The 72,089-nt window shown below is 39.9% G+C and overlaps 2 protein-coding genes and 1 long non-coding RNA gene across 4 annotated transcripts; 1 reads left to right on the top strand and 2 right to left on the bottom strand.

Annotated features, from left to right (window-relative positions):
* Nucleotides 1-1,158: 1,158 nt before the first annotated feature.
* On the bottom strand, nt 1,159-2,825 carry LOC143413970 (uncharacterized). The gene is made up of 2 exons (XR_013094539.1): nt 2,439-2,825; nt 1,159-2,349 (listed from the first exon to the last, which is right to left on the bottom strand). It is a non-coding gene; the product is annotated as an uncharacterized LOC143413970 (long non-coding RNA).
* Nucleotides 2,826-23,090: 20,265 nt separating this feature from the next.
* On the top strand, nt 23,091-31,544 carry dlk1 (delta like non-canonical Notch ligand 1). Of its 2 annotated transcripts, none has more exons than XM_004540457.3 (7): nt 23,091-23,311; nt 23,443-23,460; nt 23,778-23,857; nt 24,069-24,132; nt 24,572-24,702; nt 25,490-25,631; nt 30,477-31,544. In XM_004540457.3, the coding sequence occupies exons 3-7, from the start codon at nt 23,806-23,808 to the stop codon at nt 31,261-31,263; spliced, it is 1,176 nt and encodes a 391-aa protein (XP_004540514.1). In that variant the 5' UTR covers nt 23,091-23,311; nt 23,443-23,460; nt 23,778-23,805; the 3' UTR covers nt 31,264-31,544. The 2 variants fall into 2 exon arrangements, with proteins under 2 accessions (XP_004540514.1, XP_004540513.1); XM_004540456.3 differs by having other exon boundaries at nt 23,092-23,311; nt 23,446-23,460.
* A 5,945-nt stretch (nt 31,545-37,489) lies between these two features.
* On the bottom strand, nt 37,490-38,871 carry dio3a (iodothyronine deiodinase 3a). Its single transcript, XM_012921768.3, has one exon. The coding sequence runs from the start codon at nt 38,810-38,812 to the stop codon at nt 38,027-38,029; it is 786 nt and encodes a 261-aa protein (XP_012777222.1). The 5' UTR covers nt 38,813-38,871; the 3' UTR covers nt 37,490-38,026.
* Between the last annotated feature and the right edge of the window lie 33,218 nt (nt 38,872-72,089).

The raw sequence follows: 72,089 nt of genomic DNA on the forward strand, positions 1-72,089 counted from the left end.
TTCGTCGCCGTCCTCTACAGTTGCATAGGCAGAATCAAGATGTTCAAGGTAAGTTTTGGGGTTTGCTTTTGGACCAAAAGCTTTCACCAGGTCCGCTGCAGGGGGTGAAAGACTTTCAACAATCTTTCGCACAACTTGAGTTTCGGTGAGCGAAGGATCAGTCAAGCAAAACTCTACGCTGCTGCGCCAAGTGTCATAGTCAGTTTCGAAAGGAGGATGTGGAACTCTCCCTGAAAAAGGTTTCAGTCTGTATTGCGAGTTTGGTGGGGGAATGACTTCACTGCTTTTAACAATGTGCTCTACAATAACCCGCTGCACTTCAGGTGTGCTTAAAAGGTTGGTGGGAATCTGAGGGGTTTGTTTCTCAGCCTCTGCCGGTGGGTGAGTATTCAAGGCACTTACATGGTTGCTATTGGGTGTTAAAGGAGAAGAAGGTAGGGCCTCATCACTGTGGGGCACTGGCTCTTGTTCAGTGGAAGGCTCAACTGTGTGGACATCCCCTCCCAATGACTCCCCAATTTTAGCTAGTTCATCCATCAAAAGGTCTTTAAACGATCGGTTGCTTCGTGCTGCCACATCTTTAAGCTGTGACAGGTAAGTTACAGTAGCTGATGCGCTGGTTTCAATGCTATACGCACTGGCTAGGTCTCGAACGTGATAGACAACTTCAGGTTTCACAGTGCAAGGTCTGTCATAAGGCAAATATCTTTTCTCTAGTTCTTTAGCAGTAGCCTCATGTTGAAATTCCACAATAATCTGACCACCAGTTGGTAGCTTAATCTGCCTACTGACAGGACCGAAAGCTTCTAAGAACTCAATTATTTCTTTATCAATGTCTGTGTTAGTTAAACCACTGACCAAGACAGCATTTTGAACTTTAACATTCTCTGTTTTCACAACTTCCATGGTTAGGACACGTAAAAGTACCAGTAGAAAAAAATACAAGTCACTGTGAAGCTCCAGGCACTCTTAATCGTTTTATTAAATTTTGGGTGGACTAACAACTCTGCAAACCCTCCTGGCTGGCTCGCCACTTTCTGTAGCCAAGTACAGGATAGGGTAGGGGAAATTAAAGTAAGATGGAGAGAATGGGCCAATAGCTAGATTCGCAGGAGGGATAAAGGGAGTTGCGTGGAGAAGAATGACTGGAGCCACAGGTAAAGTTGCTATGAATTGTATTAAACTATTTAGCAACAATTTAACAGCATTTTATGAACAGGAATGAAAACATAAAATAAAATACAGTGACAGCAATAATAATAACAGTCAGAATCCTATCTGAGCTCAGATATGTCAGTCTTGCCGGCTTAATAGTCAGTGTTCAGTCAAGTCAAATCCAACAGGTCAAAAGTTTGTGATTGGTGCGATTTCGTCCTACCGCACTGTTGCAATTGTTCGTGAGAGAAGAGCAACCTGCCCTTCTGGGCCAACTCAGAATGGCTGTGGTTCGGTTCGGTTCAAAGGGAAAGGCTCGCCATCTTCCTCGTCAGGAAGAGATCCAGGTCTCACGATCCCATAAAAAAACCTAGCCTGTAAACAACAGGACTATTACTAATTCAGTTCACACTCTAATGATATACATGGCCATATGTAAATAATGTAAGTGCTATAACAAAACAAGCACAAAACATTAATTCTAATTTCTAACTATAGTCTATACAGTGCATCTTAATCATGAATGCAATCTTTAAATCACAATCAGCTTATTCTATCGTCAAGGTGCACATTTCTATCAGAAATCAGAAATAAACCATAAACTATGGTAGATTATTTTTTTACAGTATTGCCCTTTAACTGAATTACAGGAGCATTGCTTTACACTGCATAGCAATGAAGCAATATATTATTTACACTCAATGTACAGAATAAAATTACCAAAAGAATATACAAAAACCCACAGGCTGTAGTTTTACAGTATGTGGTAACGTATCAGCACAGTAAGAATACACACGGACATCTATCCAGTGCCGCTCGAGCATCAACTGTAACAAAATAAAATAGATTCATGACCTTTAAGATCAACATTAACTTATTCCATCATCTAATTTTAGTGCATTTAATATTCAACAAGTAATACTAGAACATCATCAGCACACAAGCTGAGTGCTCAAAATGGCTGAACTCAGTGAGAAACCCCGTGTGTTCTCCCACAGTGAAAACGTGGTCAGCTACAGCTATGAGCATTAGGCTAGTTAGCTTTTCAATTAGCCTGATTCGCCCAGTCCCAGTTTAACTCACCAGCACACTTCTAATGTTCAACTCTCAGAGAGGATCTTGTTCAACTCTCAGAGAGGATCTTGTTCAACTCTCAGAGAGGATCTTGTCCACTTCATCCGCTCCCGCGCAGATCTACAACATTGAAATCGGGCCATTATATTCCCTGTTAACTTCTTGTTAGCTTTTTAGCTTCAAGGTTAGCTTAACAGCTTCTGACTCACCGCGATGGTTTCAAGGTCCGAAATGTTCACAATAAATCAGGTCCGTTTCTCCAAGGTCCATGCAGATCTCCGGTATGGATATTTGCTCAATTTATCAAGTTAATAGTTATTTTCCAGCGAAAAGCTTGGCGGTGAAAATCAGTGATGGTCTCGTGCACCTCCGTCTCTCTCTGTGTCTGAGCACGTGACCGTACAGAGCAGGGGAAGGCGGGGCTTGTTCCTTCCTAACCAGTAGGGGTGTTAAATATACTCTTTGGGTTTTATTCTTATATTTATAGTATTTATCTTTTATTATTGATTTATTTTTGATCAACTCAGTGATTAACAGAGTAATGATAAATCCCAATTAACAATAACATGTTGTAGTGCATTACTGAGTCGTGTAAACTCACTGGGTTACACTTTCTTGCTGTTATATTACAGGGCATGTGCAGGGCTAGATGTGCCAGATAAATACAAGCACCATAGCCCTGACACAGCTCATGGCAGTTGGGTTAACCACCTGCAGATTCTCCCCTGCATTTGATATTAACAGAAACACAGAGAACAGACTTAATGTACTGGAGTGGAGTGTTTCTTGGTCAAAGACTAGTTTGTGGAACCAGGAATTAACTGCATTTGAAGGCCTTTCCCTTAACTTTGATAAAATGGAGAACGCTAACCTTTGTTTGAAAAGGTACTAAGACCCCCTCCATCACACAAACTGAGGCGTTAAAGAGTAAAGAAAGGAAGAACATTTGTAAGGCCCCTTTTACAGGTAGGAAATCCTGCACAGAGAGGCAGGAGGTGGGAGCCATTTGCCAATAGCCACAGAAACTGGTAACAATGATGTACCTCAAAGAAGACAGGTTGAATAGCAGCAGCCATTCTGCTACAACAACAAAAAGGCTGTCACCTTAGTGGACAGGTGGCAAAATGTCAAGTGTACAGTGACCAAGAAGTTTTCTACCAATTTTTCTCCCATCCCTTTGTAGAAATATCTGCTATAATCTAAGATCGCCTTTAATAATGGAGTGGTGTGTTAAGCACAGCCTTTATAAGTATGCAACCCTCCCTTCTGCATGGATAAAGCTAAGCTGCTTCACTAAAGCTTGAACTCTTTGGAGAAGAGCTGTCATGAGCTATCTTATAGCCATATTCTAGATCAAAGCACTGAAATGGGAGGAACATCAGTGAAGATTGAAGACATATATTTCTCCGCACTCCCTGTGGATTACAGTTCGCATGAGGTGCTACAGCTGCAAAGCAATCACATCTTCTCAGTGACAATCACACAAAATAAAACACCAGCAGTGAGGTGCTGCATGTGGAAATAATTGGAAGCTGTGTTTCAGCTGCAGCAGGTTTCCTCAGGGAGTAGGAATCTTTGGAAGGAGTCATTCCAGAGAACCCTTTTTATCTCCTGCAACGTACCTGTTTTTGCGGATGGGGGGTAGTTCAAAAAAGGGGAAGGAATTGGGAAGGTAGTGGGAAATTTTTGTGGTTGGATCGGTACTCACAGCATTCCTGTCAGGTCATCTTAGGATGAGATGATTCTCCACTATATTATTTGTTCTGTCTTTCTATTTCATCATGTCTGCAAACCTGGACCAATTCAGAAAGCGAGCAAAGAAGAGAGCGAGAGAAGAAAGTCAGTAAGACAAGTAGTTTTTTGCTACTTGAAAGCTAAAAGCTTTTTTTTGTGACTGTTTTTCCAAAGATACAACATTGCAGAAAGCTAATGCATTGTTGGATCTTCTGTGAACAGCACAGAATTGCATCCTTCATCTCAGAAGAAAGATGTAGTCAGTTGATCGTGCTGTGTAAGGACGGCCCTGGCTTTCCCCAGGTTAGTGGACTAATTTGTCTCATCTTCACAGGTCTTTACAGAGGAAATGCAGACACACAGTGGATGGAGGGAAGCTTTATGTTCCTTGAGGTAAGCTCTCGGGACTAAGAGTTCTGGAAATGCAGCTTTAGCAAAAGTTACCTATGAATACATTTAGACTGTGACTGTAGATATTTGCAACGCATTGCTTTCAGGAGTGCTTTCAAGTCCTTGAATAAGGTATCTAAGAGAGGTATTCACTGATGGCAAAATAAGTAATTTTAACAATTTCTAGACTTTCCAGGGCAAGTTAACACTCAGAACTAAATCGCATGTGTCTGCTCTAACAAATCACTCTTTTTTTGGATGATCAAAGACTGGGTATGAGATGATTCACGAGGCTTCTACTTACAGAGATGTGATTTTATAAAACTTTAGCAAATTTCAAAAACATTAAATCCATGTAAATTAATTGTATGCTTTGTGGTCAAATATTATTATTATTATTATTTTTTTTTTGGTATTTTCAGGTATTTCATTTTTTTTTTTTTTATTGGGATCAGTTTTGGGGTCATTACTCCAAAGAAGTAATGTATTACATATATTACATAGGACACTTAAGAGTAATGCAGTACAGTACTTAATTACAGTTTCTCTGTACAATGACCTAAAATGCATTGTCTGATAATTACCATTTAACATTACAAACCTATTGGCTGCAGTCCCACACACCAACACAAATCCCTATCCTAATGAGAACACATATATACGCTTTCTATTAGTATTTAAGTACAAAAACAGCTGACAACACAAAGCAAAGGTGAAAACTGGCACAAAGACACTTCAAAGCAACCACCACAGTGACTCTACTTTAGAGACCTTAACAAGTAGAAACCAGGGGTGCAACCTGACTGCTCATCAGTTTGTTGCCTGTTAACGTTCAGGGTCTGGCTGCTGAGCTGGGGTCAGCATTCACTCAGCTTTAACATCACTCTGTGTTGTTGGCTAGCTCGTCCAGCCTGATTACTCCCAGCTGTGCTCTCCTTCTGTGTCTCATTCCCTCGTTATCCCTCAGTATATTTAAGCCCTGTGTTTCTCTTTGTCAGTGTTATAGTCTCCCTCATATCGGTGTGGGGCGCCATGTGGTTTCACATATGATTTATTTGCAGTTTTCCCAGTTTAGTTTTGTTCTTTGTTTCCTTTCCAAGCCTGCAATAAAGCAGTGTTTTGAGTTCACTTTTGTCTCGGTGAGTTTTGCGTTTGGGTCCTTCTCTTGCCTGCACACAGCCGAAACATGACACCATCCCTACTTCTGCTTTATTGCTTCTTCCAGTACTTTCCACACAATCACCAGTTTATTGTGCAAACACAGAGGCTTTTAGGGGATGGAGTAAATGAAGCAAGGACATACAGAATGGCGTTTTTGCCCTGAGGAGATAGGGCTTGTTTGTAGGCAAGTTATAATGAGCAAATTCTTTCATGAACAAGAAAACTTCACTTCCTTTGTCATCACACTGGACAGATGTATAACTGCTTAGTAAACATTTTGTAGGTTAACCTCCAAGAATATTTATGATTTCACTAATCTATGATTGGATTTTGACTGTTACTATTTAGTTAGAAAGATATCACACAGCAATGTATATGTAAACCTAAGAGTTGTAATTTTGGTCCCTAAAGTTTTAACACCTTTTCCCTTTACACAGGCTTAATTATCTTTGGTTCTGTATACAGTTGTTGGGGTTGACAAGGAGTTCTTGGCACATAAAGATGGCTGTTTCTAAGCAACAGAATGAAACGGTTTAAACTTTACAGGGATTATAATTAGATACCCTGTCAATCAAACAGTCTTTTCAGTCTAGTCACAACACAACCAGTCAAGATGACAAAGAAAATGACATGCTCAGTGGAGATCATTATCATTTTCTACTTTGGCACTAAACTCTCCATCTTTCATCTCTGATTGTGATGCATAAAAAGACAATCACATCACATGTAGTATAGTATATAGTATAGTATATCAAAATTAATGAAATTATGAATGGGGAAAAAAAAACAAAAGAAAAAAAAAGTCAGATTTTGATCCACCATTCAAAACATCTGATTGGCAATGCCTTTATTTTTTAGCATGGTGGGATCCCAAACACACTGACATTGAACTAAACGTATACCTGGACAGAAAAACAGCAGAGAGCAGAATATAAGGCAGCCAACATCCAAAGAAGAGCTCTGAAATATACCTGGAAAACTGTTCCTGAAGACTGATTAAAGAAATTATAAGAAGAATAATTAAATATTGACTTTCAGTCTCATTAGAGCTGTACAAACTGTTGTTGCCTTATGTACTTTATTTCTATGTATATCCCATTTTTCTTGCAAAATATGAAGAAATTGAATAAAGACTTTTCCACAGTAGAATAAGATTGATTCAAGTCATCGGCCTTGGTTGCCTTGGTTGTCAAACTGTTTAGGTCATGCTATTTAGCAGCAGCACAAAATTACACAATGATTTGTTCTCAGATGTTTTTTTTTCTATCTATCAAAGCAGACTTCTCATTACTGGCAAATACATCTGGTCTCAAAGAATGCAACAACAACTTCACTAATGATTAAAAAACTTGTAAACCAGTTCAAGAAGAATCATTATAAATATAACCCCCCAACCTCTGAGTGGAAACATAACTAACACTAGTTAAAAATGTGCATTTTGTGGCCCTGAATGACTTTGCACATGAAAATCTTGAGAACTCCTGCTGTAAAGGATTAAGAAATGCTTTAAAATCAAGACGATCTATCACTGTTACAAGAGTTTTGTTCCCTTTAGTTGCAAACAAGGCAAACTGCAAACAACGTAATGTGCTTTTCATCCCACGTTTGATAAGATACAAATATATATATATATTAAAAAAATACGACAGTGTGTGTGTGAGTATCTTGCTTTATAATACCAGTACTGAGGAAACATTCAAAGGCCGCTCAGCGGGATGTACTGCCATAGATATGCACCGCTTGCTGTGAGGAAAACACGATTTCAGAGTAAAAAACAAAGATCAGCAAGCTCATTGTTCACCTGGTGCATATTTTTTTTCTTTTTGTGCATTTGTGTGAATCACAAATCCGCTCCTTCATTACCGATGAGACCGTGCTGGAGTGGCTGCTGTAATGATGAGAAAATGAAGAGAACATTTGGGTTTATAAAAGTGCCTTTTTTGCTTTCCAAAGTAAGACATTTGGAAAAGAGCGATTTTCATTGCAAGATCACTGCCGACATGAACATAAAACCTAGCTGAAGCAACTGCCAACATTATCAATCAATCAATCTTAGGTTTTTTTTGCCTGTAGAGCACAGAAGCCATGAAAACTGAAGTGGACACATGACATAATGGGCAACAAAAATATAGGAATTAACAACTGCAAAGTCTTTTGTTAAACACGATGATATAAAGTGTGATTAGTGAGACATGTAGGTGTCCCAAAGAAACCTGCCAGATTGCTGGCAGTCGCTGTGAAGTCGATTTCTAGAGCCTCAATCACACAAGGCCTAGATACTGGCCAGTGACCCCTTGGTAACCACAGTCACTAGGGGAAAGTGTTTATTCTGAAACTTGTTGGGGAGTGGTTGCTGGTGGTTGCTGTCGCTAATGTCAAACTGGTTGCAAAGAGGAATGCAGCCCTAAAAAAACCCTCTGAATTGCACTGTTTGCCAACAGATTGCCGTGGTCACCTCTAGTTTCTATGTGTTACGGCCCTAGCAGGGCCTCCTCCTGAAGGTGCCTGTGTGGGCGTGTGACACCACCTCTTCTGCCTGAGGTGCCACCTTTCCCTTTTCCACAGCTGACTCTCGTCAGTAATTAAAGAGATTTAAGCCCAGGGAAAGGTGAGCTCTGGGCCAGAGTGCCATGTGAGTGGTTACAGCTAGTGAGCTGAGTGTTTGTGGTGTTTGCAGCTAGTGAGCTGCGTGTCTGGGTTTGTATCTAGTGAGCTGCACTCTTTTTTTTGACTTACTTTTTACTTTATTGACCAACGCTTGAGTTTTGTTTTCCTTAAATGGTGATAGCGGCTTGTCCGTCTCTTTTAGTTGAGCTACTTTAATAAAACTATTTAATTTAACCCCTTTGCCTCCTTGACTCCTTTTTTCTCACCCAGACACTTTTTGTTACTTCCCCCTCACCGCCTAGACCCCTCAGGGGAGCGTAACATATGGAAGACATTAATTTTTCTGCAGACAATTGCACACTTGTCAAGCAGTAGAGAAACAATGACAAGTGTGTCACAAACTCGAAACAGAATTTTCACCTTCAAAGCAAACGTTGGAGCCTTACACAGTATAAAAAAATGGATGTAGCTACTGCGACGTCATCCATGGGTTTCTGAAGTCCTGTCTTGAAGCCTGGAGATCAGCATTCAGTAGGGACAGCAAAGAGGGGTGGGTCTGAATGTCAAACCACTTAGTCTTTGGGTAACGACTTATTGATAGCTGTTGAGCATGCTAAAGATAATACTCAAATATAAAACATGGTATGATTGAGATTTACTAAATTGACTTTTTTATGCAATATGACCCAAAAATGAATGACTGAGCCCGTAAACTCAGCAGTAAAATATCTGCCAATGGCAAAGAAAGCCGTTTGTTTACAGACTTCTACAGGATCAGAAATCTTGGCTTATTTTTTCTGATCTGGAAGCTTTGAACATGTTTTATACTGTGTATGGCTGCATCAGTGAGGCACAACAACAAGTACGGGCAACTGCAGCAATCAGCTAATGGCTAAAGCAATCTTAAGGAGGGTTTTGGTGCAGTCTTTGTAACTGATTTCATGTAGGGACAGCCAGAAACCTCCAGCAACCACTCACTGTGTTTTCTCTACAATTGCAGGTTACTGCAAAGCTGCTGATCGAACTCTAGGCCTGCGACTTAGGCCTAGCAAGATATTTATTATGAGCTATTTTTTAATTTTCAAAGTCTGGTCTAAATGGGCATTAATTTAAATGAGGAAGGAACTCAACATATCTTTAAATCGTTTCATTTTAGATCTTCAGCTAACTATCAAAAAATAATCAACAATAAATAGAAAAGTAATACACAACTACTCTGATAATTGTTCATTTGTTATTTTCTAACTGTCTGTCCTTGGAACTTGACATGTCAGGAAAGGATTGAGGAAATTTGGCAAACTTGGGCTCAAAGATGAATTGTTTACATTTTGTTGGTCACTGCGACCAAATGTCATTCTTAGTAGTATGAAGGCAGTGTGCCAGGAGGGAATTTCATTACGTCTGGCACAAACAACAACTTCATCCTCACAAAACACATTTTTGGACATTACTTATTCATGTGGTAATTATGTAAAAAGAGAAAGCCTGATAGGATAAAATGCTGAAGTGATTATATTTCAGATGCAAGGCCAAAGGTCATCTTCCATGTGGCATCAAAATGGTCAAACAAAATATCTTTCTGGTGATTATTCAGTACCCTACCTCAGGAACAGAGGGGGAGATTGTGGCCATATTTCCCATTTAGTTGGATACTAAATTTCAGGCCCCTCTTCTGTGGAACCAGCTTCCAGTTTGGATTCAGGAGACAGACACTATCTCTACTTTCAAGATTAGGCTTAAAACTTTCCTTTTTGCTAAAGCATACAGTTAGGGCTGGACCAGGTGATCCTGAATCCTCCCTTAGTTATGCTGCAATAGACGTAGGCTGCCGGGGGATTCCCATGATGCATTGAGTTTTTCCTTTCCAGTCACCTTTCTCACTCACTATGTATTAACAGACCTCTCTGCATTGAATCATATCTGTTATTAACCTCTGTCTCTCTTCCACAGCATGTCTTTTATCCTGTCTTCCTTCTCTCACCCCAACCGGTCGCAGCAGATGGCCGCCCCTCCCTGAGCCTGGTTCTGCCGGAGGTTTCTTCCTGTTAAAAGGGAGTTTTTCCTTCCCACTGTCGCCAAAGTGCTTGCTCATAGGGGGTCATATGATTGTTGGGTTTTTCTCTGTATCTATGAAGCGCCTTGAGGCGACTTTTGTTGTGATTTGGCGCTATACAAATAAAATTGAATTGAATTGAATTAAATTCCTGGCACTGACCTCAGGTGCCCACCTTGAATCTGCAATGATTTTATACATCTCTGCCTGCTTACAGCAAACATGAATCAGCCAAATAAGATACAGTGTTACTCGTGAAACATAAATACACATAATACTTTCATTACATGACTTTGGAGACATGGTGGATATATTTGATAACAGATTTTGAAGCTGCTGTCAGCAGCAAAAAAGGAAAACCACAGATAATGAAGGAGGACATCAAGGGGTTTATATTACAGAAGAGGATGTAAAGAATAGGGTGGGATGGACGCAGATGATTTGGGGTGGCGACCCCTAATGAGAGCAGCAAAAAGAAGACTTTAAAGTCATCATAACATCTATAATACAAGTCTAGACAGTCGCAGAGGTAAACTGAGACTTGACTGATCCAACAATAAGGTGTGCAATTCATGTCTCATTAGAACTTCAAGATTTTTGAGCTTTGTCTTCTTTTTTTAAAATAAAATAACTGTCAGAATGCCTGAACGAAAAATGACTCATGCTGCAGCCCTACTGTGGATTTAGAAATGTCATGTATTGTCATAAGAGGAGTAGCATTATAAGAATAAATAATTAATACAATATATATTTATAATTTTACATGCAATGTTCAGGAAAACTTAAAGAACACATTTACAGGGAGAGGTGTACTTGTTTATTCTGTTCACACCTTGTTTTCCCTGTCACACAATATTTCCATACTGAAAGTTAGTTTTCCTTCTCTGCACTGTTGCCCCTGATTGTGGAGTTTTAGCCAGGGGATTTGTCACATCAGTTCATAGGGTCTGACCAAACAGCACTAAACAAGCTTTATGCTTTAACAGCAACCGCTCTGTTTCCTTGCCGCTGCCTGTCCGAATTCATGCCTTTCTTTTCATCACCCTCGTTTCTCCATCAACATCACTTCCCTTTGCAGTGTTTTTGGAACATCCACGTCCTCGTCTAGCTCATTCTCACCTCCCTTTCAGTTTCCGTCTTTTCATCAGGTCCATTTTTGGCCTTCTATCGCTCCTTTTATTTTGAGCAGAAGTGGAAAAAATGTTGAGTGAAAGAAAATCAGAGAGAGAGAGACAGCCAGTAACAAAAACAGAACAAGGTGAGCAAGGTCAGACTGTACCGTTGCTGTTAAGAATCTCGTCTTCTTTATCTGTTTTTTTTTCCAGTTCAGTCTTGTTTTTACATTGAGTTTGAAATTGAGTAACACTGGGTTTGAAATGTATGTATAAGCCTGAGATTCACTCTGCTTTTTACCCCTCTTGTGTAAACCTGCACAAACCCTTCTTAATTACAGCATTCTAGCTCCTGTGTGTTATGTGCTATTTTCTGTACAGTGATTAATGGTGTTGAAGCTGCATGCAATCCTGCATTTTTGCACTGTCTATTTTTTTTTCTTTAAAAGAAAACACCTCCTTTATCTCACACAGATATTTTCCTGCTGCAGGAGATCAACCGGTAAATTTAGGCTTATCATGTTGGTCACAGCTGGAGGAGCACTGACATGTGCATTGTCTTGGTCCAGCCTGTGTACGGAAGAAAAATGATGGGATAATTTCAGTAAGGTCACGACAGCGATCTTTAGACGTCAGTGAACCGGAGCCTTTTTGGTGTAAAACTGCCTGAACAGGAAACTATCAAATTCACATGTCTGCCATGGCTTTGGTGGATTAAGCTCCTAAAACATGAACTACAACCAATAAAAGTCAAAATGCTTCAGGCAAAAGTCCTTTTCTGAAAAAAATGTTTTATATATGGTGGCTTGATCTGGGAGGTTGAGTTTCTCCCCTTGCCCTGGCCTCTTTTTCAGCAGTGACTGTGCCTGTGAATAATTCATAGTGAGGGACTCTAGTGAGTGAGAGCGTGCAGAGAAGCAATATCAACACTGTCTTAACCTTGGGCTGGCAGCCACAGGTTTCTGTTGAGGTGAGATTCAATTAGACGAGGAGAGTAGTGTCTTATCCTTCACTTTATTTCCTCCTCACTGCAGCTCGCTGGAGCACAGAAAGCTAAAGAGGTTTGTAGAACTCGCAAATGCTTGATAATATATAATAAGGAAGTTTAGAAAATCCTTACATTATTAAAAGCGACATGTAAATGTGGACTCGTGTAGAAAATTTACAGTATGATTGATTTAACCGCAGGCTTTGCTATAGTATTAAAAATAGTGTTAATTATCATTCTGACTAGAGTGAAATATGTGAATTCTTCCATACAATGATTAGTGCAGAAGAAAAATGAAAGAAAAAAAAAAAGTACTTAGCCTCAGGCAAAAATTATTACTGTTTCAAAATTACATTTTGGTCAAATTTAGGATTTAAAACTTCTTATAATTTTTTAAAATTGGTCTTGAGCACCACTTTTTTTTGCTTTCTGAAGGTCTTTCAAAGTTTTTCTTTGGAGATTGGTTGCTTTTCCATTTTCAGTCCAGTCTGTTTACCTGACTATTTTCAGAGGAATTCATTTATTTTTGAATGTATAAATCATTCAAGCATAAAAAGGCACCAAATTCAAGGGATGAACCAGTGATTTGTCTACACATAACAGACAATTTAGCAAAGAACCAATTTTAAATTATCTTTAGGCACTGTTGCAAAAACACATAATTTCCCATTTCCTCAGTTTATCTAGGGAAAATATACCCCAACATTTGCATCAACAAGGTGATTCCCAAAGAGCTATTAGCCAACACCTGGGCATATGTCAACATGATGTGCAGTGTGCCATTAAGAAATCTGAGGAAACTTGACAAATGGAGAATGAAAGATGAGTGGCTGGTTTACACAAACTATTTACACAGATGAACAGTAACGGTCTCAGAGACCTGATACATGAGCTGAGAGATGCATCTGGATCTTTGTTTGATCCACCTACTATTCAGTAAAGCATCATCAGAAATGGTCTCAGTGAAAGACTGGCTGTCAACAAGCCATTTTTAAGAAAAGGAAATAGATATACATGTACATATAGTCAGAGATATACCAGATCACACAAGAACTGGACTGAATATCAGTAGCAACAGGTCTAATGAATCCAAATTATATGATGAATTCAAGTGCGATAGCTTTGGTTGAAACTGTCATTAATATGTACAGGGGAGGTCAGAAGAGAGGTGCAACAGTAGAGGTAGAGGTTGAACAGTGAGTGTGTGCAGTCATTTGTAAAATATGGTGGAGGCTCCGTTATGTTTGGGACTGTATTTCTTCTTGGGAATGTAATAAAAAAAGATTTTGATTCAATATTCAGTACCACCTGGAAATGGTTTAATCTGCAACATCTTCATTTTTCAGCATGACAGTGATCCCATACACTGTCAATGTAGTATGATTGGTTAGAAAAACACACAATAGAACACCAGTCATGGATTGGTCTCCCCAGAGCCTGGACCTTAACATTACTGAAACAATGTGGGATCATCTTGGCAGAGAACAATAAAAGGCTAAAGGTGGTCGAACTAAATATTGACTTTCCAGCTTATTCAAATTGAAGGAACAGTCTTTTTCTTATATAATGTTTTAATGTATGTTATCAATTACCTGGCTTGAGACTTTTGCACGGCACTTTAAAAATTGCAATGTTTCAAAAGGCAGAATGAATTTAACAGTCTGATAAATAATAAGGATTTTGACAACCTCGGGACATTTTTCATCTCCTTTATTCAGTTCTTGTTCATATTCTTTAATTTGTTCTTATAATTTTGGGAGATGTGGTTATATGCCATCTTACTAAAAGTAATATACCCCATTCACCTTTAGAATTAGAAATTGAGCATTTCTTTTCAGAGGTTAAAATATAAAACTACAGACTGAAAAGTAATTAGAAGTTTTCCCCCAGTAAAACCACAGTGTGAGACTCAGTCTGAGGAAAGCTTCAGCACTCAGGAGAGACTTGGGTAACAGAGAAGTGAAAGGCATTGATGAGAAACCCTTTTGGACTCCTGCTGATCAATTATGATCAATTTGTGCCAAGAGCAACTAAAACGTGGTACCTTACTGATTACTGATTGCACTTTAAGGCACCCATAATTAGACTTCCAACTGAAGGGACATAAAAGACTGGGTTGTTTTGTGTCCTCTGTTGTGTATGTATTGAGGTAGAAAGGTTTGGGTCCTATTTGCTCAGATTAGATGCCAGTCTTTCAGATTTTCTTTTTTCAGTTGTTTCAGGCCTAATGAGACAAATAAGAAGGATCTTGAAATTTGTCTTAATGGTTGAACTTAGTTTTTAGCAAAAGCTCTGAATGAACGTCTTATTCCAGATTGCCTTCATTTTATTTTATGGTTTTTCTTCAGCATCCCTCCTGCTGACTTTATCGAGGCTGTTACCCAGGAGGGATCAGGATGAGTGGCAGCTGCTTGGCCTTGAACTTGATCAGGTAACAGTGAGCAGTGCAGCAAACAGTCAAAGGAGCTTGCAAAGAAAAGCGTCTGGACTTCTTTAAGTTGCTTGAAGATGTTTCACCTCTCATCCAAGAAGCTTCTTCAGTTCTAAGGTCAAATGGTGGAGAGTCCCAGATTTAAAAGCTAGTGGGAGAATATCCCCCCACAGAGGGACAAAAGGACCCCCTGATGATCCTTTAATCACCTGAGCCAAGGTGTGAAAATGGGTGTGGGTCCCAATCAGCCAGGGTTTCGGGTGAGCTCATTGTGAAACCTGGCCCCACCTTATCATGCGAATTCCTGAGGTCAGATGGCCCAGGATGTGAGTGGGTGTTAAGGCGTCTGGGGAGGGAACTCAAAACTGGATTATAGATGGCAGAAAGTTGGTGTCGTAAACCACCGCCTCTGTTCAAAGATGGTCGCTCACAGTGGACATAGATGGCTTCTTTCAAACCATCTGTCCTCTCTGTCCAAAATGAGAACATTGGCATCCTCGAAAGAGTGTCCTTTATCCTTAAGATGCAGATGGACTGCTGAGTCTTGTCCTGTGGAGGTGGCTCTTCTGTGTTGTGCCATGCAAACACATTGGTGTACATGTCTTTTTGCAAGGCAAAATAAGAACTACAATAAATCATTGTGCCTTTAAATATACATAGCTTCACATGCCCGAGGCTTCTTCTGCCAGCATTATGGATTTTGTCAGAAAGAAAATCTTTATTCAATAGTCTGTGTTAGAAAATGTGTCAGATTATTTGAGATGAGTCACACAGGGGAAAGGCTGAAGAGATTCTGCTCTTTAGGTATCATAGGAGACTATTGTTGTGTTAGCTCAGATCTTTTCCTCTGTCTGGCTGCTTTCCTCCCACTCCACTCTCTATGTGTGTCAAAGAAAAGGATGCTGGTTACTAATGGATAGAAGCAGAAAACGAGATCTGTGTGTGTGTGTGTGTGTGTGTGTGTGTGTGTACTATAATAACCAAATTAATCTCTATATGTGGCACGTGAATGGACTTCACTTTTCTAAACCAAAAGCACAACTAGGCGCTTTCCAGCTAGAAGGAGTTGAGTTATTGCATCGAGAGGCATAAAAAGCTTTAATATATTCACCAATAAAGAAAGCGATGTTGACCTGCCGCCATGCATGAATAGTAAAATGGAGGATGAGTGAATATTTGCAGTGAAGAGTTGGGTTTCACCTGCATCTGTGGCAAATAGAAATGATGGTTTCAGTCAGTGAGCATTGTGGGCTATTTAACTATTCTGTCTGTCAGTTCTGGTATTTGTTTATCCCGGTGCCTGCGGCTATCAACTCTCATCAGCACCTGCACAATTTTGCTTTCTGCCACGTGTCACAGATTGGTCTTGTTTAACCTTCAATCACCTTGTGACGAGCACCTTGATATGGAGCGAGTTTTAGGCTTTTAGAAACACAGGCTTAAGAAATAAATGAGCAAATGTGAGCTTTCACCTGTCTAAAAAATGTCAGAATAGCTTTTTAAACACATCATGTAGCAAACTCATTGCAGAGTTACTGAGGATTTAAACCAGACGGACCAATTAGCAGCAAAGCTGAAAGTGATGAAAGAACTGACTGTCTGTGCTTGAGCATGCTCAGGGAATCAGTTTGTTAACTTGGAGCCAGTGAAGCATTAAATCACTGCTAACAGAACATCGGTTTGTGTTGTGGCTCAGTGCGTTCACTTTTTACTTCAGGGCTCAAGCGGAGCAGTACAAAAGCAGCTTTCTTCATTAAAGATTTGCACTTTAATAACCCCTCTGTGTCTGGGCCATTTTCGGTTGTCGCAAATTAGTTTTCTTTCAGGCTAGAAAGGTGTTATACTTGTTATATCTTGATGATGCAAGGCCACGGCAAGGTGCGACACGCCTCGAAAGACAGCATCATTCTCCCGTTACCATGGTGACAAGACAGCAATAACTAGTACCAGGAGCAGATGGCAACAAGTCATTCCTCTCCAATTGCTGTTTTCCCTTCATTCTCTTGCTCCTCTCTGGTGCCTCAATCATCCTTCTGGTCCATCAGGATCTTCCACAGCCTTAATGATTGATAATGAGAGGCTTCTGTTGCTATGGTGATAAAGGTAACACTAATTAATTTAGTTAACATGTCTACACACTGGCTCACGTCTGAGCAGATGGCAAATTCCAAAAATATCCTCGCTAAGTTTCGGCCTCCTGCAGACCACAGTTGGTGTTTATGGGTTTATAATATGTCAGATAACTGCTGTTTATGTAGCCACAACAATTTGTTGCATCGATGCATCAATACAGGGATGCTGTTACGTAATTCTAACATGCAAGAAATATGTAGACTACCAGTGTTTAAAGGTTCTCGTTCTGGCTTATGTGGCTGGAAGTTAAATAATGCAGCATGCTACTTTGTTGCATCTCATGCATTGGAATCTTTTGATGGACTGAATTAAGTGTACATGGTATATCTGAAATGTATGAGGGTTCTTTAAGAAAAAGATTGGAGACTAAGGGAAATATTGCAAAAAAAAAAATTCAAGATAGTTGGCTTTCCACTTGGGGTTGAATGAACAGTGTGATGAGAGAGGCTGAAAGAGAAATGAGAAAAGCTTTCACTTTATATATATATATATATGTACAAAAATAGTCTAATCACACTCGTTTCTGCAGAGAGGAAAGTTGATGTAACACTGGTGCAAGACAGTTTTATGAAGAATGCACATTATGTCCCTCAGGAATAGTGGATGATTGAGTAAGATGGAGACGGCCTAACCATTTAAGATGACGATTAATGAGTCTAGCTTAAAGTGGAGTCAGGAAGAAGGAAGGAATATCTTTTAAGCCATCCTGTAGGATCCTTGCAACTAATATATAACAGGAAAATGACCCCCTGCCTTTAAACAACCATTGATTTGCCAGAGAACAGTTTTTGGATGGTTTTCAATATCATCAACTCTATGAGTTTGCTATCACTTGACTCTTTAATATCTGATTTATGGAGCTCCTATTAAAGCTAGATGGTTTCTGTAACCTTTTTCCTATTTGAAATTCTGGGGTAGGTTTTGCACATGCTTAAAAGCAAAAACTGAAAGTGTTTGAAGTTCTGCCAAAACTCCCAAGGGCGAGGCTATAGAGCAGTTAGCCCGTGTAGTGCCAGGAAAGTGCACGGAGTGCTGCCAGTCAGCGGGAGACAGATCGTCTCTACACCACCTTTCATGTAATTGGTATATTTGAAAAAGAGAAATGCACTCTCCATTTCCACCAGCTACCTCAGATTCCTGCAGGGGCACTCTGCAGAAAGCATAGTTTTTCCTCCTTGGTTTGCTGAGAAAAATAAAGCAATGAAGTACACCTGGACCATGGTGTATTAAAATGTACAGTTTTGCAGGTTGTGAGGCTTATGCAAGTTTTGACAATATAATACATAGGTACAAAGGGGTAATATGCATTGCTCTATATATCATAGCTTTTTATTTCTCCACACTAATTGCACAGGTTGCCAGGACATTTTCAGATACCACTGTTGATCCTAAAACTACAAGACTCCTTAAATTGATTTGATATTTATGTGACAAAATAAACATCGGATCTCATTCTGCTGAAGCCACACCTGCATAGGTAGTTGGCAGCATTTACCTTCTTTAAAATGCACAAAAGCAATAGTAACTTGGGGTCTTATTTGGGTTACTGAAAATGATATATGACGTCTAAAAACATGCAAATGCAAAAGGACACACTGGTGGTCCTTTTGCAACGGTGTTTTGAACCCATGAGTACAGCAGCACTTGCTGAGCTACCTAAGGGCTTCATTGAGGGAGATACAAGATTCCCAAGTTTATCTAGTGGCACCCATGCCGAAAAGAGAAGAAAAGAAATGAGGAGCCAAGCCACTGAGGTGAGCGTCTGATTTTTATCTTTCACCTTTTGCCTTGCCAATCCAATTAAATAAGCCACTCATCCCCAGAGGCAAGATGCAGGTCGCTCCTTTGTGAGTCATCACTGTGGTATATGGAGAAGTTTGGAAGGCAGAGAAGAGAATTAGCCAAGTTATCACACACACATCTAGTCACTCCCCCGCCAGCCTGCCATACAGTGACAAGTTGGCCAAAGCTGTCATAATGACAGAGTCCAGCAAACATGGAGCATTAAAAAACCCACAAAAACATAACAGTGACAACCAGAAATCGACTTTAAATGAAAACACATTATGTATCAAATACTTGGACTCTAATTTCCTGATGTGACAAGGTGCTGCATATTCTGCAGTTCAATTGGTTCATCGTGTACACAGAGTTATTTGCACAGAGTTACTGCATGATAATAAGGAAAATTTAATTAGAACGCCTCTAATATTAGTAAAATTGTCATTTTGTAGCAATATCCAAACAAGAATAGCACCTGTTCATTATACCTTTAGGCATTTGGTTTAATCAATACAAAGAAACGAAATGGAAACATTTAATTTTGCATTTTTGAGCCTTGATTTAGAATTATTAAATATAAAACAGCACAGATATTTCCGATTAGCTAACGCTCCTGCTCCCAACACAGAATACTGCATTTTTATACTCAAACAAAGGACATGTTTTAGCATATAAGCTGTGATTAATTTCAGCATTATACTATGGTAATAGTGTGTTAATAGGTAAAAACAACTAAACTTACATTACCTTATTATTGCAATGTTACTAACACATCAGTGTAACTAGGTTAGAAATGTTTATTTCTAAATATCACACAGAAATGACCATTTAATTGCTCAAGGGTTACCATATACTACTAAGTGGTTTGTAAATTTTAGTCTAATAGCACCAAACTAAAAACCAAGGTTGGCTATTACTTGGTTATTGGTTTGTTAATAATATAGTAATTAATTTTTATTATAATAATAATAATGGATTGGATTTATATAGCGCTTTTCAAGGCACCCAAAGCGCTTTACAATGCCACTATTCATTCACACACTGGTGGAGGCAACTACAGTTGTAGCCACAGCTGCCCTGGGGCAGACTGACAGAAGCGAGGCTGCCATATCGCGCCATCGGCCCCTCTGGCCAACACCAATAGGCAAGTAGGGTAAAGTGTCTTGCCCAAGGACACAACGACCAGGACAGAGAGCCCAGGGATCGAACCGGTGACCTTCCGGTTACAGATGCGATTCCCAACCCCCTGAGCCACGGTCGCCCCCTCATTACATAGTCATTGCCTCATTATTTTTTATCTCACAATTACCAAGCATATAGCGCCATTATTGTGTCATTTATTTGTAGTTTCTAGGTAAAAATGTACATCCCTCACATTTCCTCCACTCAGTTTCATTGTTACTTGTTGTATGTTTACACCATCACTTACAGGCTGTAATCCAACAGGGGACCAGATGTTATATTAAGAAGTAATATTACATCATTTACATGTTAAGAACAACTATGTATGTGTATGCACTATATACTATATGTAAAAGATCAATATATAGTATGTAGAATGGCAGGTCTACTGTACTGCAATAGGTTTGTAATTGAGCTCACTTGACTCCCACCTGGTTGGATCTCCAGCCTAATGATCCATTATGTCAAAAGAGCCGCCTGAAAGACATCAGACAAGAAAGAAGTGGGCAATCACATGTGTTATTACCCAGGCAACTGTGTTTAGAGTTTATAATTCAACATTCATTTCTTTCAAAGTGTGCCATCTGAGAGTTTGAATGAAAAGATCTGTATCAAAACCTGAACGAGGACTTCTTTAATCAGATTTTAGACTCTGTTGATGGACTTTTCTTCATTTTGTGTCTGCGTGCTGAGAATTCAGATTAAATCATTTCAGCCTTGAGTGGATTTTAAATTAAATGATCTACACTCACTCTAAACTGCGCTGCTGTGACATGTAATAATTCCTCATCTATGTGGTTTGGAGACGGGAAAGCTCTCAGTGTGGGACTAAACTTCACGGAGATTAGAAATAAGACCCTCATATTACGTGGCTCATGAAAAATACTCTTTTCCCTGTAGATGCATAATTATTAGAATTAAGACTTGACTGCAGTGAAATTCAAACTTTCCCTGTCCAAACACAGACTAGGACTACACTTTGGATATCAAGATGAATTATTAAAGACGGGAGCTATAAAAAGCCATAGAAACCAGAAAATACTAAGCTTTTTAAAATACCTTTGACATATTGTTGTACGAGCATGGTAGCATGCTAATGTTAGCATAAAACAGAAAACACCATCCTGCAAACGTCTAAATCACAGAGCACACATTCGGATCCTCAGATCCATAATGTCTAATCTTAACTTAGAGCACCCAGCAGCAGATCAGATACCAGATGAGGGTTGGGGGAAAAAAACCCCTACTTGAAATCAATGGAAAACTCCTTCACTTTAATAAAGCACGTACAAGCCCGAGACATTTCATTAGAAAGCTGCAACTGATGTGAATCTGGTTGGCAGATGTTTTGAAGGAAATCGCACCTCCGCTGTAATGTTAACCTGGCCTCGTTGAAGGTTGTAAAATAAACACAGCATCTGAACTGAAGCGCGGGATATGAGACTGGAGACCTCTCACAGATTCTATCAGATGTGAGGACAGTTATCAATTTCTTCATCACACTTACCTGTGTCAGAGTGCTGCTTGCAGTATGATTATGTCCTTGTTTCAGGATTGATTGGGTGTAAGAAGAAACGACAGATTACCATCTTCCAATTGTGAAACGTGGACTTCTTGCTTATTTGCATTCATGTATGTATCTCTTGTGCTTTCATCGTCTAGACACAAACCCACACATATTTGAAACCAGAAACATCTGCTCAAGATTATATTTTTATAAAAAAAAAAGAAGATGGCTTTCCCCTTGTTGTTAGTCATTTTTGGTTTCTTTCTCTTCATTTTATCCTGAACAGGATACTGGTTGCATCTCATAGCCTACTTGTGCATGTAGAGAGATAAACACTGAAGATAATTAGAAAGACAGAGCTGTCGAATACCCCTGATGCTTTTTCAAGACCATTTTCAAGACCTTTATTGCTTATCTAATAATCTCAGAGAGGTGAAACTCATAATTAGGCCCTCAGACTAAGTCATATACTGCATGGGAAGGAAAATACCATTCCCTGCCCTTGGGAAGGATAAGGGAAGATTATGGACAGCAATAAGTGGACTAAGAATAGAACGGCACATGACTGGTAGGCGCTGTGTATGGAAAGTCAATCAATATAATTTGAAAATGGGGAAAGGGTTCCTCCCTTAGGCAGCATAAAAGGAGGAGAATAACTAAGCACATTTTCTCAATACTGCGCTTAACTACAAATTTGAAGTACTAAAGTAAAAAAGTATTTCTCTTTTATCACGCTTTACTGCATATCCCAATTCCAGTTTCTTATAGGGATAATGATTCTCTCACACACACACCTACACACACACACCTACACACACACACACACACACACACACACACACACACACACACACACCTATCTATCTATCTATCTATCTATCTATCATCCATATTATTTCCATATTTCTTGAAGATACGTAAAAATTTATGACATTGAACTTCTGTTCTCTCAACAGTGCAATTTTTTTTGACGTTTGGATAAAGTATAGTGCAATATTCTTCCATCAGTGTCCTCTGGCTTGCTTTCAAAATACGTTGTGACTGATTGTTTGCTTTTTTGCTTTTTATCTCGTTTGCATCGTGTGTTTTTCTTTGTATGTGAGGTTGATTTTCAGACCTGGTGAAACGAAAATAACAACATTTATTCTTGTTCTTACATTTTTTTCCCTTCTGTGCAGTAGAAATTTCACATTGTGTTGTTCCTTCATATTATTTGGCTAAAAGTAATGTTCAGCCCAAATGTCATAAGGAGTTCTGTATAAAAGCTCTTGCAATAAATGCTTTATTATATTTAGCAAAATAAATCTGTGGTTAACACGAGTATTAATATTAAATAAGTCTACTATAATAAAATTAATAATTAACGCCAAAATTGGACATTTCAGATATACCCTTACTTTTAATATTTCAAATACACGGCCTAGTTATGTACCTAAGCCTTAACTGTTTCTCCCTGTCTGTGGGGCTCGTGCGTAATGGATACCTTTGAGAGAAGACGTATATACTTCAGGTGTGTCCAATTTCCAAAAATAAAGATGAAGAATCATGTGTACAAGAATCATGTGTCTCCATCACCTTTGAATAATTTATTATTGCCTGAAAAACAAACAAGATATCCGTAGACATAGGTTCGTTTGTTTTCTTTCTTGTTTTCTTCCTTTGTTTTGCCCAAAGTTAGACATAAAGTTAGACATTTGCAAACTAAAGTCAGCCAGCCAGCTAATGTGACTACTGTACAACTATTGCACTTCTCTCCCACGGGGTCAGATTGGTGCACGCATTCTCCCTCAGAAGGTGGGAGGAGCATGCAGCACTGGGACGCTTCACGATGCAGCAGTCCCGTCAAAACCTTCAGGTCCACCTTCAGCAGCCAGACCACGAGTACACCTGTGGTATCACTTTCATTAGCACGTTGCTTGGATTAAAGGAAAGAAAGCAGAAAAAAGCAAACCTGTGAAATATGGTCGAAGTCACTTGGGAGCAGAACGACTGGGCGACATAGGTAAGGCAGTTCATTTAAGTCAGAGGTTTTTGTTTTTTATTAAAAAAAAAAAAAGAAAGATGAAGATTGTGTTTAAATGAATGTCTTTTCTCATTTTCTGCGTGCTCGTGCGTAATGGATACCTTTGGGAGAAGACGCATACGGTTCAGGTGCGTCAGTTTCCAAAAATAAACAGGAATACAGTAAATCACCCCCAAATATATACATGCATATGCATTTATATTTATATTTAAAGTCAAGCTCAGTGTATTTTAAAAAAAATCTCGTACAGATATATTTTTAAAACTAAAAATCTAAAAGCGCTATGTAGATCTTTTTGTGTAGGATCCTCTTAATTGTGAACGAATCTTAACGTGGTTTTCTTTTTTCAAAAATCAACTTTTAACTAGTGTCCTTTTTCTAGATGGAAGATGTCGCTTCTCCACGAAGCGAGAGCTCTTTATATCAGCTGCTTTGTATTTTGCAGGACAAAAGGGGTCTTCCTCGAAATTACGATGCATCTCACAGCTGTGGTCTTAATTCTCTCCGTGACAAACATCGTCAAAGGTAATCTTAGATTTCGATCAGCCGAGGCAGCTGACAGCGACACAAAGAGATTTGAGTCAGTTCATGAAAAAAGAAAAAAGAAACAACCCCAACTCCTTTTCTCCCTGCGTGGAAATAGAAGACCAGGGATTTAATATTTTATTGTTGTGAATCTTTCGTGTGTGTTTTTTATTTTGTGATGCCAACATGCTGATGTCTTCCTTTCTCAAAGGTTGGGAATGCAGCACAGGGTGCAGCACAGAAAAGGGTTTTTGTGAGAAGCCCGGGAAGTGCAGGTACTGAACGACCTCAGATTTCTGTGTAGATTCTATTTTACCTCAGGAGAAGCAAATGGCTTTTGGAGAAATACAATAACAATTCAGCCAAGTGAATCTCTGTTTTTGGCGCTTGCATTATGTGTAAGTCAGCTGCCAAGTCTGTTCTTTGTTTAAACAGTAAAAAGCATTGTTATCCCGACAGATAATTTAAAAGGTTTCCTCATGTTTTTGTTTCTGGCAAAACCTTCTGAATCTACTCTTTAGCCAAAATGACTGTACCCTGTTGCTGTGGGTATTTAGAAAGATTAACCAATTACAGCAATCGTAAATCGCAGCATTTGATGTCACTTTAATTGTAAAAACATGCAGATAATATCGGACCAAGAGCAGGACTGCGAAGCTCATTGGGTGGTGTATTAATAGTTCAGATTTAATGCCTTTATTTAACCTCATTCAGGTGCAAACCAGGGTGGCAAGGAGACAACTGTGACCACTGTGTACCCTTCCCTGGCTGTCTGCACGGCACATGTGAGAAGGCATGGCAGTGTATCTGTGAGGAGGGCTGGGTGGGCAGCCTTTGTGACCAAGGTAAGTGTCATTAGGCTCCCCAGGCACTCCTATCTCAATCTGCCCCCAATACTGATATACAAGAGGTCAGGGTGAGTCACAGAGCTCTAGAGATACATGGGTCCAGAGAGATCAGGCTGGTCTCTATAATATAGTTAACTGTATTTTTCCCAAGGGCATAGTCGGAGCATAAATAATCTGACTATGGAAATCTGCCAACAACAAGGAAAGCTGAAACCCCTAATAAAACTGCCAACATCCTCATGATAAACTACCTTCCCTTGTGCCATTGAATAACGCATGCGTTATTAATTTATGAAAATACCCCGATGAAAATGTTATTGTTAAAGTCACATTAACATTTAATTAGATGCCCTATTTTAGTTTAAGGATTTTGATTATAATCATAGTATCTATAGTGGCCATTATCACACAAAAGGACTTGGAGACCCTGGAGCAAAGGAAGAAACAAAGGAAGAAACAAAGGAAGAAACAAAGGAAGAAACAAAGGAAGAAGAAGAGAGATTTTTTTCTGGCTTCCAGCTCAGTGTGACCTCTTTATCAGCACGCATAGTGCATCTTTTATTCTGTTGGAGCATATGAGCCACTTGCCTGTGTAACGCAGTTGGTTATGTTCTCAGTTTTGTTCTTGGTGACAAGATGCTGTGGTGGGGAGTGTAGTGTGAGAGTGGAAACAAAGACGAGAGGAAAAATCAGCCACAGAGACACAGGGAGAGAGAGAGAACCTACAAGATCTAAAAACAGCATACTTATTAGTATTTTTTTTTCCTTTCTCTTTTTACCACAGATATTCGCTTGTGTTCATCCAGGCCTTGTGCTATTAATGCCACTTGCATAGAGACCGGAGAGGGACGATACCTGTGTGTCTGCCCCCCTGGCTTCTCTGGAGAAAACTGCCACCGGAGGAGAGGACTTTGTCTTACAAATGGGTACAAAAAACTTTTGAGTTCATAAGCAGGGGAATACTTATTTTCAGTCTTATCCCCTATGTTCCCTCAAATATTTTATGGTTATTTTTTCCTAATTGCTCTATTGCTATTTAGTATGCGTGTAGGTAGGTATATCAGCCCTCAGACTATACTATACAATGTACAATACTATACAATAGAGCAACAAATCGTAAACATAACATAACAGTCACACCTTTTACCTCCTCGGCTGTAAAAGGGTGATGGGATATTATTATCACAACACTGGCTGGGTAGGTGAACATGTCAACTCTAGAACGAGGCGACGTAGGATTTTCAAATTCGTACCACAAGTGCATCTAGTAGGAGCCTGAGGGGAAGCACCGGCGGCCGCCAGTATTTTTATATCTGTCAGAAGTGTCATGGGAACGGGTTTGCAGTGAACAGAGTGTGGCTCTAGATGCAGGACTCAGCAGATTGTCGTAACTCAAAATCACAGCTTCATTTTAACGCTGACAAAAGGGCAAAAGAAACAAAAAACACAAACTGAGCTAAGCAGGAATAAACTGACTTGAGGCTACACAGGCAGACAACGAGTCACACACCATGAGGGAGGCAGTGAGTGGAAACACCTGGGGGAACACAGCTGAATAGAATCTAACTGACGAGACGGGGGATGCAAAACATGACGCGGGTGAGATGAAGGACTGTCGAGATAAAACAGGAAGTGATAAACAGAGAGACCGGGACTAACTTGCCAGAACAAACAGGGAAACCAGACAACAATGGAGACAAAACACTGAGGGACCAGAGAGACACGGGGACATGACTGGGAAAACAGAAAGGAAAAATAGAGAAACCTAAAAATCCCCAAACTTAAAAGCCCTGGTCCAAAACCCAGGAACCGTGACAAAAAGTGGCTTATTTGCAAACACTGGCTGTATATAATAGATCATCATAACCTTTTTGAAGCCTTGCCTTTAGCTTTCGGCTATTGCCAGCTTGTTTTTTTTAAACCAGATGTGATGCAAGAGGTGGAACAAACTGCACACTCATACATTAAATGACTTGCCAATCAAAAGAGAGCCACAGACTAAAGCTTGCACTGATTTATCATCAGTTCCACTTTAAATGGGAACATAATGTACAACTTAAAGTTTATGCTGGACTAAATAACACTTGAAAATATTGATTAACACTATGAATCCATAAGAAAAGTATTTACTCAGGGCCATGAATAAAGTCAGTCCTTGACTTATATGCAATCAGAGCACTTCTTCCAATCAGAGCAACTGGCCCTCTTGAAGAGTAGAGATAATGCATATTGTGTTGGCTTAAGTTTAAGATCTAGATGCTATGCCCATATTCTGTATCAAATGTCCTTCTCCACTAACTTTAAACTGTTGGTCGCTAACACGGTCAGCCATGAAGTAAATTGCAGCCAAATACCCCAGTGTCACATTCATACCATGCTTTGTACTCATTTGATCTTTGTTGTTTTTTTGCATGATGGAATCATGCTTTACTTTCAACCAGCAATTGTAAAACACTGCAATGTGTAAGATGATGAGGCTCACTTAGCCAAAACAAACACAAAATATGGCTTTGGGCAAACAATTCCCCTTCATGTCAAATCCAAGACAGCTCGGTTGTATAAAGAAAGAATTTCAGTAAATTTGTAGCCCTGCAGCTATGTTTATTGTGCTCCTCCCTAAAGTAGCTGACTGTGTGTACCAGGGCAGCATCATAAGCTGCATCCCACTTCAGAGGCTTCATCCTTTAAAGTCAAATTTTCAAGATCAAATACACCATAATTGCTTGTCACATTTCGGATACTCCATCACTCAGAATGTGACCAGTAATCCGCTCGTCCTTTGGCAGCTGGAGAACACAACTGATGCGCACTTAACATCCGTCTGTATCAAAGATGAATTTCAAGGCCTTTGGCAGATCGTTCAGAAATATCATATTACCGTAGCACAAGGGTCATCACTCGTTGATATGATTGTTCCAAAGGCCTAAATATTTGGACAGTTACATTTTGATGCTTTGTTGTGCGCTCTTCAGCACCATAAATTTAAAATAAAACAACTGATCTGATTCATTAATCTCTTAAGTCTGAGCTTTCATTTCAATGGATTTATTTCACTGTCTGTGAGTGTGTGTTGTCTCAGTGTTAGTCCAAGCACAACAGAGCTCACGCGTGGCTCCCAGCTGATTGCGAGTTGACTTTTAGATTTAGGTGGAGTTGAATGTCAACAAAGAGGGGAAGAGGTGGGGGTCAAAAAGATGACAGCAACAAAGCAGGCTTCTATCATAGAGATATCAGTGGTTCTCCAAAATCAGTTGGATAACAACAGGTGTGCACGAAAATGCACAGGCTGGAAATCATTTGCATAATGATGAAATCCGCGATTGCTTTCATGACAGCTGGCTGTACCGAAGCCCCGGGAGAGCATCGCCAGGAAAATTTTAGAGCATCTACTCATGTCTGTCGGGGGCCTCATTACCTGCAAAAAATAGTAACTGTTGTAAACCGACTCAAAATCAGAGTTTTGTCATTTTTAATGTAATATCCAATATTATCGATATATAAGATTCAACTTCTGATTGGAAAATATGCTGCAAAGAGCCCTGCCATGTTAACACAGAACTTATATTTGAACTTAGAGATAAGTTTCTCAGGTTAATCACATCTATTTGCTTTTACCACTACTTAAGCTGTTAGAGTCACATTCCTAAAAACGTTCCACTTTTACTGGCTTATGAGCAACATTTGAGTATTAATCTGGTCATCCGTTCAATGGTAGGTGATGCTTTTAAACACAAACCCTGCCTGGACATTTGAGATAATATCACAACAAAAACAGCCTTGCATCCCGTGCCTGCACACAGATGGGTTGCAGACAGAATTGGTCCCTGAAGGAATCTTCCTCCTGCCTGTCAAATGAATATAAAAGACTCTCTGGGGATTCAGTTGTCTGACACAGCCCTCCACACTCTGAACCACAGCATGTATTTTCCTCTGTCAGGCAGCCTTGTTGTTGACTTGAAATACACCTAAAATTCAATAGCTTACATAACATCGATAGAGAATTGTCAGCTCTCCTCTTATTTTCAAAAATAATTACCCATCCATTCATTTTCTTAATCGCTTATCCAATCCAGCCTTGGATAAGCTCCTCGCAGGTTGGGAGGCATCACTGTGCTGCCCTCAGCAGCAAATCCATCTCCACATCTTATGTCATACAGCTAAGTGCATTGCTTGGACTTCTCTCAGTGGTTAATAATGCTATATCCAGGATTATTTTTTTGGCTTTGTTTCTGGTTAAAAAAATAATCATTTAATCCCAACAGTGAGACAACTGAACCTTGACTTGTATTCTGGGGGAATTCATCTCAATTAGAAACCCTGCACGAGGTTTCATTAATCAGCTCCTCTGCGAGGCACCAGAGGCTTCTAAAAAAGGATGGCGTATTATTCTTTTGACTCACTGAGGCACAGTGTTAGAGACTTGTGTAATTACATGAAATACTCCTACAGATATTGATTACTTTATATAACAGGTTCTCATCATGCACTTTGTGAAGCATGGTTACATCGATCAGATCTGCTGCTTATACGGCTGCGAGAAGATTAGCAGATGCAGCGCTGAGGCGTCATCATGATACTCGTACAGATTTTTAATTTGCACAAAATAAGCCATTAGTGCTGAGAGAAATGACCGAAATCAATATCACAGTATTAATAAGCATTACGTGCAGTAGCAATTACAAGTTTTGACTTCGATTGATTCAGTAATTTTGCAGTTGTGTCTCAGTTTCAGCCTTTTGTTTGTGAAGGTCTGATGCTTTTTTTGGTCTAAATTGTCTAATAAACTGTGTGTTTTTGTAAAAAGACAGGAGCTTGGTCAAAATAAGCAGTTTCAAAAGGTGTATTGGGTATTTATCAATACAGCCTCATCTTTGCCCTTTTATTTTCCTGAAGAACAAGAAAATAATCATGAGTGTAACCCCCAGATTAATAAATAAATAATTGCTAGTAGCAGTTCATATTCATCACAGTGTTAGAGTCATTACTCAAAAAAAGTAATGTATTATACATTTCTCACTTCTTCAAAAACAAGTTATAAAACTTTCCTACTCTCTAGAAAGTAATTAGCTTGACTACTAGTTTATTACCTCGGTATTTATCTGCCATATTTGTCTTAAATCCACAGAAATGTGCATATCTGGAAATGCTGTGATCAACTCTATCATTTTCATCCTGCACAAACTGAGGTCAGGCAATTGCTGTGCAATTGTGCACGACAGAGCAGGACGGAAGCAAGGAAATGTTTGATAAGGAACTGTATTGTTATTTAGAAATGTAGTTAACACATAAAGCGCACACAGCAGGCAACAGCATTTTCCTTACTTTGAATTTCATGTTTGTCGGAAGGAGCTGTTGCGTTTAACAACAACACAAATTTTGCTCATTGTTAATTACACTTTCCTTGAACTTTTACATTTTATGTAACATCAAATGCATCAAATCCTTAAATGAAAGGACAACCATGTATGTACAATAAATGTTTATTCCAGCTTTGTGAAAACTCATATTTCTGGTAATTCAGTGAGATTTTTTTGTAGCTTTAAGATTAGAGGAATTTTCTCCCCTGTTGAGGAATATTGATTCCTTTATTATTCCTGTAAATTTGCCATTAACATCTCTACCTTGAAATCGACACGTATGATTAAACCAATTTCCCCCTGCTTATTGCTGTTTTATAACCACAGGCTAAAGCATGCACTGTACTGCTCTACATTTATGTAAATCACAGGACACTCTGTTTTCCTTTATGTCTCTTATGTCCTGTCCTCCAGCTCTCCTTGCCAGAACGGAGGCACATGTATGGATGCCGAGGGCTCAGCAGCCTTTTCTTCCTGCTTATGTCCCCCTGGATTTTCCGGAGACTTCTGTGAGATCGGCATTGACAGCTGCCAGCCTAACCCTTGCCTCAACGGTGGCAACTGTACAAACCATGGCCTGACTTTCACATGTGTCTGTCCACACGGCTTCACTGGTTTCACTTGTAATGACACCACCAGCCTCTCTCCCTGCGCCGGGCGGCCCTGTGCCAACGAGGGCACCTGTGTCGGTCAACCTGATGGAACCTTCCGGTGCATTTGCCAGAAATGGTTTACAGGTCCCACATGCTCCCTGCTGCACAGACCAAGAAACAGATCCAAGCCGGTTGCTGCCAAGCCTGTGGACAGAGTGTTTGCTCTGACTCCACAGCACTACTCCCTCCCCGCTCATGCCTTCCACAAATTGCTGAGACCACCTGAGAGAGATCTGCTCAAGATCACCCTGAAGGAGACGGTTCACTCGTCCGGTGTCCTCGTTACGCATGGTCAGCTTGTCTGCTTCAGCTTGCTAGCACTGCTCACCTGCCTGGTCATCTTGGGCACTACAGGCATTGTGTTTTTTGGCCGCTGTGAGACGTGGCTGGCGAATGCCAAGTACAGCCAGCTTGTCCGGCAGCAAAGGGAGCACCTGCTGAGAGAAGCTGGCAGCACAAGCCAGGAAGAGGCGGAACACTCGGTAAACATCATCCTGCCAGAGAAGATTAGACTCACCAGCTTTGGGAGGCACTACACCTCCATCTGATAATATCATCTCGTCCTCACCCACACTCCCCCTGGAAGAAGTTGAATGTGAATGTGTAAAAATAGCAGCGATTAAAAAGCTATGACTGTCGTGCAGTTGTGTTTAAAGTGTGTATAACCGAGAGCTGGTGGGCTATCCCGGTACATGTTTGAATGTAAAGTCTGCTGGACCAAATGGATATACATGACGCTGGTTTGTAAATGTATTTTTAATCCAAAATTACCATTAAAATGTATAATTATGTGAAACATGTTCTCTCACATAGCATGTTGTTAAAAATATGTCATTGCGTGGCCTCTTTCTATTTACTTCTTTCTCATGAGTTGATCTAATTAGGAAGTGGGGTTAATTAAGAAAATGAAAAATATATTTGAATTCATAATAGTCGGTACAAAGTGACTGAGCTGCTGACTTTTAGTTTGCAGCTCTGATGGTGCTCATGAAAGTACAATCTCTCATTTCAAAGATAAGCCAATAAGACGTCATCGTTTATTGTAGCCCAAACCTCCTTCATACAGCATGTTGTGAATTTCCAGATTCTTTATAAATGCAAAAATACATATTGTGAGTGTTTTCAGTGCAAATAACACGTGGCTATAGATCGTGTTACATGCCACCCAAACAGCTGTGCAAATCCTGCAGGGATGAACTCTACAGAAAATGTTGTTTTTAATGTAATAAATGTATTTCAGATGTCTAAAAAGGTAATTTACTTTTTCATATACCACACAGCTGCTACCCACTGCATCATATCAGACATTAATTTGAAAGGTAAGTATAGATGTCGAGTCTGATATAATGACATTATTTGTTTTGCTAACTCGTTTTCACCTATTTATATCAATGATTAATCCCTGGTCGTTCTAAAACTTGTGTTCCATGAGCTTTTATAAGATTTTCCACTAGTGCGTCTTACTGTCAGTGTTATTATGCATCAATGAGCTCTGAAATTGGTACTGCAACACCTGTTTCAGTGTTATTAGTTTGCTTCACGCATGAGATGGCCATCCACTCTAAATGGAGGAAACGTGATTCCCATGAAAACCTAATATATGTCAAAATATTGAAAATACACGTCTGTTACACAGGAAATATGCAGACTGATGTGAATAGTACTGTGTGTAAAGCATCACTGCTGATATGAGGATTGCTGGGATTTCAAGGTTAAAGATTCTGTCGCTTTCTCAGTAAGTCCCCTTCAGCCTCCTTATTGTTTATCATAACTCTCTAATTGGCTGGTTATCTACATTTCATTTTCTGACATGCAGAAGTAAAACATAATGATGTACAAGTGGTTTATCTAGCAGGAGGTTGCAATTACAGTCATTTAGGACTTGTATTATTCTGAGATAATTCACTGTTGTACTTTGAAAACGTTTGCTTGTCTATCGCTTTTAATAAAATACGCCACAATGTGTCCGCCTAACTAAAATGCTTGCAGTGTCACATGCTTGTACACAAAGGTGACTTTAGTCTTGTATTTGACTTGATTTCCACCTTAGTTGGTCATTGGTCTTGATTTTATTGCTTTTAGCTGCTGTTTTCTTCACACAACAGACAGTTGGAGACAAGATCAGATCCTCCCCAAGGCTCATACAGTGCGTCAGCTGTTTAACAGTGCAAAGTCCAACTGATACACATGCTGCGAGTGCACCACCACCACCTGTTCTAAAATCATACAAACATCTGCTCTCCTGCTCTGATCTCCTTCATAAATTTTTCCCCAAGGCCGTCTTGATGGTTCTCAGCAGAGTGATAATAAAGGCTCTGTCCACACGCCTCCACTGGCTGTAAAGGTTTCAGATAACAGTCTGTGTCTCCATCTTCTGGTACAGTTATACATTACTCCTCTACGGCACCATTCCAGACAGCCATGTCAAATCTGGCAGGTCAACCCCTCGTAAAAGCCTAAAATGTTCTACAAATTGTAATAAAGATGTTTTTATAAGTTCTTTTTTATGATACATTGTTTCTCTGTTAGATCTTTGGATTTGATCATGTGTTTGCTATTTTTTATACTATCAACCATGGCTGGAAAAGATAGCAAGTGCAGTGTATGTTGGAGACTGTAGCAAAGGACAGTAAACAGGAAAAAGACAGTTTCAAATTGTTTCAGTCAAATTGTGTTTATGTGCCCGGTTAGTTTAAGGTGAAATTACAGTTTCTTCAAACTGTGTGTTAATGAGAATAATAAGTTAGTAGTAGAGTAGTAGATCCTGCCTCTCTTGTTTCATGTCGAGTTCATTTTGACTTAATTTTGATATAATAGTGTAACTCTCAATTTGCATTTATTACCATTTTAAAGAATAGAAGCAGAACAGATAGCAGGAAAGTGCCAGGCTGAAGTGATTGTAGTGACTAGAAGCTTGTTCCAAGTTACAACCTCTCAAACTTGCTGTTTGATCCACCGTGTGTACATTTCAGACTGTAAACTATAAACAGTGTATAAAACTATAAACAGCGTATAACCGGATGAAGTTTTCCTAATCTAATGTCTGCAATTCAATCCAGTTTTATTCACATAACATACATTTACAACAAGACTCATCAAGGAGATTTATATTATAAAATAAAGACCCTATAATATTAGAATACTCAAGAATCAGACTACTCCCTAGAGCAAGCACTTTGTGACAGTGGGAAGGAAAAACTGATTTTTAACAGGAAGAACCCTCCAGCAGAACCAGGCTGAGGGAGGAGCGGCCATCTGCAGCTACTGACTGGGGGTGGGGGGAGATTGAACAATAGTGATGTATAAACATATCAAGAGTGAAAGAAGAAAGGCTTAGCATGATGGGAAGCCACAGAAATCTAAGCTTACTGCAGCATAACGAAGTATAACATCCTAACAATGAGGTCATTAAGATATGACGAGGCCCGACTACTCATGATTTTGTAGGTGAGGAGAAATTGTGAATTTGACAGGTGCAACAAAACCAAGAGCAGGGAGTGTGCAGATTTTTATGGAGCACTTCTACATTCCTAAATTGTCCCCAGAAAAGGCCCAAAGAGGTGCGTAAGTGAAAACACTTGTATAAGTGGAGAATAATTGTGCACAGGCTTTAACATCTAAATATTTAAAACAGTTTCCTCTAACTGCCATCGTGGGCCAGAGACATGGCAAATTTCCTTTGAACATTAAAAGCTCATCACATAGAACTTTATTATAACATCTAAAGAATCCAGCACTAAACATTCAATTAAAGCGTTGTTCATTTCAATATCAGAATAATAAACACATCGTCAGTTCTTCAAGTAGGACTGACATTTCTTTAACAATATAGTCGGAGGCTTTCTGTTTTCCATTAAGGCTCTCCAACATCAAAATAAGAGTTCAGCTGTGTTCCACTCACTGTGCTTCAGTCTGCTCTAAAAAAAAGCTATGCAGTCACCAAGTATGGCCACAGGGTGTCATCCATCTAAAGAAAGAGGAAAGGCTATAGCCACAAGCTGGACACTGAGTGCAGCATTTCAATGCACTGAGAACACTGCATTTTGCTTTCATCAGTTAATTATAAGTTATACACAGTTTTTATACATCTGGAAACAAGACAGCTGCCACTATATCATTTAAATCTATACAAAACCATTATTTTTTAAATGTTTTGCTTGATTAGTATTTTAATATTTCCTATATATAATATATATTTGTAATGTATGGAAACTGCATACTTGGTAAGATTGTAAAAATATGTAGGTTATGTTTTGCAGCTTCCATTCCGCTGCTCTTGTTCTGCACAATAATGCAAGCCATCACAAGACTCGGGGATGAGTGCTGCCTGTCCCACATAACAGCTCATTTTCCACTTTGTTGCCAGGTCATTTCAGTTCACGATTGGGATGACAATCAGTGTTTTTTCCAAGTTACACCCAGCCATTTTTCACTGCTGACTGAGCTTCATTGGAAAATGTTTCAGGGACTCCTGCTGTGTTCCTGCATATCCCTCATCTGACACACACACTCACACAAACACACACATACTAAACCTATCCTTAAACAGAAAATTGAAATATCTTTTAGCATCTGTACTGCAAAAATAAAACATGAAACGAGTTCATGTTAATAATGCAACACTTCTTATTTCCATATAGTGCCTCTATTTGTGTGTTTCACTTCAGAATTTGGATTTCTTTTTGACCATTATAAAATAGATGGTTTAAAAGCTGGTTAAGTAGTAACACGCTAGTTTCCCTGAAACCTTTTTGTGTGTGCTGAGGCCCCCCTCGCTCCCCACCACCAGACATTCATTTGTGGAGTTATGACCCTGGGGAGAGAGGGGCCCTCACCTTCAAAGCTGACCAGGGAAGCAGAAAAAAACCACCTCAGCAGACCCAGTCTGCTCCCTTCAAGTCATAAAACAAAACAGAGCAGCAAAAGTTAAATCTCACCACTTAGCCGGAGACCCTTAACCCTTTGTTCCTGTCTGCCTCTCCGCAGAGAGATGAGACTCAGCATATGGAAAATCACACATGGAAAGAATCCAAATCTAAAGCATTCCAGTTGGGGTCTCTTTTGAGGGGTGCACACTGGATACACTGAAAGTTATATTTCACTCAGGCAGGTACCCCTCTGTCAGCTGTCAGCTCCGCATAAATACTGTGTGTTTGTGTGTTAAATGTGTTCCAGATGAGCCGTAAAGTCGGGTCACTGGTAAGCCTCTGTAGTCAGACCAGCAACATGTTCTTTAACAGTGCTGGAGTTAATTCTCCTCTCTGTTACTCTGGCGCCAAATGTTTTGGGCTTGTGAGTTCCTAAAACAAAAAGATGTCTGCTATAAACTATTGTCAGGTCAACCAAGGTGGGTTCCATTTTATCTGTGCAATATTTATGCTCTTGTGATGCTCAACAACATTTTTTTAGTACATTTCTTTATTATGGGAGACTAATGTGGGGTGAGCGTGTCAATTGGCTGCTGAGTGTCTAATCCTGGGACCACAGACACTGAAAAAGGTCTGGTGGCCAGATACTTTAAACTGCACACGGCAGTCTGTTTTACTGCCGTGTGTTGGATAAAAGAGAAATCAGAGCGATGTAGTTTTCCTGAACCATAACAAAAGCCTCCTTTCATTTCCATCAACTCCACCTACTTATCTCACAGACCAAGTGATATTTAGAGCAAACTCTGATTCATTTCAAAGCAGTGATTCATAAGAACCGTTTTCTGACAAAGGAAAAAAAAAACCCACTTTGACAACAAAGAGCATCCTTGTGTCGTCAATACATTTACATTTCTAAAAGCTTGTTGTGTTGTGTCTACAGTGATTTGTGCCCCTGGTTGTGACTCCTTGCTGGAGGTAAGGACTCTGTATCCCAAAGCTGACTATGAATAATAACGACACAGGGAACCAAATCATCTGACAAGATGTTGCTCCATGTAAGGGCTGTGTCACAGTTATTATATGGTTTCCTGAGTCATCTGTGTCCAAGCCATTGCCCACTGTTGTGTCTTCATTGCGTTGTGACCTGTGTCTGAAGCATCAGAAGAGCTCTTTCTTCAGCTTTATACTTTTTACGCTGCATGGCTGAATTAAATCACATTAGATCATTACAAATCATTATGCATGTTTTTAGACCGGGTGATGCCACGGCATTGATATTCAGTATTAGCTGCAGACGTCTGACGTTTTGAAGGACTGTGTTCTGATGTGGGGTTGGTTTGCTAACCCTGAAAACATTAGTGTATTTAGACCCTTGCAGGTGGAAGTATCACTTAGCATAATAGGATAAACTCTGATGATCCTCATTTAATTGTAAGAGGTCAAAGGTTTAGGAAGGTGGGGGTGTGGAGAACAATGGATTTTTTCTCTCTCTCTCTTTTTTTCCTAGAGCCATCCCACCATAACCAACTGTATAGTTTAAGTGGTTGACCACTAATTACAAATGCAATATTTCACCATTTTTGCAAAGAGAAAACTTGCTTGCAGCAAATGGCTGATTTTAGAGAAAAAATATTGAAATTGATTCAATTTAAACAAAATTACCGTTATGCTCTTGAGAAAGATTTAATCTAAAACATCTTTCAGATGAGCAATCGTCTTTCACTTCTACGAGACCGAATGGCAGTTAAATCTGTACACAGCATGCTTCATTGTAAAAACAAAATATAAAGACACACACACGCGCGCGCATGCCATAACCCTGGCTTGCATGCAGGCACCAATAATTTAACTTGTCCACTTTAAGTATTGTGCTTACAACAAACAAATAAACAAAAAAGGCCAAAAGAAGGAGTAAACCAAAGAATTTATTGGATACAATAAAATGCCATCCATAAAACGGAACATTTACAAAGTCTTTTTGCGCCACGCAAGGCAGAGAGAACCATCTTCACTCTGCTCACTAGTATGGAAAACATCAATATCGGTTCTCTGGATTTATCCCATTTAAAAACCGAACTTCATAACAATACTGGTGAGCAAAGTGATGCGCACATCTCTAAGTCCCGAGTGGGGGAAAAAAATCATAGAGGCGCATTTCCACGAGGAGAAAAAAGAACGTATACAGACATATACAAAGTGCATGTGTTCGGCACCAAAGTCCAAACAAACTAACCTTTTGTAGGTGGGTCCTAAGAGGATGTATAGATGTCCAGTATTAAAGGAAGGAGGACACCCTATACAGCACCTTTCTTTAATTCAGTCCCTTATGAAAAAATAAATACACCATTAATGAAAATCTATCTAAGGGTAGTTACAATACTGAAAAAATGCAGCATATGTTGTTTTATTTTTAAGTAGCAGCTCTAAAAGTGTGAAAATTAATCTACACGTGTATAACTTGGTTATTGGATCTGTCCAGCCCGTCTCTATATCGATTCAGCCAGTCTCTGAGCTCTGAGATCCGATACCCCTCAGGTCCTCTACCACCCTGGTAAACTATCTTTCCCTCCTGCAGGATATAAAGTCTGTCAAAATAAGCTCCGTATGCAGCGTTGGAGGAGTTTTCCATGCTGTCAACCACGACCAGGCTGCCGGGCACTTCCAGATGCATCAGCTGCGCAGCGTTCAGCCTGTCCTCCAGACACCGGTGTTTGGGGATCTGATATGGCGCGTCGGTGCTCATCCAGCCGTCGGAGGGGTGTGCTTCCTCGATGTATACAACTAAAGAGTCTGCTATGTCTGCATTCTCCCTCACAACCTCCTGGAAAGCCTTCAGACGTGCCATGAACGGTGGTCAGGTGCAGCTGCCAAAATTGAGGATAAGCGGTCTCTTGTCCTGTGCGTAGTCGAGGATACGGCTGCGCCGCTGATCCTCCAGCTGGACAACTTCGGTGTTGGGCGCTACCTGTCCAAGATGCGCTGCTTTCAGGAAGTCCAGTTTGTGTCCGTGCCAGACTGCCTTAAGGGACTCAAGGCTGAAGAGCCGATTGGAGTCCGATATGCACAGAGGAGGATCAATGGCATCGCCCTCCTGCTCCTTCATCCTGAAGAACACTCTTTTTCTTATGCATAAAAAGTCAAGCAGCCAAAACATGACAGCTGCCACCAAAAAACGAGGCAACAGGACTAAACAAACTATTGCATTTTTAATAGTTTTAAGAGTATTCATTATCACCTCTAATAACAACCCGATTTGTCTAGCGTTATGCCACGATCTTGTGGGTTGAAGTTGGGTTACTTGCAACTTCCCCTCTTTTTATAGCACTGGCAGATTTGAATGAATCACACCCCGCCTCCAAACCGGGGTCGAGGCCTCACATGGCGGGGATTACCTTCTGTCAATTCCGCAGCTTGTAGTCACAGCCAAAAGCCAACGGTGCTGGATAGGGTGCACCAAAGCGCTGCGTTATGGGCAGTCTCTCATATATAATTTGTTTTTGTTTTTAATCATCAGAATATCAAAAGAGATGTTAAAAGCAAGTCTTAGGTACAACTGTGGGAGAAATATAAGGATATGCAAAATCATTAATGTGACATTGGGGGGGAGCAGTTACATTTGAGGAAATTTTTATCATAAAAAATCTGAGCTTAAAAGGCTGACTCTGGAAAACAAAAAAGACAATTTTTAAAAAACAAAACAAACAAACACTTTTTTTAAAAAGAAAAAAAAAAGCTTTTATTTCTCATAATTCTTAACTTAAACTCAGAAGAAAAACAAAGTCAAACTAGTAACACATTCCTGCTGTGAATTGTGAGGTCTTACATTTCAAATCACTCTCAGCCAAAATTGTTTTTCATGCGTCCCAAATCCTTTTCTTTTGTCCTCCATCACAACACAAGTGGACACATCTGTTTGTTGAGTAAAAGGGTGCCAGTGCTCCTCGCCTCACTCAGACGTCTCCAAAAATGTGGAACACCTTTGGTTTGTTTTGATTTCTTCTTGTTGGTTTTTGTTTTGATTTTTTTCTTTCCTGGTGTAAGGACTGAGGTCTCCACTGTTTTTGTGCCAGTTGTCTGATACAAAAAACAAAAATATCTGCCACATGTAAAAAGACTGTGCGGCATTGTCAGGCGGACTGTACCACAAAACAAGATTAGGCAGGCCATGTGCACACTGTCTGTTAAACGCAGACAGCCAATAATGGCCTAGTTCAAAGTAGACTTCAGACTATCTAAACTACATCACAATTTTTAATACTCATAATCAGATAACAACAATTTAGGGGGGGGGGGGGGAGTCATTTAGTTGAATAGATAACATACACTGACATCATTTCTGAAAAAGAAAATACACTTTTTTTGAGCCTGAGATAATCGGATGGGCATGGCTGACTGAACTCAAAAAATTAAATGCCATCGATACAGAAAATTAAACTCACTGATTCACTGCTTTGCCTGCAACACCCTCTCACCATGTATGCTTTATACCAATCACCTCTAAATTTCATTGATATTCCATTTATCCTGTTGTATTGTCAGACCACATGGTTGAGCAAAGCTGGTAGGCAACCATCAAGAGGGGAAAACCACACAGAGGAAAGGATGGTTTAAGCTTCATTTGTACTCTATTGAATCTTTACACAGCTTAGATTGTGGCCTCCACAACCAGCTGATGTCGTTTTAGGGCTAGGCTGTGTTTAGTTTCTTCATGTGCTTCCAACAATAGCATGTTAAGATAGGGAGACCATGCTGGAGTTATCTACTGAATCTATGCACAGACTGAAAGATAAAATGCCGTAGGTCTACACTGGTCATTTGTGTAGCATTGTGAACAGGCAAGATACATTTACAGCCTTATTTTGTTTCAAAGGTTTTATTCTAATCAGTGTACTGATTTTGCAATGCCTGTTCCCAAGAAGAACAATGACAGATGTTGTTTTACTGAAGAGGTGCTCATCAGACTTTGGTTTAGGGTTTCTGTCCCGCCCAGAGTTTAGCTAGGCGCCAGTTAGCTATTTTTTTTGTCTATACAGACTCAATTCATATGACAATAAAGGTTCAAATAATGAATAGTTATGGTGTTGGAATTCACACCTCGTCTTGTCTGATTATCAAATCATTGCACTAAACAGCTGAAGTCTGCCACACATGCACAAAACAAATTTAAAAAACAGCTGCAGGTAGAAACTGAGGCTACAAAGCTACAAGCTCACCTGCTGATCGCTGTGTTTGTTACCTGCTGAAAATCAACCTTTGGCTGCTTGAATGAACTCAGTATGCACTCAGCTTCAGGTTCTTTGCTGCTAGCTTAGTGTTAGCGCATTGTCTTTGCAGATGCTTGGAAAAAGTTGATGTCATGTTAGCAGCAATGCAGACTTGTCTCTGGCCTTTGTGTAATTTGCACGTTGCCATCATGTTTTTGTCCTTTTCTTTAATATAACTGAAAGTCATGTTCATATTTATACTAGTGAAATGCTGCAAATGCTCTCCCGCCACAGGAATTAAGTACACTGCCAGTAGCAAAACGATGCAGGGAAAGGGCCCCTCTTTTTGTTATCCACACATCATGCAAGTAGTTGAAAGACTAATGGAAATTAAATAAATAATTTCAGTAACTGTAATGTGATTACTGAATTTCATCACAGAAAAATGTAATGTGACTACTTTTCTACATCATCTACTAACCTGCAACCTATCCCCGTTTTTAACACTGCAGTGGAGACAGTTTCCTACCCTCGAGTGTTTTGACTCCTTGATTTCATCACCCTGTTGTTGCTGTCATCTGTCTGCCAGATATCGCGATCTCATCAACCTTACAACATGTTGCACAGACCCACTGTCTGTGTCTCTAAGCTGTATACCGGAATATCAATAAACACCCCATTAAAGCAAACACTGGAACAAGACTTTGGGTGATTTCTTCAACAATACATCCAAAATCCTTCCAAACCTTCTCACCACAGCTGTTAGAGACTTTCACAAAAATAAACCTTTAGAAGAAGCCTTAGAAGTTGAAAGACAAATTATAAAGAACACAAGTTAAAGGAGGTATCGGAAACTTTTAAAAGACTTTTAATAAAGTGGCATTCTCACCGGGGAAGGACAATAAAACACCAGTGAGATTTCACCCATCGAAATAAACAGCCACACGTGCGACACGTATATAAAAAAGACACCAACTCGTTTCCAGAGGGAAGGATGATACTACGACTAAAGGCAGGTTCTCGGAGTAATGTTGCATGTTATGGATTTTTTTAAAAACCCAAACAGCCTGTGGATTAAGCTAAAGCAGAGCTGACACATCGGACAGTTAACAGACACTAGATGTGTAGCTTCTGTCAAAAACACAAGCAAACAGTTAACGGTTATGAAAATACAAGTTGGTTAGATTGTTTTAGAAGTGTCATATTTTCCTTTAGAGCCTGTCTAGTTTGATTATCAGGAAACACTGCAGCATAACATTGTCAAATAATATAATCAGTTCCTAAGTTTGTACAAACTTCTTTCACATTCTGGCAATAAAAAACTGAAGTTTCTTTACAGTAGTTGCTATATGTTTTGTACCATGTATGTGTTTAATGTGTTTTCAAATTCTTATTTAAAATTTCATAAGGTATGAGTAGGAACAGAATCACCACGAGAAGAAGAAGACATGTGCATGTTTTATTTCCTCTGTAATTTGAAGCATCCCAGGTGAAGGTGTAGCAATATTTTGCATGTGTTATGTGACAACTGGGAATAAAATAAAAATATCTTCTCACGGGAAGTAATGCTTCATTTGTTGCATCAACGCTAAAACAAATGTACAAATTAAGCAACTCCGGAAGGAAAGCAGTAACTTTCATTTCTTCTTGTATGTATGCTGCTAATCACATGGGATTTTTTATAGAATGACAGACAAAGAAAAATGATTTTAACCCAACTTACACCTTAATAAAAGCAACTGAATGACATCATTTTAAGCCAGAGATTCTCACCCCTCTGATGCAGAGCAGATATTATTACACATGAGATGATTAGACATAGGAAGTACATATATCCTCATCAGATCCATGTCCATTAATCTGTGGGATCAATGTTAATGACTCAGTAACCGACCGTGCTTTTTGAAGGGTGTTCTGTTTAAAATCTTTTTGTGCTCCACAGGGATTTAACATCTGGTCATACATATTAGCCATTATAGACTAAAATGCCATTTACCGGTCTGGTGTGCTTATTTAACAAAAGCATTCCTGGTCTAGAGATCACATGGTATATCGGTTAAGCCCTAATCTCCTGTTACGGTAAATCCATGTCATGTATGACTGCAAGACGTCTGTAAACCACACAAGTAAAGATGTCATTTGTCTGTGGGTCACAGTCATTCTGATGAGTCAGACAGCAGATGGAGGGAAGAGAAACTGTAAGTTGATATCGCTGTCCAATTTTTGTGTGTGTGTGCGGTTCATCAGCTTAACAAAAGGATTTTTCTCAAGATCATATATCAGTTATTATGTAATCCGACAGAGACACGTATGAGTTTTTCAGAAATCCTCAAACCATTTTGCTAAGATTGTGTATCTGTGTTTTGACTCCACAGTCAGTCATCACTTTATCATGACAATTACAATGTTTAGCTTTGTTCAAACTGTTTCAGGCAGGTGTTGATGGTGAGGTTTCATCAATCAGCCACAAAATTAAAACCACCGACAGCAGAAGTAAATAACATTGATCATCACGTTGTATCTCGTAAATGCTATACTCAGCTGGGAATTTTTGGATCCTGGGACCCGTGTGGACGTTATTTACTGGTACCACCCACCTAAATATTGTTGCGAATCAAATGCGCACCCCCAAGGCAATGGCAGCCCCTGACAGCAGGGACCACCAGCAGCAGAGCAACATGTCCCACCGCAATACTAAAACTTCCCAAGAGTGGTTTGAGGTAATCAACAAAAAAGCAAGAAGCATGACCTGACCCCACATCAGGTCACAAAATTTTATTATTATTATCAATTGAGCACCTACAGGATGCACTAGAAGAGCCTAAACCCCAGAGAAGCCTTTCGACAGTCTGCGAATTCAAAAGCTTCACTGCCAATGTCTCAGTGCCAAATGCCGCAAGAGTCCCTGCAGAGGATTCATTCTGATGCGTAAATGGGTCCGAGTTGTTTCTGAGACATGTGTGGGAACCACACGATATTCGACAGGCTGTTTTAATGTTGAAGATACAATAAATACCATCTTAATATATTTTAACATCAAACATTTTAACCTTTATGAATACAGGATTTATTGTCAGGCTGTAGTATTAGACTAATTTTATTTCATTTGGTATACTGTCTTATTTTGGCCTTTTTCCTTTTTCTATCTGACTTTGTTTCTTTGGAAATTTTAAACTCACGAAATACTAGTATGTGTTACTGTATCTACATATTTTCTGCATCATGCTTTTTCCTTAAATATTAAACACCACTTGATCTAACACCTAAAACTGAATGTTTCTTAAGCTCAAGTATAACCTGATACATTTTTGGCATCTTAATTTGTTTGATTATAGGCTGAGCAAAAACAACCAATTCAATGACCTGAACAAAGGCAGACATTTCAAAAAATTAATAACAGGAAACATCGGCGTTGTTAATGTAATCGTAACATTATCGATAGCGTGTTGTACCTACAAATTAAATCCTGTTAGATGTGTTTAAAAGTGTTCAAATATGCGTGGACAGTGGCATCTGATCAGACTTCATATTGCACAGACCTGATGTTTGACTTAAAGAGAATAAATGGGACGTTTGCTTATAATGTGCCTGGTATGTTTCACTGCTACAAGAGATGCGTGTGATGACAGGCTGCTTCTTTATTGGGCGTCTCATTTAGACTGGGAAGCAGAAACATGACTGTAATGAATTCAGCAGCTGACTCACCATTCCTCAATCTGCCGTTCTCTTTTTTGGGAGACATTTTAACATATCTGCCGTCGTTTAATCCTCCAGCTCTTTCACTTCGGAGCCGTTTTCTCCCTCCGCCAACCTTCCTACTCCTTCCCCCTTTGCTTCCTCCCCACGCTGAAACTGTATTAACACTCTATTATCTAAACCTTCTTTACTTTCTCACAGCGCGAAAACAGAAGTGTGCTGGTGGAAAAAAGGCTCACCTACTGTGCCTAAATTTGCTTTGAGGAATTACTCTTTTGTTCTTGCTGCTGAAAACCAGAGATGTATTCTAACCTACTTACTTTTACCTCCTATAAACTTTGCTGGATTCTTGGCAGTGGCTCCAGGTTCATCTGAGGACAATGCAGATCTGGGAAAACAGCCCTTTTCTGCTGCTTACTTGTTGAGTTGGCGAAACTCCAGAAACCACAACTGATGGAATATCATAAAGACTAACCCACAAAACAGATTTATGATAAGTTTCAATGCTTGCTCCTTCTCTTTCAAGTCACTGATATCTCTCTCTCATTGCACTGAATTGAATAGAGGATAAAAAATCTACCTCTTCCCCATCCTCTGCTTCACCTTCCCTGACCCCGTCTAAATCAAAGAGAACTAGTGTTCACGCTCAACTTGAATGAACTGCTGTTGCTTGTCCCATGGGCTGTTTGTATCTCAGCAACTGGCGAGCCAATGAGGAGTGAACCAACGTGTTATAATAATCTGTTTCATCTTGCTGGTCACATCGCTCACGAGACGATTCAAGTAGTCCTTCAGTTTAAGCACGCCAGAAAAGAAGTCTTTGAAGAAACAGCGTTTTAACAATTTACTTTCTTTCTTTCTTTCTTTTTTCTAAACCTACTTTTACCTTTTCTGAAAGAATAAGAAATGCTTGATGTTTTTGAAATCCTCGTCTTCTGTGAGACTGTCAAGGTGTCACCGATACTGTCACTCTATACAGTCTTTAACTTTGATGGCATTGTGATGTCTCTGCAGTATACCTTTAGGGTCTGTGCTAGTGTTTCAAAAATACAACCTGTTGAAGTTTAGATGGTTTAGCTGATATTAGTTTCTGTCTCTCTTTGTCTGGCGTTAAACAAAACAACGCATTTCCACGCCAGATCTCAAGAGAAGTGCTGACATCTGAGCTGCTGTGGGCATTGTCTGTGGATAGAGGACAACATTTCATCAGGTAAACGATTTAATAACTCCATTAGGACGCAGCTAGTTTGAGCAAATGAAATTGCACTTGTGGATTTAAACTGCGAGGAGGAAAAAAAGACAAAAATATATAAGAAGCGGCACAAAAGAAGGAGCCGTTAGGGCTGCTGTGTTGACGTCGTAAATTTAAATGCAGTGGAAAGTCAATGAAAAGGTGAGAACTTACTGATGCATAGTTGCTCTGAGTGGTGCGAGCTGAGGCTAAGACAATATTTGGAACTATTTTTCAGCTTTTTGCTCACTGCGGGGCGGTTAAAGCTCCAGAGATGAAAGAATAAAGAAGCAAAACAGCAGAAAGAACAGCAGTGTCGGAGCCTGTGCTGAACACACTCTAGACATACAGTCATTTACATTTCGTACATTTACTGCTCAGGGCAAAAATGGCCAGACTGCATGGCGCGTTCAGCATGCAAATCTTCTCGACTGAAACAAGGTGAAAACGCGCTCCGTGCTTGTCTGAACACACCGTAACGCGCACTGCCTGCAGGTGGCACAAGTGCCAGAAGTGCAGGAACTTTCTCTTTCTCCACCAATAGATGATGCACGTCTGAATGGTGCAGTCCTGCAATTTTAAAGCCAATTTCATTTTCTTTTCATGTGCAGCTCGCGTAGTTCTGCAGTTGCAGCTGCAGTTGAATGAGTCTATACTTGGCCTAGATTTGGCCAGTTTACGTCACTACCTCTGCCCGTCTGTGTTGCAGCATCACAAGTCTACACTTATTTTCATATCCTCGTAACAGTCCGCTTTCAGCACAACATTTAAAAAGTAAGCCTAAATGTATGTGTATCTTCTTTAATATGTCTTGGGGGGAGGGGTGAAAAAAGTGCTTCTGATTGACCTACTTAACAAAGGTTTTATTACAATTTACTTTTCATTTGTAGCAAAATCCTTTTACTGTGTGTTAATATACTTTCAAAGCTATTTACAAAAAACCTTGAGAGCAACTTTGCTTGTTTCTCACAGATATTTTATCTGTAGTCTGAGGGGTTTCTGGCAGGTCTCCACACAGGCTAGAGTCTTTAGTGTTCCCTGGCCTTATTTGCACTCTCCAAGTAATGATGATGGTGTGCATGTCGCACGATGTCCTCATGTGGCTTCTTTCACTGCTGTTTGAGCTTATTAGTGAGTTCCCTTCTGTGCACTGTAACACTGATGCCAGTCCTCAGGACAGATGGTGGCAAGACAGGGTGAGTGAGAAAACCTCTGACATACACTCCCGCTCTCTCTCTCTGTCTGTCTTTCTCTGTCTCGATGTCTCTCGCCCCCTGAGGCGCACTCACAGCTGCTGTAAACAATTTTCTTTATGTTCTCTTGTGTGATGTTGGTCCATTTATGAATTGTTATTTTTGATGAAATGGGATCAGATGTTTCTTTTTTTGAAAATCAGCCATGTACGACATTTTGGTGCAGTACAAAGCATTTAGTGTGACTCAGTTTTCACAGTTTGGGAAAGAATGTTGAATCCTGGTTTTCCATCCACAAACGATGTGTCCTTTCAGTTTTAAATAAGCCAGAATTAGCTGCTTTTGAAGAGTGGAAAAGGTTAATGCGAGGTTTATGTGTTTACCAAAAACCAAATCCCTGGAGAATTAAAGCACTGCTGTCCTCATAAGGTCATTGTGCACTCAACAGTGTTTAATAGGATGTGTTTTCTGCCCTGAGTTGTCTCTGCGGGATACCGCTAAAGCAGTGGGACAAACATCAACTGGCAGCATTTGTGATGCTGGACAGGAAGGTGAAGCAAAACACTGATTTTCAGGCAAGCTGAGGGCAGACTAGGTTAACAAACTGAGGCGCAGACATTAACTGGGATGACCTGTGAAACGTGATTGTTCATGGAGGTTTTACCTATTTACTTAATTATCCCCCCCCCCCCCCAGGTAATTTAAACAGTTTCAAATTGTTTACTCAACATTATCCTGTTTTGTGAAAAACAGTCAAATTGCTTTTCCTACATTATTTTTAGTAGTTAAAATTCTGTCATTTAATGATCCAGTTGAATCTGAAATATAAGTCTTTCATTTTCTCACTCATCTCGATCAAATCAGGATCAGTTTTCTGTAGACTTTAGGAGACGTTCAACTTTTGATTTTATAGCTCAAGCCACAAACTCACTAATCTCTTCGTATGCATGAAATCCCTGCACCAACAATTCCTCCCTCTTTTAAAGGTAGTCATGTTTAAATCACTATTATAACTATTATTTCACAGATTTCTCCCTCAGTGTGAAACAAGTTAATTTTAGTCAGTTAAATGCAGTGTTGGGCAAGTTACTTTGAAAAAGTAATTAATTACAGTTACTAGTTACTTCTTCAAAAAAGTAACTGAGTTAGTAACTGAGTTACAAGATTCTAAAAGTAATTAATTACTTTAAAAGTAACTATTGCGTTACTTTAAAAAAAAGTTTAACCCTCTGGGGTCCAGAGTATAATTGGCCATTTTTAGCTACTTTTGATTTTCCCTCCACATTTCACCTTTAAGGGCCTCCAGCTCGCACTGGAACGGTTCGCAGCCGAGTGTGAAGCAGCGGGAATGAGGATCAGCACCTCCAAATCTGAGGCCATGGTTCTCAGCCGGAAAAGGGTGGAGTGCCCACTCCGGGTCGGGGATGAGTTCCTGCCCCAAGTGGAGGAGTTCAAGTATCTCGGGGTCTTGTTCGCGAGTGATGGGAGAAGGGAGCTGGAGATCGACAGACGGATTGGGGTTGCAGCTGCAGTGATGCGGACGCTGCACCGGTCCGTTGTGGTGAAGAGGGAGCTGAGTGTAAAAGCGAAGCTCTCAATTTACCAGTCGATCTACGTCCCTACCCTCACCTATGGCCACGAGCTGTGGGTAGTGACCGAAAGAACGAGATCGCGGATACAAGCGGCAGAAATGAGCTTCCTCCGAAGGGTGGCTGGCCTCTCCCTTAGAGATAGGGTGAGAAGTTCGGCCATCCGGGAGGGGCTCAGAGTAGAGCCGCTGCTCCTCCACATCGAAAGGAGCCAGCTGAGGTAAAATGGTAAATGGCCTGCATCTGTATAGCGCTTTTCTAGTCCATAGGACCCCAAAGCGCTTTACACTACATTCAGTCATTCACCCATTCACACACACTGGCGATAGCAAGCTACATTGTAGCCACAGCTGCCCTGGGGCGCACTGACAGAGGCGAGGCTGCCGGACACTGGCGCCACCGGGCCCTCTGACAACCACCAGTAGGCAAACATGGGGTTAGTATCTTGCCCAAGGATATTTGGCATGCAGCCAGGATGCAGCCTGGGATCAAACCACCGACCTTCTGATTAGTGGCTGACCTGCTCTGCCACCTGAGCTACAGCCACCAGAGGTGGTTCAGGCATCTGACAAGGATGCCCCCTGGGCGCCTCCTGGGTGAGGTGTTCCACGCATGTTCCACCGGGAGGAGGCCCCAGGGCAGACCCAGGACACGTTGGAGAGATTATATCTCTCGGCTGGCCTGGGAACGCCTTGGTGTTCCCCCGGATAAGCTGGAGGAGGTGGCTGGGGAGAGGGAGGTCTGGGCCTCTTTGCTTAGGCTGCTGCCCCCGCGACCCGGCCTCGGATAAAGCGGATGAGGATGGATGGATGGATTTCACCTTTAAAAACTATTTACTTTGACTTGTTTGGTATCATTCTTTTCAGCACAACCTCACGTGTCTGAAATTACAGTTATGTTTTCATTTTTACATACTGTATTAGTGTTACACCCCGGCCTAGGCAACCGGAGTGCAACACGAAAAAAAGTAAAAATAAAGAAAAAAAAACACACACAAAAAACCCCACTAAAGCTCACCACCAAAATCCCAAAACGAAAGTATCGACAAATCTATTTACAGCTATTTACAACAAACTATTTATTTACAACAAAACACCAAACTATTTTCAACACGGGGGAGATCACGACCATGACACACTGAAACACAGGGTTTAAATACATAGAGGGAGCAATCAGGAAAATGGACAACAGGAGGGAAACACAGCTGGGGCAAATTAGACCTGACGAGACAGGGAAACGTAAACTGAAAACACTAAGATAACACAGACTTTCAAAGTAAACAGGAAACACATAACAGTCACGCCAAAAACAACACACTGACAACACCGAAACGTAACAGTTCCCCCCACCGAAAAATCAAACATTTAACACCAAGTGAAAAGTTTGATCCAGACAGATGAAGCCGATGAAGGCTGGAGCGGTCCCACTGACCCTCCAGCAGACGACGAAGGCTGGAGCAGTCCCACGGACCCTCCAGCGAAGGCGGATGAAGGCTGGAGCGGTCCCACGGACCCTCCAGTGACGACAAAGGCTGGGGCGGTCCCACGGACCCTCCCCTCAGCGAAGGCAGACGAAGCTGATGAAGGCTGGAGCGGTCCCACTGACCCTCCAGCAGACGACGAAGGCTGGAGCGGTCCCTCGGACCCTCCAGCGAAGGCGGATGAAGGCTGGAGCGGTCCCTCGGACCCTCCAGCGGAGACGGACAGCTGAAGCGAAGGCAGACGAAGATGATGAAGGCTGGAGCGGTCCCACTGACCCTCCAGCAGACGACGAAGGCTGGAGCGGTCCCTCGGACCCTCCAGCGAAGGCGGATGAAGGCTGGAGCGGTCCCACGGACCCTCCAGCGACGACAAAGGCTGGGGCGGTCCCCGGACCCCCCAGCGAAGGCAATCCCGGACGAGCCCCCATATGTTACACCCCGGCCTAGGCAACCGGAGTGCAACACGAAAAAAAGTAAAAATAAAGAAAAAAAAACACACACAAAAACCCCACTAAAGCTCACCACCAAAATCCCAAAACGAAAGTATCGACAAATCTATTTACAGCTATTTACAACAAACTATTTATTTACAACAAAACACCAAACTATTTACAACACGGGGGAGATCGCGACCATGACACACTGAAACACAGGGTTTAAATACATAGAGGGAGCAATCAGGAAAATGGACAACAGGAGGGAAACGGATAATTGATAAGGGTAGCATAATTGATCTAAAATCAGACAAAAAACATAAAATCAGAGTAGAAAACGTTATATTTTTTACTGTAACAACCACAAACATGTTTATTTAATCATATTTCATAACTTTAAATGCAAATATAAATTGTCAATTTTAAAATCCTATGCACAAGTTTTGCAAACAACAAAGTTATTTGCAGCCATTTACCTTTGACCCTTTTTAAAATAACCACTTCAAACTATTTACATAACCATCAGCTGTTCTGCATTCAATAAGATGCCACACAAATTATTTGTGCCACTCCAAAAAAACCCTAAACAATTTCTGTCCACAATAAAGGAGAACATCACAACCTGATACCTGCAGGTCTGACAGCAGCAGGTTTCTACCTGGAGACAGCAGTAGCCTCATTGTTCTGACACACAACACAAAACTATCCACAACACTACACACTAACTACACAAGACAACACATTAACTACACGCTCCAAACACACTAAAAGTCACAAATCTCTCACATCTCAAAACTCGCTCTCTCTCTTTTTCTGCTCTTTCTGTCTCTCTCTCTCGCAGTCACTCCTAAAACTTCCCCTCTTCCTAAACAACCACATGTCATGTTACTATATAATTTTTTGATTGGTCGACATGGTGCATTTTTCCACCAACATGAAAGGGCTGTTTTTTGGGAGGGGGGGGGGGCTTTTGGTCACAAGCAGAGAGTGCTTGCTAGCGCTGTCCTTAGACAATAACAAAACTATTGAGGAAAAAACACATGTATATATTGTTTATCATAACTCTGGTTTTACGTGGCCTATCAGCACAATTTAAAAACTGGTATATATCACCTTGTTGCTTTGTCATCTTGAAGTGGCCATGTGATTGGCTTACCACGACTACTTTATTCTTCCTCAGTCAAACTCATGCCATTGTTTTGCCCCCTTAGCTACAGGTGTTGTGCCAAAAAGTGATCGTCTGCCAGAAAGTGATTACCGTCCGCGGGAGCGCGCGCAGCTGCTTAAAGCTGTAGCGCCCAGATTACTTACGTGCAGTAAGCTGAACACAGCTTCAACCGTCTGTTTGTTAAAAAATAGTAACGCGACCGCAATTTCCTGTTAGTAACGTCGTTGTAAAGATAGAAATAGTAATTAGTCAGATTACTCGTTACTGGAAAAAGTAACACCGTTACTTGTAACGTCGTTATTCCCATCACTGGTTAAATGTAACTAGGAAAGCTACATAAAACCACAAAGGGCTCTGTTTGTCTCTTTTGTGCACGTCCAGACACATGCCGCTATTTTATGCCCCAGAGGCATGGCGTTTTTGCACTCTGGACCCTGCTATAAGGACTTTATTGAAGATTTTGAGTTTTTTTGTTATTTTTTTCAAATGTTTCTGAATTTATTAAGTAAGCGCTTCATTGTCATGTATTCTTTTGCTCCTAATGGGCCTCTTTGAAACCAAAAACAGTGCTTTCAGCATTGAGCTAAACTTTTTTTCCTAACTTGAACTCCCAGAAAGCCTCAGATCAGCTGAAACACTCAGTTTATTTAAATCCAGGTTGAAGACTCACCTATTCTCAGCTGTATTTGAATAAAACACCTAATCCACATGTTTAAGCTTAAATTTCAAAACTTACATTTTAACTACTGATTTTATCTACTGTTCTGATTTTATCTACTGTTTTTTTAATCAATTTTAAATCATGCTTTTTATTTGTTTTTGTTTTTTAATGTCTCTGTAAAGCACTTTGAATCACCTTGTTGTTGAATTGTGCTATATAAATAAACTTGCTTTGCCTAAATTAAGCAGAAAGACGAAATTTGTGAAACTATTTTAACTACGTCGGCTTTTTGTCAAAAAGATCTGTGGCAACGTCGGGGAGAGATTGTGTGGCTGTATGTAGAAATGAATTGATCTGAATTGATCCAGTTGTGCAATACAAATTGTTTGAATTAAACATAATTTAAGAACAATAAATGTGAGTTACATGAGAAAATTTGAAAATAAGTGAGCTAAAAGATTACTGTCATTATTTAGATGAATTTCTTTCATTCACAGTAGAATAATATGTTCTGTTGCTTTACATTCTCCAACTGTACTAAGAAAAGAAACCGAGTCATAAAAAATCTGTGATTTTCAGAGCTGACTTTTTTTTACGGTGTGAAAATACACTGCTAAAAAATTTAAACAGAGGCTAAAGCACGCGTCTGTATGACTAATACGATGTCAAAAGCACATCTTAAGGTTTAAGGTTTTAAATGGCACTGCACCTGCACCTTCTTACCTGTCAGAACTCCTTAGTACTTATCGCCCCAGGAGATCTTTGAGGTCAGCCGACCTGATGCTTTTAGATGTTCCCAGGTATAAATTAAAGACAAAGGGAGAGAGGGCGTTTGCTGTGGCTGCACCCAGACTGTGGAACAGTTTACCTCCTCACGTCAGACTCTCCAAAAGCCTAGAAACTTTTAAAACCGCTCTTAAAACTCACCTCTTTTCATTGGCTTTTAGAAAGGTTTAATTTATTTGTTTTATATATTTTTATTTTATTTTTATCAGCGAGGTGTTATTACGAAATTGTGTTCTATTGTATTTTTATCTGTATTTACTGTACAGCACTTTGGTCAGCCTTGGTTGTTTTTAAATGTGCTCTATAAATAAACTTGACTTGACTTGACATCTTAGTTCAAGCGTAAGCAAAATACAATTGAATAAATAAATAAAACATGCGTATTTACTTTCTGAACATCTTCTCTGCAAAACATTTTTTAGTGAAATATGCCCCTGATTGGTTTTGTGCCCTGCGTGAATTGTCGGCGGCCGTTCCAAAAATAATATTACATCAGAAATGCAGAATGCTATATAATGCCTGTGTGTCATCGGGGGGAGGTGTGCTTCAAATGTTTGACAGGCGATTAAAGTCTTACAAATATTTGGAATTCTCTGTCAGACTCTGTTCTCTAGTTTTCTTCTGAAGTTGATCAAAATAAGTGTGTTCAACAACCCAACAACAAAATGGGATAATTTACTGAGTCCAGCTGTGTTTGAATTTTCAGATCGCAGGTGTTTCATTCATATGTATTTATGTGCGGTGTGGACCGAGAGAAACTGTTTCCCCCACTTATTTCAAAAGATTTCATGCTCTTTTTAAAGGCTATAAAATAAAGCCAGTCTTTTAAAGGATTTTCACATTACAGACTGTTGTTGCACATTACTTCATTTGCCGTCATCTGCAGCTCTGATCTGCTTTTTTTCCCCTTCCTCTTTTTTCACACCATCTCCCTTCCATCTGTCTCGTTTTCCTTATTTTCCCTTCTCTCTCACCAATCTGCAACTACACCTCCTCCCTTCCCCGTAACCCTCCTCTCCTCTTTATTATTGCCTTGGCTTTGTAAGACCCCCTGGTGGATCCTGGCATCACACTCCCATTTCAAAGGAATGAAAATGCAGCACTGGTCTGTGCCATCGGTTTGCTTTGCTCCCCCTTTCATCTGCCTGGACATATTAAGACAAGAAGTGCGAAGCTCTGCAGCAGCTCCCACATGAATCAGTCTGAACCCCCCAGTGGGAACGTGTGCTGGTCACTTCAGGTCCCGTTTCAGACTGCAGAAAGAGACTGAGCGATTAAATTAGAGCGAGTATGAGAGACAAGGTAGTGACCGAGAAACCGCAAGTGACGCCAGTGATTTTTTTGAGGTCACTGTGTTTGCAGTGCATTTGTTGCTTTAGTGGCCTTGTTTTCTCAGGACACTCTGTGCCATAATCAGGTGTATGTGACTCACCACTTGAGAAAAGAAGAGGCTGATGAATCCAAGCATTCATGCATAACATAGAGGAAAAGTAACACAGAGGGAGTAGAAAGTTCAGGCCTGTTTGACAGGCTTTTTCTAGGATTTCTATCCCGAGCTCTGCCTGTGTTTGGTTTTAGGGAACGATGCACTTTTACTTAAGCTCAGGAAAAGATTGTACTTGTAGGTAAATGCTGATTGCGTCACTGCATTTTTAATTTTTTTTGTATTACACCAAGACAATAAACTTTTCTCTAACTCAATGAAAGAGTGGATACGAATAAGGGTGCCCTCAGCTAATCTTAGGTAGCTCCCTAAATATTTAAAAGGGAAGAATGAATAAGAACCGGCGCCTGTATCAGCCAAAATACAAAATGCAAAATAAATAGAGCAATGCAGTTTAAGACTCTGGGCAACATGGGAGATCATTTTTGTTTCGCATTATGTATTGTAATCATGCAAAGGGCGAGGCGTTTTGGATAAGGGCTTTGGAGCAATAAAGTGGAGGTTAAAGAGATTTGAAAGGAGAGATAACTGGGAAAGAAACAAGCAAAGAGTGCACAAAAAGATGCCTGTATAGGCTGAAGGGAAGGTAGCCAACAGTGCTTAAAAAGCCCGGAGAAAATTAGCATGGCAAAGAAAGTGTCATTATACACAGTTAATTAAGACTGTGCCTGTATGCTGTTCAGTCGCATACAATGAAGAGTCAAAGATAGACACACTACTTAGGTGCATTTTAAATACCATCATGCATCAGATTAGAGAGGCTCTGAAAAACCTTTACCATTAAAAGCAACCATAATAGAATAAATAAAAACTTGCCACAGTCTGATTCTTTGAGATTGTTTTTCTCCTGAGCACGAACTTTCATTGTTGAAATAACCAGCCCTTACAAAAATGTAGATTTAGGTCATTCTAAAAGGGATTTCTAAGAAATTTCCCATGTGCGTAGCTGATGTGCACCAGGTGTCCATCAATCAGCTACAGCACATCGGTACATCAGTCTGGGTTACGCTCTCGCTCTCTCTCTCTCTCTCTCTCTCTCTCTCTCTCACTCTCTCTCTCACACACACACACACACACACACACACACACACACACACACACACACACACACACACACACAGAGCTTGGCATTCTTGTGCTTTTTCCAAGTTTTCAGTGCTGGTAGAGACTGTTTACAGTGAAGATGCGCAAGTTGAAGTAAGATTAAGTTGTCTTCTCCGTTTCAATAAGATTAAATCTGTGTGCTTTCTCCTTGCCATGATTGCCACTGAATTTAATCTTTTAAGCAGAAGGATTTGATTTGACTGTAAGCAAGCAGCCTTACATCCCCAATATATCTAATGCTGCTACAATATACTGTACAGTGTATACAGTAGGTAGATTCTCCCTAACCCTTGTCCAGCCCATGTTTTTAAAGATACACCCAAAGGGAAATGAAAGAAAATTCAGTATTTTATCAACTGTATATAAATTCATAACAATTATTTCTGCAGTAAGACTTCACGAGAGAAAAAAAACCTTTTGCAAACATGAGTTTCTGTCTAGAAAAAGCTGTTGTTAATGTCCTTTTCCTCCTACACGGGGCTGAGAAACTTTTTGTTCAAATCACCATACCCATCATACGGTGGCATTACATAAGAAGCCCGCAAAGAGTCCACTTTCAATTTATGGTTCCATATTTAATGTGTTTGTGGGGGAAGTGAGAGGTTTTTCAAGGAGTAAACACCTACCTACGTAGCACCCAATGTGTTAGAGCCGTCTGGAAGGAGGGAAAAGGCCATAAGGAAACATGCAAACTCAGACGTTTTAAACAAACGAAACTACTGAACAATTTAGACTCTGCAAATTCATCTCTATTGACAATCAAACAGACTGACCTGCAGTGTGAACTTATCACTCAGTTATTTAAAAATAATGTGTAAGCTTAAATCAGGTCTGGCCCTCCACAACATGCGGCCCCTTGGGAAAATTGATTGCACATCCGTGTCTGAGACATTCCCACTCGTGGCATATTTCTACAGTAGAGTTGCTGTTGTGTTCCGGCGCCTTGATCTCACTATCCCATTTCAGCACATCTGCTCTACAAGTATTTTGCCCCAAGCACACCGACTATATGTGTAAAACAAAACAGCTATACTTTTCAAATGCATTTTTAAAGAATAACAGAGTGGGTAATATAAGGTCATTAACCCAAAATGTGCCCTGGCAAACTTCTGATGAGAACAAGATAATAGAAAAACCAGATTTGACCACATTCACGCCTGGTATTAAAGAACTATTTGAGTCTACATCTAAGAGTGATCGGTAAGTGGTTAGGCCAGCCAGACCTCCAGAGGTGGTTTGGCTCACAGTGTGATCAGATCTGTCTGCCAGGTGTAATTTAATGCAATGCAATTCAGTGTGTTTCTTACATTTTTAACCGAGTAAGTAAGTAGATCGGTCATAACTCATTCTCATGTGTGTTTAAAAAAAAATCCCCACATACCATAATTTTTTTTCCCATAGTGATGGGGACACAGCTGTGGCAACAAATTACTTTTCATTGTTTCATTGTTTTTTTCTTCTGCAAAAGAGTCATTAAACCTGAGATCTAATGCCTCAAACTGAAAGAAAATACAGGCTATACAATGTCAACTGTAGGGACTAGCACGGCCTAAATTTACCCCCTCTGCTCTGGGCATTGTCACTGACACATTTTACAAGGTTTGGGGGGTTTTGTGGCATCTATTCATTAAGAGATTGTTTTTTGGAATATGTAGGAATTTCTGTGACAGCTTGCGCGGTGAACAGTAAATGGCAGATTAAAGACATTTCTGGCACTTCAAACTGAACGCTGACACAAATGAGACGATTCTTTGAGAAGCAGTTTGCTTGTAACAAACCACAAACAAATGAAAAGCAGCAGCTGCGGTTTAAGATCTTTATACACAAAGTACAAATGTAAAAACAAAACAAAACACTTGCCTCTTAATCCAGTCTTAGTTCAGTTTAGTATGCTATCTCAGCACCATTTTCTTGAATTGCTGGATGTGAAACACTCATGCTGCACTTTGTGGTGAAAACTGAGACGCGTAATGAGAGCGCTATTAATCGCTGTTTATTCCACTATCTAATGTGTTTGACGTCTTGTAAGCAACACTTGGCTTACAAGATAACTGATGAGCACTCAAAAAGCTGTTTTTCATAAGATACTCATCTGTGTTTTTGTCACTGGCGAATGTAGCACTCGTCCTAACTTGATAAAGATGTGTCGCAGTAAAACGATAGCTCAATTAGCAAAACTGTCAACCTCAAAGTGATTTCGAGCACTGTCCTGGGCGTGAAGTTTGAATGAAACGTCTAAAACCTTTTTCTTATTTTAAGAAATTTTACCCTGTGTTATCATCTTGCTACGCTGGCAGATTATAGTCTGGATCTTCGCAAAATTTTCTTCTTATATTTAGACTGCAGATTTTTTCCAGTCATCAAGACCAAATGCAATAGTGCGAATACTAGGCTACTTCCCATTGTGTAACTTTAGGCACTCTGCTGACATTGTCTGGAAAATGGCTTTAAATATTTGCTTTATTTGTCAAATTTTTCTTAAGTGAACAATGTAGCACACACTGCTAATCTTGCTATGATACATCAACAGTTAAAACCTTAATTAAATAACAATAGCAAAAGCTGGGTCATTGCTTTTTGTGGTTCTGATGGCTGTGGTGATGAAGACAGCTGCCCACCAAGTTGCAGGGGTTGCAGATGCCAATATGTCACTTATGGCAGGTGATTGCTAATTGTAAAAGGAGATACAGGCAGTAAAGGCAGACCATTTGCAATTTTATTTCAACAAAACACATGATTTCCTTCTTAGGGCACAATCGCACTAACATCATTAAGAGTGGTCAGACCAGACAATAAAATGAACACAATACAAATTCCAGCATATATAAACAGACATAGTGACAAATGGAACAATGCACTAAATTGGAGTATGCAAAAAACAAAACAAAAAAGGAGCAATGAGACAGCTGGGGTATCAGATCACTTTATATTATAAAGTCACTAAAGGACGATGATAGTTATTACTGGTACTGAGACACAGACATATTTATTCATAGGGCAAAAGCAGTCTCTATAACATTACCATTTCGATTCTTACACAGTACAGCCGAGCCTTTTGTTGATAAATCCAAGAACTTCTCTGATCAAAGTCTTTAAGTTTATGGACAGATGGTGGAGAAACACTCTCCTTGCCATCCCATGCTGTTCATGAAGAACATCTGGACCACATTCAGGTCACTCCTAAATATTTACACAGCCAGGCTACAAACCACTGATGAGAAATATACACATCCTCTGTGAAACTATAGGTGCAAAGGATTATTTGGAGTTTGCTGGTAGGTTAAAAAGCCATGGGGTAAAAGAAAAAAGTCCTGTTATTGTACTGTTATTCTTGTGGTGGACTTTATTCAGCCGGAGTGGGAAGATATAATAAAGCTGGAGCTATGCAAGAACCAGTCACTCAGATTTTACACTGCGACGCAATGCAGTATTTTTTGTTTTTCCATCTTTCAGTTTCCCTGGTTGCCACAGAAATGAAGCTCCTTTTTTTTCTACACCCTTGTCATTGCTGTACTTTTCATTAGGATTTAGATAACTGGATAGCTTTGAATGTCATTTATGCATGGGCATCCATACGTATTTATTTGTCTGTGTGTGCATCTGCATACGTGCGCTTATCTCCTGATTAACGCTTTTAGTATCTCTTCCTTTGAATTCCAAATAGCATTCTTCTTATATATATTTAGACCTGACATGAGTCCAACTTGACACAGTCACATCTCAGATCTAACTTGTTGACATGCTGAGAGCAAGCGGGTGGCAATGGAGCAAAGCAAAGCTAATGCTGAGCAGAAAGAGAGAAAGAAAGGAAGAGAGAGTGAGAGAGAGGCTACGCAGCAGCAGGACTCAGCTGTGTGTTCGCCGTTTTATCCACCCCAAAGTTCAGACGAGGACAGACTCGTACACTCGCTGCCTTGAGATTAGCCAGTTTTGTTGTTTGTTTTTTTTTTGGGGGGGGGGGTGCAACAGTCATGAGAAAGAACTGAACTTCAACCATGTAAAATGAATCCTATCTCTAAAATTAGGCATTTTTTGCCCTTTTCATGTGACGATGCACAAGCAAACTCTTTAATCCGGGTCATGTTTTTTTCGACCATCTTAGCCCTCAATGTATTAACAGTTTATGGTGAGTATATAGGCAGCACAGGGGGACAGTTAAGGCTAATCGAGGATCAGGGGAGGATCACATGTTGAGTTACACATCAGACCGGGCTGAAGAAGAAGTAGACATTCATGTGAGACAGAGATGCTTCTCCGTGGTAATTCAGTTGACACATAAATAGCTATAAGGCTATAGGCCTAGGGAAAGGATGGCCCAAACATAATGAGAAGCATGTAAGTGAGCTTAATGAGAAGCAGAGCGTATGTGGAGGGTACGTGCTCGGCATGTGTGAGAGCCAGCATATTTGTTAACTAGCTTATGTTAGACCTTGCTCTCTCCCCACAGATTAGCCTCTCAGTTTTCTTTGTGTTTATCAGATGATGCTCAAAGTGCACTTAATTTTCTCATTAATGTTGTCTTAAATGTTGGAGTTTGATGCAAATTGACAGAGAAAATTGCACATTCTGTGTCCTGGCCTATGCACTCTGTTGTTTTTCTTCCATTTACTGTGAACTATTCCCTGAGGTTTCCATAAACTATGCAGTGAGGCCCTCTTTCTATAGCCTACAATATGAAGCTTTCCAAGAATCTGGGGGGCTGTTAACCTAAAACAGCTTTCCCTTGCCAGAAAAAAAGAACTTTTGAATGTCAGCCCAACAGCTTGCCCTTGAAGAGATGGAGTGAATGAGAGACCATGGTTGATTTTCACATTAGCCAAAATGTTCAGGTTTGCGTTTGTGAGGTGAGTTTAAAAAACAACAAGACGGCCAGTGTGCACAGCTATAGTTACTTGCACAAATTCAAAGCTGTCTTGTACAACTTAATTGCTGTAAAAGACAGGAAGAGCAAGTAAATACCTCGAGATACTTAGTCACAGGGATCATTTTTGGTACAAAAAGCTGGATGGACCTTTTTCTTTCATTTTTAGTGTTTACTTGTGCAACATAAGGCTCTTTCATCACGATTTACAGGAAATTTTATTTTAAATGTCTGGCTCGTGACTAATTGTTTTCAGTGTCTGGGATAAGGTTTTCATGAAAACAGGCATGCTTTTGTGATGTGCTGTTGCATCAGAGTTGTCTCAACTTACACTGAAGTCATGCATTTCCAGTAGAGACGTGATGCAAAGATACTGTTACTGGAAGAATCGGCAAGTGGTTAACAAATGCAGTGACTCAGTTCAGCTATAACAACACTGGTTCCGGTATAACACCGTGGTTGCTTAAGAGTCAACCTGGTATTCGTTTTCTTTGACTCCAAGTTACTGAATTTGCATAAATTCTTCTAAAATTGATTTCATTTATTTTGGCAGCTGTAAGTGAAAAAAAAGAGGTTGTGGATTTGTTGATTTTGCAGAAAGAAATAGAACAAAGAAAGAAACAAAGATCATAACAATCAAGTGTTTACCTGACTATGAGACTCAGCCCACACATCATATAAAAGGTGTGAATAAAAAATTTACAAGAACAACAAAAAAACTCTAATTTAAATCTCCCCTTCAAGGCCATCTTCTCTGTTATGTCCAGACAGCTTCCAGTTCGGCTACATGGAGCGCTAACTTCTAGAGGGCTTAAACGTGAAACATTGGCTTCTCTTTAAACCAAATCATTTTTGAGTCGATTTCCACCTGCAACCTGTCACTTTTCACCATGTGCACCATAAACACAACAGTAAAACTGTCAATGTGGACTTTTCCTGTAATGTCCTAATTTAGCAAGATGCTAACGTGTATATTGCTAACGCGTGTAGGCACAGAGCCTACTGCATATGCCATCTTTGGTTTTCAATCTTTGGTTGCCACCTGCTCTATTTGGCCCAAATTGCCTGTCGAAAACAAAAGTCAAGCTTAAAGTTTTCTGTGGTGGCAGAGTGGAGAAGATCAAGCATTACAAGTAGGAGGGGACATAACAGGACTTCTAAAAATAACAGACAATGCAGTCACACTGTTTATGGGATGGTAGGAGATCAGCACAATTTAAATCTGACCAGGTTTTTTCATTGTAAGAGGCGCACCCCAGAATTGTTTGATCACGCTTTATGTGAAGATTAATGAAAGTCAAGGGTCGTGGTTGTATCATATGCAGAAGTGCACCATAGACAAAAATTAGACTTCCTATTCATAATCACCTGGGGCATGCCATATGGGCTGACAAGTCAGCCAGGCCTGCTTAACAAAATTAATGAAAGCATCCACCTTGATGACAAATCTAAATAATGTATAAAATGCACATCAACCTCTAGGATTGAAGAAAGAAATGCCTTTTTCTAACTAAACATAATCATTTAATCAATGTCAACATCCCAAAAAGCAAAACAAAAAAACCCCCAAAAGATGTTAACATAATAGAACTCCAGGTTTCAAAGCAGGATGATGTCACAGGGGTATTGCAAAGGCCTAGAGTGTGTAACTAAAATGGAACAAAAAGATGTGTGTGTGTCTACAGGGCTGTTATTATATTTTACAATTAATTTGCTGTCATGTAAATTGTTAAAGGCCCCAGCACTACATCTGCCAGTTGTCTGTGTATGAAAACTGCATTCTGTTCACAAAACGCGCTCTGGATCATTTCAGAAGTGAGAAAAAGGGAAAAAAGAATCCCTTCCAGCACCTGTTGCACAGGCTCCACTTTGTTTCAGCCCCAGCTAAAAGAGGTGAGATCAGGAAATTTATGGGATGACTTCATGATGCTGAGCTTCTCTGTTTAGATTGTGTGTAAAGGGGAGAAATACGGTTATAAACAAAATGACAGACCATCAGACAACTTGAGTAGGCCACTGATGCACACTTGCATTTTCATATCACTTTTTCAGTGATCAGGGGCCAGCAGTAAACATCAAAAGTTACCATCATTAAAACCTTAAAGAAACAAAACTCAGTGTGGTCCATGTCTCCACCAATTCATTGCAGTCTAGCACAGCAACATCAGCGGCACACATCAAAATAGAAAACTCATAGTTAACCTACCAAGTTATGCTAAGAGCTAACAATCTAGCATAAATGTTCCTGTCCATGTGCTTACTGAAGCCTGGGTTCAAAGCAAGGGCTTAATGTAATTCTCTCGCACAACAGGATTTGTATTAGTTCGAAAAGGGTCAGTGGGGTTAAGAGCTGCTAAGTAGTAGTGTTTAAATCCTTCCTAAGCTCAGCCACCACAATGCAGGGCCCCCCACACTCTTCTGGACTTGTTTCACCTCAGGGTGTGGTTTAGACAACTGGAGAGGCAAAGGGGACAGTTATGGAAAAACAGATATGCAAGTCAGTTATTTCCTCATGGATTTGTAGACAGACATTTCCCACATGTCCCAAAACCAGTAAGTGTGGTTGGTTTGGTTTTGGTACACTGGTTTTGACTTAATTGTTTAGTCAAACTTGTTTACTAGAGCTCCAGTTTGGAAGGGTCATCTCGGGTTATACGCACACTCTTGGGGCTTAAATGCTGTATAGTATCATTGGCTCATGTGACTTATCTATGCACTGATTGTCACTAATAACTGGTAGGACTCTCATCACCACCCTTCTGGATTTTCTTTTCCCTTAAAACGGTTGAGATTTGCATGGTCTTTATTATAATAAGAAGAAGTATGCACGCATTCAAATGAGCAACCCTCATGCACGTATCAACACTGAATCATCAGATGTTTGTCCTTAAAAAGTGACACCCTGTGCCACATTGCAAAGCTCACGTTTGCCGTAATTAAGGACAGATTAACGTGAGATGCAGATTTTATTCCACTGCGACACTAGGCATTACAGGCCAAATCACCAGGGTCAGGAGGATTGTGACCTGGTTACAGATCAGGTCAGTGGACTAGGCATCCAGGGAATCCCTTAACAACATGACATAGTGCCCCATTATTACCTTCACAACAGCAGGAAATGAAATAGAAACACTCAGTGGTATGGTTGATAAATAACTCCTAAAAAAATGGAACTTTTAACTTGAACGTTACATTAATGTTGAAATCATTTGGGATTGGGCAAGGATGAGATTATCAACCAGTTGTGCTTTTTTATCAAACAACTTTGTCCAGAGAGAATTACCACAAAGGGATTGCTGTGAAGTTTTGTGATGATATGTTAACCACAATATCGCGATGCTTGTGAGGCTAAGGACTCATAAACTCATGGCAGTTGACAGGTATGCCTGGAATGAGTCAAATCTGAAATGTCCTCTCATCTGGCGCCATCCTAAGGTCACACTTTACAATGTGTTCCATGTGCCCACTAATGGAAGGTTCAGTGCGTCATCAATATACTAATAATGACAGGGTACATCTCCAGTTCTGCGTGTTACTGTCAGGCGGGGTATTGAAGGCATGAGAATTACAGGTTGCGAAGCTACCATGTAAAGATGTCGACCTTTACTTGTCAGTGACATTCATACAACCAGCTGTAATTAAATGTTAGAAATCTGCAGACAGAACACCTGTTTGTTCAAAAGAAGTTTTCAGAATCTGGTCTAAACTGCATCCACTGTGGTGGTGATTGTTCATCCGGTGCAGATTTACCTCGGATGAACCAGCATTTGGCTGCAGATAGACGTGGGCGAGAGGGAGAGAGAGAAAGAGAGACAGAGTGTAGGAGAGAGACTGAGAGGAAAAAAAGAGTGAGTGTCAGAGAGGAAGAGAGCGAGAACAGTGTGAGCAATCTGAGGAGACTAAGCAGGAGGTTGATTTATAATTAGAGTGAATGTCGGCTCGATACCCCTGCTGTTTGGGTGATGGCGCGGCTGCATAGAGAGGCAGCTTGGCTCCTGTGAACTTGATTTAAATTCTGAAGCACCAAACATCACCCAGCATTTATGGATAGTCTTGCATGTCTAAGGCTTTGACTTTTTGGTGTCCTGTCTTGGTTGTGACAGTCATGGGATCAATAAAAACAGACACTAAGATATAACCTCAGATTGGTGTTACAAAAACTCAAATAAGCCAGAGTTTTAGAAATGATAAGGATACAGCAAAAGGACACCATATGGTTGGGTATAATGAAAATAAGAGGAAAAAGTATTTAAGTGATCGTTGAAAAGATGTGCAAGTTACTCAAAATACTTAAAAGTGGGACAGTTAAAACAAAATTTGTGAGGCAACTCTTATCTATGACTAGCGTCAAAATGTAAAACCTTAATTTGTTTTTAAAGTCAGAACAAAATGTCTAGAAAATAGTCATTAGAATCACTCACACAGTCTTCTTGTCTAATGTTGAATCAACAGATCTTTAAGTGAATTCCGAATTCAATCATATTGATGACAACTTATCAGTAGAGTTAACCAGCAAGTGGCTCAGGGGGTTGGGAAGCGTATCTGTAACCGGAAGGTCGCCGGTTCGATTCCCGGGCTCTCTGTCCTGGTCGTTGTGTCCTTGGGCAAGACACTTTACCCTGCTGCCTACTGGTGTTGGCCAGAGGGGCCGATGGCGCGATATGGCAGCCTTGCTTCTGTCAGTCTGCCCCAGGGCAGCTGTGGCTACAACCGTAGCTTGCCTCCACCAGTGTATGAATGTGAGAGTGAATGAATAGTGGCATTGTAAAGCGCTTTGGGTGCCTTGAAAAGCGCTATATAAATCCAATCCATTATTATTAAGTGGAGCCATTGAACCCCCACACATGAAGATGAGCACAGAAATACATGATCTGGCCACAAAATTCAAGCTCACTGTGAACTTCTGACTCGGTGTGCCACCTCTGTTTAATAATGAGAGACGCTACAATGGAAAAGCCACTGGACATAAAGATTCAGCTAACAAGGTTGTTGTTTTGCACAGTTGTCCTTTCTCACATGTTGCACACAGCAGGAAATAGTCTGTTTTAGACATGTTCACACTACTGGGAATACTTTGTGTGGGTTAGGTGTGGGAGCTGCCTGGAGCGTGCAGGAGGCAGCAAACAGAAAGCCTGCTAGTTAATGGTCAGTGCACAGAAAATCAGATGATCTGTTCTTACACGGCACAATCCACCATCACAGAGACTTTATACTAGTGAGTAGCAGGTTACGTTACTGGCTAATGTCTGGTCTGACTATGTTGGTGTGTGGCATGTGTGACAAGAAACCTACAATTTCTTCACATTTTCTTATTCTAAGCTGCTGCATATATGTATCTTCAAGACTGCTAAGATAATGAACCAATGCTGATGTTGTTATCAGCTTCCTGCAGTTTATACATAAGGTATCAATATTTGCACCAGATGATGGCGTGGATATTAAATGAGCACACCAGGAGACACTTTATAAGTATGCAGGTATTGGCTTGCACCATCATCTTCAACATCTGTCTAAGAAGAGAAAGCCGAATTTTATTGGGACTTTACTGGCAGTTGTGCTCATTAATTTGACATAAACATACGAAACACCAATGACTACATGTTATGTTTTAGCAGGTTTTCTGTCATGTGTTCTCAGAGTCTGTATACCACCCAAGAGGCTTGTTTGTCTGTTAAATGTTGCTTTTTTTTCTTTTCTAAAGAACTTCCAGTGATAGTTAATTGGTCATAATAGGTTTCTGTACGTTGATGTTTGCGTTGCTGCAAGATTTCAACTTTTAAAACACTAGAAATATATGTTCTCTGTCATTATGGATATGGGAGATTATTGCCAACTTTCTAGCAATTACTGATCTGTACTGTTTTCCCTTTAAAGCCCTGCCTCTTCAAAGAGGAATATAGACATCTAATAACTATACACAAGACTAAAAAAGATAGTTAAAGATGAATAAAGTTTTCATCCTTCCCATCACCAGGTGCCTTGAATCTGACTCAAATCTCCAGGATATTTGGCTCATAAAAGAAAATAGTACCCTTTCTCACCTAATAAAAGACATAAATGAACCCACATCCTCAGGTTATGGAAGGGCATCTAAAAAACTGAATGACTCCGACGTTCACTTCAGCTTCCCCAGCCAAACCTAAATTATCCGTATGTCACGTCATGTAGGATGTGGATGTATATAATTCTACAAACATGGTCATTACTGGAGTGTCAGTATGAACTGCTTACCTTTTCATCAACGTGATAATTATAGCTCAGCCCATTAACCTCCCGTAATCAAGACATATACATGAAGCAGTATGCATTTACATTGAATGTCTTCGGATGTTCGCCACAGATGCCACAGGCATCTGTGGCGAGCCTTCATATGATTACAGATTGAAGCAGGCTTGATCAGTAGCTTTAAAATATGTTGTCCATTACCATTCTGTTTCATCTCTGACTGGAAAGTGATGGAGATGTGCGAGACATGGATGAGAACACAACATGTGCAGTAAGTCCAACATGTTAACCATATGGATGAATCAGCGGGAGATGTAAATGCAGAAGTAGAAAAAAATGTCAGAAAGGCAGCTTACGCACAGGAGGAGTGTGTTATAGACAGACACTGTTTTTTTTCCTCCATCACTGCTGCATTCAGCTTTTTTATTTGAAAGAGAAAAATCTGTTGTGATGCAACATTATTGTAATTATTTAACTCAGAATTAGTTGCATGGGAATGAAACCCGAGTCGCTGACAATATAGAAGGCATTTGAAGGTAACACGAGGCTACAGTAGAGCTAAATTTCCCAGGGATTCAGCAACCTGTGATTTTAGAATGACTGTAACTTTATAATGGAAATGATTTGATTTTAACAGTGTTTCCAGTTCTCTCATATCAGCAGGCCACACCTGTGGTTCTTTGCTTGTCAGTCTGAAGGAGTGTGGCGGGGCGAGATGCCATTTATTTGAGTTGTTTTTCACCTGTTCGTGTTAGATAGAGAGCTAAGCTGTCATATTTCCATTTGTTTCTTTGGGTTATGTTGTTAGGCTATAGTTGTCATTCGATTTAACAAGTTGTTCTGTGGCTGCTTGAGACTTCGGGACTTTCATGTTCTGTCTCCTTAAATGAGTCAACAGAACAGTCATTAGGAAATTGTATGTAATGTAAATAGATAAGATCAATACTTTGGCTTTAACATGCCTGTACAGGATTCTGGATTACTGAATCTGTTGCTGAAGTTGTAAAAAAGAGACAATATTTGTTAGGCTGTCCGCTATGAGACTTTTTTTGATTAAAAAAAAAAACATACAAAAAAAATGCATTTCTTTTTCCAGGGGCCTGTTCTTTCAGCTTATGTTATGCTACATGATCCCAGGATCATACAAGGACATAATACATTGTCACTATTACAACAGATTATACAGTAAAGCCACTGTTGGACGTAATCACTTTGTTAAACACACTATAATAGCAAATCTCAGTTTTCCGTCAGAACTCACTTATTTGGATGGAGTTCACTTAAAGGAATGGTCATTGTTAACTACTATGCTCACGCTCTGGTATTTGGATAATATACAAGTGCCACTAAAGATCTCACAGTGTGTCACAAAAGCTTTGCACTCTATTACAACACCAGCAGCTGCTGGTTAAGCCAAGGTTTGGATCAAATTCTGACCCTATCATCTGAGTGCCACAGCATAAATTAGACCAAGTAAAATTTGTAATGTTACATTTTTGCTTTGTCGAATTTTGTGTGATTTTGTCCCCACTTCCCAGAAGGGTGTGGTCTTCTGTTGCTCAACCCCACCTGCTTTAATGTTTTTGACATCCTCTGCATTTAGAGATGTTATCTTAAAAATGACAGTTTTTAATAGTTTATTTATAAAGAATATATAGAATTATAGAATCAAATCTGCCGTGTTCAAAGTCTTTGAACATAAACTTAGATAACTTTTAACTATGTTCAGTTGAACAAGTTTAAGGACGAACACTAATGTAACTGTTGAGCCATTTAAAATACACACTTGTGGATCTACCGGCCTTGACAGTAGATTCTCCAGTGCAACAAATAAAATATATAGCTCATAAATAAAAACGGGAGACGTGTAAGCTAAATAAAATTTAGTTAGCGTTGGCCAAACAATGCTTAATCCACACCACTGTGAATGTACTATGAGTGTTGTGGCTCCCCCAAAAATGTTGTAAACAACAAGCCATCAACCCAATACGGCTTTGAGATGTGTTTATCAGAGAAAATTGTTTGTCAGTGCACAACAATATACAAGTTTTAAATGCGGATTCTTTTAATTGGTGACTGTTAACTGAAATGTTTTCTTTTTATGTGCTTTTGTCATGGTCCTGGGTCGTTGACCCAGCTTTTTGTGTTTCCTTTTGGCTTCATCTTGAGTTTGGTATTTATTCTGATTTTGTATTAGTTCTTTGGGTTTGGTTGTCGTGTTTATCATCCCTACCTGTGTCTTCTCTCTGTGCTCTGCGTGTTTCCTGTTTTACTTTGTAGGTCTGCTTCTCGTTATGTCCATTAGTTTCAGTTGTGTCCATCCCTGCATGTCATCTCCTCATTACCTGGTGTGTATTTATAGTGTGTATTTGCCTCTGCTCATCGTTGGATCGTCTGTGTTTCTTTGTGTAACTCCGCGTAAGTCAGTGTGTTCTACGTCTCTCTGCATCCTCTGTTCTCTGTCCCATGTTCAGGTCTGTTTTTTAGTTTCCTCCAGTTTAGGTCTCGGTTAGCTCCCCACCCTTCTTTGCCTGTTTTTGTCACTGCCACTTCTGTAAATAAACGTCACTCTCATCACCAGTCAACTGCCTGCATTTTGGGTCCTTTTCCTCCTACACCACACGGCTCGCCCCGGCAGCCGTGACAGCTTTGCTATAAAATAAGTTAGATCTGAAAACAAAGCAATTATAGAAATTGGCTTCTGAAGAATTTTCTGTTCATTTCTCAAGAAAATCCAATGATAATTCAGCTCTGGTGATATATCACAGTTAAACACTAATCACAGGTTGTTTTTTTTTATTTCTTTTAATGTTCGGTTTTTATATAAGAAAAAGTATTAAACAAGGACAAGATTGTATGTATAAGTTAACAAGAATCCAGTCTGTGTTTTGTCAAGAACACATAATAAACACAGTATTATACTTTTGTAATATTGTTTGCAATGCTAAAATAATAGCAGAAATTTTTAACTGTTAACAATTACAACTAGTTTTCTTATTCTTGATTATCTGGATAATCTTGTGTTTTTACACAACTTATAATAAAACCTTTCCATCTTTTAACAGCTGCAGAAAAAAAGGATGTAAGAAGATGTCAGTCATATAAATTCAGTGCACATGTCAGCAGCAATTTTGCAGCTGCTAAATTCTGCAACTAGCACTGAAATGTGGGTCTTAGAAATGTATGAAGAGGTCTGCTTTGGTGTTATACTCTTTAACTGCTTTGAGATGAACAGTAAAGTGGTTTATTGCTGGGAAGTAACTATGACAGCTTTAACAGCCGCACTCTTCAGTAGCCCATATGACATTTCTGGTGTAAAATAGTAGATAATGTCTTTATCCTGTGGGTCAGTCTTTCCCGCTGGGATTGTTCTGTCTACACAGTGTGGAGAAAGTGTTGAATCCTTTGTGGTAAATGCTGTCTCTTAAAGACTTTTCTAGATACTCTGATATATTATTTGGTAGAAGCTTGTATATGACCCATTCTCCAACCCGAAATTGTTACATGTACACTAAAACACACAGTATTGTCCTGACTCGCTATCAGCATTAAATTAAATTACCTTAATTCTGTGATTTTCGTGCCAGTAAATATCCTGAAACCTGTCTAGATTTCTAGACTTCCTGCAGGGGATACCCAGGCATGTTTATCTCTTGTTTTCATACCTTTACATAAGTATTTGAAGATAATGAAACGGAAAAGATCACTTAAAAAATGAAGAATAAGCTCATCTTATTTCCCAGAAAGTGTGTGAGAGATGGGGATAAGAGAGTCTCGGAAAAACCTGATTAGATTACCCTTCCAGACTGTGTTGAGGCTTCGGGCTGTGGCTTCCATCTCGCCATTCACCTCAGCTGCACTCTCCTCCCTCTTTCGTCTTTCTCTTCCTCCCTTCATCCAGGTGCTCCAGTACCTGTAGAGTAACAACTCCCCCTGTAGGATTAAGCCAGGAAAATCGCTGAGCTATCTGCAATTACTGGCTGCAGTTCATCGAGGCTTCACTGAGGCTTTTGAGGTAAGTAAAATGCTGCCGTGCATGTTTTCCATGGATTAGTATTCAATTTTCTTTCATTTGTCACGAATTAAGTTATCATGACGGTATTTTAAGGGTTATTGATGAGTAAACATTCCAATATTACAGCTTATTTGTGACATGACATTCAAATAATTTCAAGGTTTTCCTATCCACTTGAAATCCTGCATTTCTAATCAAGTCAAAATTCGACATGAGCATAATTTTTCTTCTCTCTGCTTCATTCATACGTTTTATTTTTTCTTTGTTTTTGTTTGTTTGTTTTTATTTATGCAAGCTGTCTGATACTTATGTGGGTCATCAAATGTGAAAGATCTATGTCAACTCAAAACATAATGACATGTAGATGAGATGTTATTGATCCCACCCTGGGGAAATGTACTGGTTACATCAGCTCAAAGCAAGAAAAATCGAAAAAGAATAAAAAAAAAACTACTGGTATCATGTGTGTCTGTGGGTGTACAGTATTGTATTGCTTTGCATTACACATGTTCAGAGAAATGTAGAGCACCAGATTATGGTACAGTGCATTATTGTAAGCCCCAGCGATAGCCTGGCAACATGTACAGGGTGTCCCCTGTTTCTCACCCTATGGTAGCTGGGATAGGCTCCAGCTCTCCCAGAAGAGAATAAATGGATGGACTCATGGCATTATTTTAATATTTGTTTATTCAGCCCCACAGCACTGTACCTTGTTTTTGAACCTTTTCTCGCTCCTGTAAAACATTTCAGCTTCACTGATATTTGGAGATTTTAGGATTGCATGTGTGCAGCCTTACACATGCAAACCATGTCATCTGCATAATAGCTCGTGTCTTCCTTTCACCTTTGAAACAAGCAAACATAAAAGAGTGCATATGAATTGTAATAGCTTGAATATGCTAATTTAAGTAAAAAGAAAAAAAGTGTCTCATCCCCAAGAGACAAGCAGAAGAAGATCCGTGGATATGACACTCTGTGGGTGGCTCCTATACAGTAGATATTCTATATTAGAAAAAAAAGTGTTGTTTACGCCAAAAAAGCATGCATAATAGCTTACACTGTAAGCCTGGAGTTCCTGGCAAACAAAAAGGGGACTGAAAAAGAAAATTATACATACTAACGAGGCACAAAATATGCGCATGGCAACTTGTGGCTTGAGAAAGAAATCATAACCAGCACTTCAGATCCCCTACAGTGTGTTTTCTGTCATAAGGTATTAGAAATATGTGCTTGTTTAAATGTACGGTATTCCCTTTAAGCTTTGCATTTTTTCCCTATGTGCATTTTTTCCATGTGTGTAAATGCCACATATATGTAGTAAATGCTACATATATGTGGCATTTACTTAACACTTTATCTTACATCAAATGGATTTTAATATCACTTCTTCCGTGTGGATAAAATAATAAAGAAAT

The sequence above is a fragment of the Maylandia zebra genome, linkage group LG19, assembly GCF_041146795.1.
Source record: "Maylandia zebra isolate NMK-2024a linkage group LG19, Mzebra_GT3a, whole genome shotgun sequence".
Classification (NCBI taxonomy): Eukaryota; Metazoa; Chordata; class Actinopteri; order Cichliformes; family Cichlidae; genus Maylandia; species Maylandia zebra.

What these genes read in the sequence shown, in the direction of transcription:
- dlk1 (XM_004540457.3), top strand. Translation starts at nt 23,806, where the DNA reads ATGCATCTCACAGCTGTGGTCTTAATTCTCTCCGTGACAAACATCGTC. An exon ending in CGTGACAAACATCGTCAAAG is followed by an intron (nt 23,858 to 24,068) that starts GTAATCTTAGAT and finishes CCTTTCTCAAAG; the next exon opens with GTTGGGAATGCAGCACAGGG. An exon ending in GAGAAGCCCGGGAAGTGCAG is followed by an intron (nt 24,133 to 24,571) that starts GTACTGAACGAC and finishes AACCTCATTCAG; the next exon opens with GTGCAAACCAGGGTGGCAAG.